Source organism: Scomber japonicus, chromosome 16, assembly GCF_027409825.1.
Source record: "Scomber japonicus isolate fScoJap1 chromosome 16, fScoJap1.pri, whole genome shotgun sequence".
Lineage (NCBI taxonomy): Eukaryota > Metazoa > Chordata > Actinopteri > Scombriformes > Scombridae > Scomber > Scomber japonicus.
In genome coordinates, this window is record NC_070593.1 from 26,746,698 (window position 1) to 26,810,684 (window position 63,987).

At 41.7% G+C, this 63,987-nt stretch overlaps 1 protein-coding gene across 2 annotated transcripts; it reads left to right on the forward strand.

Moving 5' to 3' along the window:
• The first annotated feature begins 9,330 nt into the window (after window positions 1-9,330).
• On the forward strand, window positions 9,331-55,460 carry bcl11ba (BCL11 transcription factor B a). Of its 2 annotated transcripts, XM_053335455.1 has the most exons (4): window positions 9,331-9,581; window positions 19,573-20,064; window positions 28,285-28,332; window positions 53,174-55,460. In XM_053335455.1, the coding sequence occupies exons 1-4, from the start codon at window positions 9,527-9,529 to the stop codon at window positions 55,177-55,179; spliced, it is 2,601 nt and encodes an 866-aa protein (XP_053191430.1). In that variant the 5' UTR covers window positions 9,331-9,526; the 3' UTR covers window positions 55,180-55,460. The 2 variants fall into 2 exon arrangements, with proteins under 2 accessions (XP_053191430.1, XP_053191431.1); XM_053335456.1 differs by lacking the exon at window positions 28,285-28,332.
• Window positions 55,461-63,987: the final 8,527 nt, after the last annotated feature.

The following is a 63,987-nucleotide window of genomic DNA, read 5'->3' on the forward strand; positions in this document are numbered from 1 at the left end:
ATATATATATATATATATACATGAATATATATATCTAATAGATGTATTTCATTACTATGATTATTATAATGATACTGGTGCTCAACATATAGTCACGTTTACCATACTTATTTTCATTATTATCATTGCTATCATTATTATTAATAGTATATAACACAGACATGTTAAAGCATCCTATCCTACACACATATACACAAACACACTACACACAACATACCCCACCCACCCAACATGTAACACTCTACTTAACACCATCTAACTGTCTTATGTTGTTTCTATGTCAATCCTTCTATGCTATGTTATTTCACCAATAAAGAAAAGTGTTTTTCAGTGTAAAACTACAAATTATAATAACATAATAATTCAGTATTTATCCACCATAATGTGAGGAAAGCTTTAACACTATTTAGGCCATCATGTTTAATCTAATACAGAGATAATACATATTGAACATTTAACTCTTAATTGCCTCTTATACATTATCTTAAATATTTATGGTAAATGTGTTTTTTATGAAGGGGAAAATACTGAACATGAAAACATGACTTCAGTGTCTCATGATGCTGTCTCACAGGTTTTATCAGCCTGAGAAGAATAAACGCACAGAGGAAACATCTCACTTGTCATTTTTTCTTCCCTTTAATGTTTGAAACTTTAAAGAGTGAAATGCAGAAATGCAGTTATTTTGGAAGCCCTGTGGTGAAGCTCCTCTGGTGACCTGCTGCACTCTCTCTCTCTCTCTCTCTCTCTCTCTCTCTCATACATCACAGTGATGGATAGGCTTGGCTCTGTCTCTCGCCGCCCCGACACAGGAGTCAGCCGCGGTTCAGCCTGATAAGAGCTCAACCTCAGCTTCATTTACATGGAATAACAGCCAGTGTTATGTGTGTGTGTGTGTGTGTGTGTGTGTGTGTGTGTGTGTGTGATGCCCAACATTTTGACAACTCCTTTTCTCTAGTATTGATCATCACTTCAGCTCTTCTTTATGACAACGCTGTGCATCTCACCTTGAGGAACACTCACCACTGCTGTGTTTATCTGCATGCTTCCTATATACCGTAATGATGTCATTGTTACATCATGCTTTCCAAAACTGAAACCAACAATCTGTGTGTATTACATTCAATCATCAGCCTCTATTAGTTTACAGACTCACTTTGGACCTATCATCTTCTGTCATGAATCAATCTTATTAAGCTTGTTTATGTGATGTGTGATTTGGCGCTGGGTATTCAGTGTGTTGTTGTTTTTTTTCTCCACTGAATGACAAAGTGCTGGGTTAGGCCGCCATAAGTCATGTCAGCACCGGAGAAGAAAGAGGGACATGAGAGCTTCTTTTAAAAACTAAAGTGTCGACTTGGCTCAGCACCGCCGGGTTTAGGATGAGCGTCTGAGGATGGAGCTAATTGTGGTGAATACAGAGCTTTGGCAGCACTGGGTTTACTCTATCAGATGCCAGCGTTTGAGTGTATGTGTGTGTGTGTGTGTGTGTGTGTGTGTTCTGGGCTGTGCATTCCCTCACTCGTTTGTTTGCTCACTCTCTCTGCCTTCCTCCAGGGACTCTGGTGGAAGTAGGCCTGCCGTCCGGCTGCCAAGCAAACCTGATTTAGTCACACTCCACTGCCATTTTTCTTCAGTAAAACAATCGTGTTTGGCCTGGTGGCCGGCGGCTGGTGGCTGGAGGCCGGTGGCCGGCCCCGTCTCTGGGCTCGGGGGGTCGTAAACTGGTCCGGGTGGACAACCTGCTTTAGATCTCATTTAGCCTGCAGGCAGCTCAGCGCTCACACATCGCACCACTCCACTGTGGCTTAGCTGCATGCTTATGTGTGTGTGTGTGTTTGGATGGGGAGGACTTCACTATATCAAGACAGCGTGTCTGATGAAGCTTTCCGTGACTACACGATTCTGCTGTTACCGATAAATTACCACTGATGAGCTCTACACCTCTGTGCCTCTCAACTGTCAATACAGCCATGAAATGCTGAAAATTGATACAATAAGTATCCATTACCCAGGCCCTAGCTTACATTTAGCCTTTTTAAAGGATAAGATTTTTCTTATTGACAGCAATCAAATGAAAAAGCTAAAACCAATTGCTCTTACTAACAAGTATTATGTGTGTATCACAGCCTGATATTCCTCTTATTCCTCTGTGCCGTGGAGCTCCATCATTGTCCAAAAACTATTAAAAACACATCAGTGAGCCAAACTGTTGCACTGGGTGATACGTTCCTCCATTACAAAGAACACACACACTGTTGTACTGCCAGAAATACTTGCTAGAGCACCAAATGTAGATTCATCCACCGCTTAAAGTAGTCCCTGAGCAAATGCACTATTGCAGGTGTTTTAAGAAATTACGGCGATTTGTATATTTGTGAGTAATTTTTAATAGGAACCAATGTGAAGGGGTTGGGTAGGGAATTCATCAAGTATTGACTGTTGGTTTTTTGATGGGCTTTATTGACAGTAACAAAACATAGAATATTTCCACCCTTATCCTTTAATTAGGTTAGTTTAAAGAGAATCTAAACACCCTGTTTCAGCTGTGTGTATATTTAGATAATTCATAATTCACGTAACGGTTTCACACACATTACCTGAAGTGTTGTTTTTATAAGCTGAAATGAAAAGCAGCGACATTCTAGTCGATGTTGTGTGGAAAGGGTAAATAACTCCAGCAATTAATAATTTAGACCATACCGTACGTAATTACATCATTTACATATACTGTATACATAACTGAACTCACTAAAAGATGGGTTTAGTGTCAAGTTACTCTTAGACTGTGTAAAATGTTCAGATATTATTAACTGCTTCTGTCTGTAAGATGATATTGAGTATAATCATCTAGCTGCTTTAATGATACTTATAACAGCTGTGATACGTTACGTTAGCAAAAAAGTTACGTGAATCATCAACAGTCAAATATTTGGATGACTGGAAGGACAAAGGAGCAGTCTGAGGACATTTGGCTGACAACATTGGAAACTTGGTATTATTTTCAATTTTTTTTTTAAACTTAACTTTTTTTTTTCTTCAATTATTATGAGTGTGATTGTTACACACGACTAGAAATACTCACACAAACTACTCTGACTGTACCGGTGAGCCTATTTTCCTCTTCCCTAATTTTATGTTCTGCTTGCTCCGTTACGGAGATTTGGTTTCGTGTTGAATACAATAATGAAAAAACACAACTCTTCACAAAAAGTCAGAAATAATGTGTGTAAATTATTCAGTAGCTTTCCCTGCAAAACATTTAGAAATACTTTGGAAAATGGAGTTGAGGCCTTACTCGTGGGTTAAGAAAACAATTCAAGAATAAGTATTTTAGTGATTTTAATTCTTCTCAAAACTTCTGTTTCAAAAACACTTATATTTCCGTGAATATGGCTCAAGTTTCTCCTCATACAGAAACTCAGCGAGCCATCACTGGCCTGCTCATCTATAGCCTCTAATTGAAGGCAAAGCTAATTAGGACGCTACACTTTGAGTTGAGAACACAATCTTTTTTTTCTCCCTTCTTGTTTCCCCTTCTCTGCCTCATTATATGCAACTCTGAGTAATGACCAACATATACATTAACCACTGCTATAATTGTGGTAGAATTAATTATTCTGAAAATAAATCTTTGAAAAAGAGAGACAGAAGAGAAAAGAGAGCGTGTGTGTGAGTTCATGTGTTTGTGTGAGGGTATGTGTGTGTGTGTGTGTGTGTGTGTGTTGGTAATGAGAGCTCCGTGCTGCTGCTAACTTGCTCTAAATAAATCTATGATTAGCATTTTCCCTTTAAAAGGAATAATTTCAACTTTGATATCCGTAATTGTGCTTAAGGGCTCCTGCGCTCCTCCGCTAGCCCTCAAACGCTCACTCTTCAACCCATGCAGAGACTATCACAGCGGCCCCTTTATTCACTTAACACTTCATTCAGAACCTGTAATAATGAGCGCCACTGAATACTATTTTAATAAACCATTACAACACCCAGAAGAGAGAAGCTTATTTCCAGGTATGTGAAGTGTTGAAATCAGTCCGCTGCACAGCATGACACTATGTATGTGTGTGCGTGTGTGTGTGTGTGTAGATACACAGAACACACAGCAGAGCAGACACTGGGAGTGATCAATCATCTGCAACACACACACTTTCAAACAGGCTCGGACACCCAGAATAGAAAAGTCTGCTAATCCACGAGAGGAACAGTCCTTTCTGCACACACACACACACACACACACACACACACACACACACACACACACACACACACACACACACACACACACACACAGCAACACAATCCCAGTGACAGATAGGGGCTTGTTATTTGCATGTGGCAGTGGCTAACCAATAGAGGGTGGTGTTGCATTGCGGGTCTGGTTATGGAGGGTCATCATTTTCAGTTTGGGAGAGTGACTGCGGAGGCTCATCACATCAACACCTGCCTTTCTAATCTGGTTTTCATTACCGATGACTGGATATATAAAAAAGAAAAAGAAAGAAAGAAAAGAAAACGACTCCTTTAATGGATGATGCTGACATTAAGAGTTGATGGTTGCTGTTAAAGAGGATGTGTCAGCTGCTCATTGATAAACAGGAGTCTTTTTAATGTAAGGTGTAGCTGCTGCAGCTTGATGTTTCCTCTATTTTAAAGCAGCATATACTGCACAAAATGCTCACATTTAAATGATTTTTGCATGAAGTTCTGTTTTTTTATATATAGTACAACTCAGGCCAGAAACATGCTTTTCCGTAAACTCACGACTAGGTCCATTTAGGAGCTTTCACTTCCATCAAATGGTCTTCATCAGCTACAAAATGCTGTTTATTGAGATTAAGAATACATTTTGACTTTTAGCTTTTAAACCAAGACAGAAGAATAAATTCACTGAAAAAAATGGAAATTAAAAAAATGTGTGAAAACTGGGTAGACCTTAACTTGCAGAGGAAGATCATGATGTGATCGAAAGCTCAAGAACAGTTACTAAATGGACCTTGTAGTAAGACAATGTTCTCAATGGCTGTTTCCAAGGCCAAGAATTTAATTTTGAGTTTTTTCACTTTGACAAAAATGAACAAAAACCAAGCTTAATAAAGTCCAAACGCTACTTTTATCTGGGACTTTCAGCTACATGTAATGGTCTTCTTCAGTGAATACAAGTGACTCACTCTTTCTAATAAAAAAGCTGCATCTATCTTCACAAATACTCCATTCTGACGCCCTAAAATTTTTAGATATGCTTTGAAATCTACAATCATTTGCATTCCTATCATAGCTCGTCTTTAAAGTGTTGAGCTCACTGTGCAGATTTGTTTCCCTCCGCATCATCCTTTATCTACCCAGCATGCATCTGAAACGCATAAACATCAATATTAGCACTTTAGTGGCGAACAGTTGTTTTGAAAGTGATCTTAAAACTCTTAAAGGACACCTCCACGTCCCTCTAATTAAAACTTAACCGCCCAGCCGAGGCGATACGAGATAGAGGGAGGAGGAGGGGGGGGGGGGGGGGGGGGTGAAAAAAAAGAGGCTTATTTAGCATTAACATAAAAACAAACAGCCGCATATATATATGCAAATGAAGGAAGGGCAAAAGCAGGATGCCGGGAGCTATCCGCCATAACTCACGCTGATGGCCTTTAAGTGAGAAATCGCCTTCGAAAAACGTCCAATAAGAAAGTGGGAATGATGCACCTGTCGCCCATCTGACTAATGAGCCAATCAGGTTGCAAGGACAAGGAGCACATCCGGGTAGGGATGCTGGTCTGGAGAGGATGCACTCATGATTCCACAAGCAGGGGACCATTTCAAAGCTTTTAAATGATGTCAAAATGATCCAGAAAGGCGAAATTTTATGGCTTTGTCGGAGCGGTTGATGCAGTTGCCGAGTAACCACAACCTCGCAAGTTCGATTCCAGCCTTAGACCTTTGTTGAATGTCACATCCATCTCTATTCCTCTCTCTCTCTTTTTCTCCTCTACTTGTTTCCTGCTGCCTCTTCACTTCTCAAGCACCAATAAAGGCGAAAATGCAATAACAATAACCTTTAAAAAAAAAAAGATTTACAGTTTGTTGTAACGTCTCTCTCGCACCGATAAGTGTGAACCTGCAAATGTACGTTTAGAGGCATGAGTGTGTGTGAGTGTGTGTGGATTGTATATGAGCGACAATGAAGACAGCTTCTTCTCCTTCTTCTTCTTCTTTCCTTCCGTCCGTCCACAGAGCCGCTGAAAAGCAGCTTTAATCCCATATCTTCATGAGAGAGAGAGAAAAAAGAAGAAGAAAAAAAGAAACCACTGGCACTGAGTCGCGCCTTAAAAATGACAATGATTTACATTTCAACATAATGCTCTCTGTCGGCTGTTATTGTGACAAAGTGCTGGATGTATCCCTCCCAAATGAAAGTGGGTGTTCTGTTATACGCGCGACAAAGACATTTGGACGAACCTGCCATCCTCTCCTTTTTTCTTGTAAATGAGCATGGGAAATCTATTTATGTCCTCCTACAGTATACTGCTGAAATAAGGAGAGGCTTATTGGGGAGACAGGCTGAGCAGCCAAAGACGAGCCCTGTGAAGATATATGCTGTAAGAAAGAAAGAAAGAAAGAGAAGAGGGGACGGAGGAGAGAGAAGCGGCGGCACTCGAGGCGATGGGAGGGAAAAAGTAGCGAGAAGTCCAAAGACAAAAGCCGGGCGGATGCGTGTATGTATACGAGGGACGCCGCTTCTGACAACACCTGGCCCAGGAACAAACTAGAGGCTTGTCTAGATGCGAGGTAGGGTGGTGGTGGTGGAGGGATGAAGAGGAGACGGGGGGTGGTGGTAAAGGGGGGGGGGGTGGATAAAAAGAACCCCGAGGCCTGCATCCACCCCCCCCACCCCCCTTCATCATCCTCCCTCCTTTTCTTCTGCGAGCCACGGGGCCGAGGAATAAGTTGAGAAGCAGCAGACATTAAGAAGAGAAAAAAAATGAGAAGGAGTGTTTTTTTTTTTTTTTTTGGGAATGTGATAGCAGCTAATCCAGCTCAGTAGGGATGAAGGGGGGGTGGGGGGTGGAGGGTTTGGCAGCTATAGTTTGTAGTCGAGGCTGACTGGCCACCAGTTCAAACCTCTGCTTTTAAAAAAACAAAAAACAAAACAAAAAACAAAACAAAAAAGAAAAAAAGTGATGTTCCTCTAATCTAAATCTGAGCTGAGGTGCGGTTTCATCATAGAGATGCCACCGCTCAGCTGCTGCCACTGAACACCCACTTTCTTGTTTCCCCTTCTACACACTCATCCAAGTCACCAAATTTTTACTTTTTTTTTTGGGTGGGGGTGGGGGCTTTGGAGTCTCCTCTCTCCTACAGGGACGTGTGAGGATGAAAATCAGACGCTCCCTATATACTGTACTTATACCTCTCTTAAAACAGAGGGAGGCAGACAGCAGCCAGCATTGCAAGGAGATGCTGCTTTACTGCCACCAAACCAGTTATCCATCATCAACCCTGCTACCGCAACACACATGTACTGTACAAGCACACACACACACACACACACACACACACACACACACACACTGAGGCCTCTATAGCTGCACCTTCATTATAAAGTATGATGGAGATGTGCTTGTTTTAATTCTAATTGAATTTTACACAATTCCTCATCAAATATTCCCTCTACTAATAACTAGAAATCACTTCCCTTTTTTTAATTTAAATGTTCCACTTCAGTTTAAATCCATTTGGCACTTTAAGGTCACCATAAGGTCACAAAACGGCACTATCAAAAAAAAACCCTAACATCCTCCTTTTAAACGCCTAAATTAACTTAATTCCCTGACATCCACGCCACTCACATGACTAATTAATATGATGAAACAATCTGGATAGAATGATGTGTGTATTCATAAATAAACTACACGCTGCGCACACGCGGAGGTTATTATTAAATGATTTGAATGTGAATGGAGTGAAATGTGAGCGCATGATCCATACATTTGTGCGCATATCTGGGCCACTACGACGCATCAGTGAGAATGTGTCTGCCGGCTCGATGAAATATAGATTTGATCAAACATCATGTGGCAAACTTATAAAACTATACGCTGAATTTATAACTTAATCAAAATCATATAATAATATAACATTATTCAGGTTTTTGCGCATTTTTAATGCAAAAAAAAAAAAACAAAAAAAAAAACGAGTAGATTGAATGAGTTGATAGTGCAGTGTGTTGTATGACAGGCCTTTATTGTAGGAAGGTGTACGCGCGTGCACGTGTGATAAACTGATTTTGAAAAGGGTCAAATGTGAGTAAATGTGGATTTAAAATCATATTTAATAATGAGAGAAATTTACGCACGCTGCTCCAGTAAAAGAAGTGTGTAAGAAACGGCGCGTAATTACACACAACAAGCATGCACGCGGTTTAAAATATGGATGCAGGCTCGTGCAAAGTGTCCAGCATCCTCCGGACGACGTACGGAAGCCCCTCAGGTCACACTTTTAACAGATATAAATCCTTTTTTCCCCCTCCTAGTAATGGGACACTGGAGGAGATGACTGGTGCGACTCTGACCACTGTTGCCGTGTGCGCCACACACGCCCGAGTGTGTGCGAGGGTGTGAGAGTACTGTGTGTGTGTGTGTGTGTAAGTGTGTGTGTCAATGTGTGTGAAAGCCACCACTAGTCGCCCCCAGTGCTCTTCAGTCTCCACTCTCCCTTCTCACCGCAGACTGAACGTCACGTCCGCACTTGAACTTGAGTTTTCTCCCATTGTAGAAGCCAGAGAGCCGCACAGAGCCGCACAGAGCCGCACACAGCCCGGGGATGCGGGACTCTGCAGCTAGCACAAAGAGAAAAGAGGGTGGCAGTCTGTCCTCAAACCAGCAGTGGGCTTTGATTTGAAGAGTTTAAGTCTAACCCGCCCGGCTGGCTGGCACTGCCAGTGCAGCAGAAGAAGTGCCCACCACTTGGCGACACCTCGAGAAGTGCAGAGAAGAAAATTGGATTCCTATTTTACACACTTTCATACGTTAATTGGCGTTCTTTTACCTGGTTACTCCGGACAGGGACGCACGGTGTCCAAGGTGGCCGGAGAGTGGACACCGGTAGTGACTGACCATCAGGAGGTGACCGCCGACCTCCCGTGTCTTGCCTCCACTCCGCTCCGCTCCTTTCCCCGCTCTCCTCTGATAAGCTGCGGAAGAAAAGCCGGACTATCCTCCTCCTTCCTCGCTTCCACTGTAGAAAGGAGGCGCGCAACCACTTTGGCACCGAGCACCGACCGAGCGCCCGGCCGCCCAGCGCTGCGCCACGGCCGGTCACCGCAGAGCGCAGGAGCCGCTTCCCGCTGGAGGGAGATCCGTCGCGCAGGGGTCACTTCGAGGGCCACATTTGGGGCCAGCGCACGGCGGTCACTTTGTGGTGGCCAGCGAGCGGCCACTTTTGGGGTCAGTTTGCGGCCGGTATACAGGAGCAGAAGGAGGAGAGCCGACCCTTCCAGCGCCGCTCTCCGGGCGATGCCAGTGTAAATGCCAGGGCGATGTCCCGACGCAAGCAGGGGAACCCACAGCACCTGTCCCAGAGAGAAATAACACGTAAGTATACCTGCAGAAATTCATATCATCACAGCACAGGATTCTCCTCTCTTTCTTTTCCCTCTCTCCGATGTCATTTTGACAAGTTGAGTTGATTTTTCTTCTGGATGTTCGGTGCGTAAAAATGCTCATTTTCAGACTTGGAGCAGAAAGTTTTGTACAAGTGTCTTTTGGAGGCCAGTTTTTTTCTCCTCATCTGATATATTGACAAAATTAGATAAAGGCCTTAATTTACTTATCTGATTATTAGAGTCTATAAATAGCTGGCTATTATTAGAGCAAAATTACACATGGAGTAAAGAGAGTGGAAAAGTGTTTGGCTTGTGTGTGTTTGACTTTTAACAGCAGCTTCACGGAGAAGTCAAAGAGCCGTCCTCGTAGTTTATGAAGACCATTCTTTAGTAAGATTTCTGCTGCAATTAAATTACAACCACTGTTGCCGTCAGGGAGGAAATTACACTTAATTTCTAACTAATAATACAAATATAATCGCAATTTTCTCCAGTTTAAATGGACTCATTACTTTATTTTTACGCACTTCCACAAACAAATATCGCTCCTTCCCGGTGAACATATTAAACGTCACATTTCAACGACACAAAAAGAAGAGTCATTTAAAGGATTAAATTCACCTCAATTATTTTTCTTCATCTTTTACTTGAAGAAAAAAAGTCTCATTTAACGCCACAGACAACAATTCAACTTCACGTTTCAACTCTTTTTATTTTAAGTTGAAATTCTTCTCTGCGCACTTCTGCCTCAGGTTTGAACACTTTTCTTTTTTCTCTCTCTTTTTTTTCTGGAGGTTATTGAATCTTTAATAGACACATTAATGCTTCATGCCAGCCTCCGTGTATTCGGTTTAATTAGTTAGTCCCGTTCATGGTGTGTTTTTTTCCTTTCCTGCTGGATGGATGCAAAGCTTATACTTCCACCCCCCGGTTGTAATATTAATGGTAGGTTTGGATTATTTAATACCCTGCACGCCTCGACAGCGCAAAAAAAAAAAAAAAAAAAAAAAATCCAAGGGTTTCCCCTCACGGCACTTTAATGTAGAGTACAATAAGTGACGCTATTATTTAAAAGGCGAGCTGATTTCAAATATAACATATTAATGCTTAAAGATGTTTATTGAAGGTGGTGAGGAGGTGTTAGGAAATACTTTTATTTTATTAAAGAGAGGGAAACTTTCTTCCTCTCCATATCAGCCGCTATTTCTTATTCAACACAAACTCTTCACACTCAGTTTTTTCCCGCACACACTTTTTACCGTTTCAACTTCTCAGCAGTGCAAATCTTTTTTTTCCCCTCTTCTCTTCTCTCTGGCCTCAGATCAGTTTTTTTTCTAGCTGATGTGTCCTATCAGGAGCAAGCAGACCTCCACTAGTCCTCAAACTATACTGAAAGCTTAAAATATAAGTAATGATGGGATGGATGCAGGTGAAAGAGGCTGTTAGGTGACATCCAGATGTGCACAGATGTAAACATTTGAAAGGTGCAGCTCAGTGTGGAGATACATGTGACTCTCTTTCTTCCATCTTGAGGTTATTTGGGGAGACTTGTCTTATTTGAAGGCTGCCAGATCAGATCATTTACACTACAGTGTGTGTGTGTGTGTGTGTGTGTGTGTGTGTGTGTGTACGTCAGTGGCTCAGTGTGTGTATAACATAATACAACACCCATATTTACAGTAGAGACCCAGCATGTGTGCATCTCCATACCCACGTTTTGGGCCATGTTGCAAAAAGGCCTGGCTCTTTATGGGATGGTGCTGCTACACACACACACGCACACACACACACACACACACACACATAGGAGACACTCTATGTGGCTTCCATGTCAAATCACCTCTTAACAAGTAGAGATTTGCTTAACAGAGCTATACAACTTGTGCATGGCAGCTTGTGCAGGCTTTGCAGTGTGTGCTCGGTTCTACCTTTTTTAGAAATGGGTCACATTGTGCACACTGCATGCTCTGCTGTGACATCAGCTCCCGCAGCAGAGAGAGAGAGAGAGAGAGAGAGAGAGAGAGAGAACACGATAACAGACAAACGGACAGGTAGACAGACAAACAGTCACCAGTTGTGGAAAGACGAGAGAGCAAGAAGATGGAAGCTAATAAATAAGCTCAACACCTTCCATGCTCTGCTTTGCCTCAACGTGTACGTGTGTGTGAGAGTGTATGTGTGTGTGTACGTGAGCGAGTGTGTGCGAAGTGTTAAATGTAGTTGTATCCGCAGAGCAGGTCTGACCTGCCTGTCTGTCTTACTGTCTGATTTACAACCATTCAGGCTGCAGCAAGGTGCTATACATTCCATAATTTATGTGTAAGAGATGCTCACCGATTTAGTATGCTTGAGTACACACACACACACACAGGAGCACACACACACATACACATGCACACACACACACACACATGCACGCACCCACAGATTTTGGTTTGCATAAGTAGGTTTGCATGAACATATATATGCCAAGGCAACACAACACACACATATGCAAATGAGCACATGTGAATCCTCGTCACCAAAGTCCGCATAATTCTTCTCTAGCTGTCAGGTCATAAAACGCGCCCCGTGACCCGCGTCCTGTTTTTTTTTTTTTTTCCTTAATCGGGGGGGAATTCAAAAAAAAAATTGGGCTTCACCACACAATGCATCTAACATACACACTCACACACACATTTCAGAACAGTTGCTGCACCTGAGCGAAAGGAGGTTTTTGTGTTTTCTTTAAATGGCTGTTTATTTAAATGGACTTTGGTTAGGCCTCATTCATGGTATCTACATTCTTACACTATGTGCTCACAATATTAACACCAGCTTCCTAAAACTAAGCTGATCTCCCCCCTTTTTGTTCTTCTTCATCATTCAGTCCTCTCAAAGCTTAAAAAAAATCCCTCCTTCTTTTTGTTTCCATGCTTTTTTCTTTTTTTTTCTCTATGCGATTAGAACTGATTTAAACAGAGAAATCAATCAGGGGATAAACAGCTTTAACCTGGAATCAACTAATCAATGCACTTGGTTGAAAAAGAGTGAAAAGAGGCCCTGACGTTTTTTTCCCTGCATGTTTATCATCTTCCTCTGCAGTAAATATGTGTGATTGTGCAGCACAGAGGCAGCACTGCACGCTTTACATCTCACCTAATTCACACTCATTTCCTGGCACGTTAGAAAAGAGAGAAAAAAAAAAGAAAAGAAAGAAGTCTAAACGATCCGTCCTGAGTGGGATATCTTCACCAGTATTTCGGGTTCAGTTTCAGTGCGGTGTGGGGAAACACTCGTCGGATTGGGTAGGGGGGGGGAGTGGGAGAGAGGGGGGGGTCTGTATTTTTGTTGGTCTCGTCAGGCGGATTCGGTGTGTGTTTTGGCGTCGCCACGCCGAGACAGTTTACACCCGAAGGTGCAGACGTTGCCTTCTGCTTCTCATTCACTGCAAATAACCCCAGCTTCCCTCCGAGAGGCTGATTTAGTGTGAAGAGACACAAACAGGACGAGAGCTCCCATTGTAGCCCGCAAACACACACACACACACACACACACACACACACACACACACAAGGAGAGAGAGAGAGAGGGCTGCGTGTAAATTGCAGTCGCCCACTTGAGATGCATGTTTCCCTTTGGCTTGTCAAATAGCCGTGCACCCTGCTGGGGCTAAGTCTTTGTTAGAGAGAGAGAGAGAGAGAGAGAGAGAGGGAGAGAGAAAGAGAGAGAGAGAACCTAGCAACTCCTTCTTTTATATGCAGGGAAGCACTCGAGATGAGGTGTTCCTTTAAAAAAAAAAAATGCCATAAATGAAAAACGCATCTCCTCACTGTGTTTTATTAAGTGTCAGAACTGATTGTAATGAACGTGTAATGATACCTCCACACACACACACACACACACACACACACACACACACACACACACACACACAAGCAGAGCAGAGAGTGCAGTGGGTTAAATATTTAAAGGGTAAGTTATTTTCCTCATTGATGACAGTTTTAGTTGCTATAAAGAAATCAGTTTTTTATTTTTATGCTTTAAACACCACAAACTAAATGATGTTCATCATAACAGCAAAGTGAGAAAATAGTGTGGGTTTGTTTTTAATTTGGTTGAAATGACCTGTTAAATTTGAAGGAAAATGTCAAAAATCTTCATAATTACAGCACTAAAGAAGTGGTGTGATTGCTGAGTGTGTGTGTGTGTGTGTGTGTGTGTGTGTGTGTGTGTGTGAGAGAGTGTGTGTGTCCATGAATCCCCAGGACAAAGGTTTCCAGTTCCCAAAGAGCAAGCCTAAACTCATTTTTGTTGATCAGCAGGCTGTACACATTCTCCCACTACTGATACTACTGTTACACACACACACACACACACACACACACACACACACACACACACACCCTACCATAGCCTGCATACCAGAGTGTTGGTTTGCTCAGCTGAGGCTTGGTGAGCTGTCTGTCTGTTGTCGCTCGCCCTTCAACACCACACATCCCTCTCTCCTCCTCCTCCTCCTCCTCCTCCTCCTCTTCTCTCTCTCTCTCTTTCTGTCTGTCTCTATGTCTCTCTCTCTCTCTTCCTGCTAGGGGGAGCTCTCAGGCTGTCAGTGCTGCTCGCTCTGCCAGTGAGAGGGGTAGTAGAGGAGCGCGAGTGAGTGCCTACTGTGTGTGTGTGTGTGTGTGTGTGTGTGTGTTAATCAGATGACATCAGCGCTCAAAGACCACATTCACCTCTTAACTGTCAACACCTGCACTCTCTGTACTTCACCGTCTGTCTCACTTTTTATTTACACCGCGTACTGTAAATTCATGACAGCGGCTGACTGACATCTATAGCGTTCAGCACCACTCTGTGTGTGTGTGTGTGTGTGTGTGTGCAGTGAAGTTAATTTATATAGTAAAGCAGATTGACAAGTTATAACAGTTGTAACTGATTAGAATCCATTTAATTTCTTTATTTTTAGCACATTTCCATTTTTTTGTTCAAACTTTTGAGTATAATTTGCTTTTTTTTGTTTTCTATTCAAATGATAAAAAATGATCCTATGGTTTGTTTTAACATATACACTTTTCTTCATTTTGATTAATTCAATTTTAAAAGCGACAGCAGCAAAGTCTCTAAACTCTCTTAAAGTCAGTTAATCTATCACAATAAAGAATAAAATCAAATTATATTTACATTCATTATAAAGTTGAAGTTAAAAGCATCAGTTTAAAAACACTTCAAATGAATGTTTCCTACTCATCTGTAAAGGTTTGTAGCTTTTGTTAAGTTGGGATGAAGCCCTATAAGTAACTGTGTTTATGAGGAGCGCTTCATTCCTTCCACAGCGCCTCCCAGGCAGGTGGCTCCCTGACAGATTTCCTTCCACTGAGAGATTTTCCTCCACTGAATGTGAACGCTCTGCGGCTCTCTGTGTTGTCACATGTGAATCCATCTAATGCCACAATCAGCCTCCAACAAATGTTCAGAATTATTTTTGCAAATTTGCGTCTGATCCGTCGCCCAAAATTCGGCCTGACGGGGGTAATCCTGACTTCGACCAGAACGGAGGGGTGGGGGGGGAGGGAGGGAGGGAGGGGAGGATTTAACTCATGATGAACTTGAATTAGCTCGGAGGTAAAAACAGGTTTTAATTTGAAATCAGGTCAAATCTGAAAATAGGCTGTGAGTCATAACTGTACCATATTTATTCAATGACATTTCCTCTGTTTCTACTGAGAGTACTAACAAGCTTCTCCTCAACTACTGTTAATGATACTGTAGCTGAAGTCAAATCTTGGCTGTAAAATGCACTTTTTCATGTTTTTATAGGCTTTTATTTTGATAGTCCACAGTGAATAAGGACTTGAACCAGAAGATAAAATGTACTTTTATACAAAAAGCATAAAAGTAACTAATTTAATGTCTCTTTAAAGTTTAATTTGCTGGATTCTATATTGAATTTCTACGAAAAGAGACAAATTATGATACTTTAACTGACAAACAGCTCCAAAATTGTCCTTTTCTTATGTTTATAATGACCCGACAGATATCTTTAAGCAAATTAATAACTTCAACAAAGCATACTTACACCATAAAGCATGTGTGTTAGTGTGATCATGTAATGTGTAACTCCCAGCCCTGAGGTTTTGTAGAATCTCACGGGTGTTGCCTTGAAATAAAAAGCCGGTTTCTGGTTAGTGAAAGTGAACTGAAGCCTCCTTCAACCGTCTCTGTGGTGGCACGTCACTTCAATCAGCTCATGTGTTCAGCTCGGTCTAGTCAGCGTGAGACAACGACTACGCTCTGCCACTTTGTTAAAAGCTGCATTCGAGTACTGCTGTACCATTAATCAGCCTGGGGGGGGGGGGGGGGGGGTCAGCTCTTATTTTGAAAAGAAAAGCATTTTTAGTTCAGTAGTGAATAACTGACGCTGCCTTCAAATTCTTAAAGGTTAAGAGAACAGAAAGTGGTTGTTTACACCTTTAAAACTTAGCTTGTAGTGACCCAGCCGTTGTTGCACTTCGTGTGTGTGTGTGTGTGTGTGTGTGTGTGTGTGTGTGTGTGTGTGTGTGTGTGTGTGCAAATGCAGACACCATCAGTTTTTTTTTGGGTTCGGAAAGATGTCGAGGTGTGGCTATGATTGAGAGCGCCAAATGACTGTGATACTGCAGGTGTGCGTGTGTGTTTGTGTATTTTGTGAGTGTTGACAACTCCGGTGTGTGTGTGTGTGTGTGTGTGTGTGTAGATATGTATGTGTGTGAATGTTCTGTGCAAGTCTCACCCACAAACATTTTAATCTTGATTTTCTGCATGTGTGTGAGTGCGGTGGAGGAAACGGTTAAAACGCAGCAGTAAAGTCTCGTTTTTACAGTTTTGATCGAGTCTTTCATTCCGGTCCAGACCTCTGCTCGCTCCAACACACACACACACACACACACACACACACACACACACATACACACATCATTATCATTGGTCTTAACTGGCAGAACCTTTCTCATTCGTAGGAGCAATTTGCAGGGCTTTCATCAGCTGGAATGGGAGAAGTTATGACGGTATAAAAATAAAAGAAAAAGAGGGTAATGTCATTAAAAAACAGTGGAGGAGTGCGGCGAACAAATATTTGAGAAGCAGCTTGCCTCTAATACGCTTTCCCATTTATGTCTGTGAACATTATCTGACTGTTTTGTGGAGCGCGGGAAGGTTCTAGATGGATTAGCAGCACATTTACACTGATAGGCGCTAAATAAAGGAAGCCAAACCCTCACAGAGACGTTCAAAACTTCTCCCCTCAAAATTTGGCTACGACAGCAACCGAAGAACATCACTTTTTATTTTCTTTAGTTCCCAAAATACCTGTTGCCTTACTGTAGATGGTTCGTCAAGAGTTATTTCTGAGCCGTTCATTTTTAGACGCCCCATTTCCTTTGATTTTTATTTTTTTTAATTTTTTTTGCTTTATTTTGTTCTTCAGCCCCAGTTCACGGAAATCCTATTAGCGCTCTTGCCTGACTCACCCGAGCCTTCTTAGGTAAATCAGGCCAAAAAGTAACGCTTTTTTTTCCTCCTTTGCATCTGTCATCTGCGTGCACACACACACACACACACACACACACACACACACACACACACACATATATATATACACACATACACCACCGCCGACTCCATTGCCGCTCAATAATTATGAGCGAGGAAACCACAAGCAAATGCATATTTAGTCTTCGGATGTTTTGTCTTTGAATATCTCTTCAAGCTGGCTCTGGCTGATGTGAACACGCTGATATTTACATTAAATTGATAAGAAACAGTAATACCTGCAGTGTGCCGCCGGTGTGAATTTGAAATATTTGTGCGGCTTCAAAAGGAATCAGATGGTGTTCTAGCTGATCTTCACACACACAGGAAGTCAGCTGCGTATTTGAGGTTTGGTCTTTGACTTATTATCATACGAGTGTACCGGATCGTCATGGAGATGAAGTCAAGTTTGCATGGGTCAGCGTTTGTTCCAGGTCAGCTCACTGGTTTTTTTTTAATTCTTTCCTATGTTGATCACTGGAGAAATGGTGTACATGGATTCTCATTTCAATAGCGGAGGACAGATGGTTGCAGCCTGCAGGCCACACACACACACACACACACACACACACACACACACACACACACACACACACACACACACACACACACACACACACACACACACACACACACACACACACCATGCCTTCTTGTGCATGTGTACCCACGAGGTATACGTGCGCATACAAACATGTTATGACACACGATGCACGCAGTACAAACATGCAACACATACACACACATGCAGAGGGAGGGGAAGGAGATGTGGCTGATGCTACACACACCTGCTCTCATACACGCTCACACACACACACACCCTTCCTGTAGCTGCAGCTGCATAATAATCTAATTTAAAGTTTAAACATTTAAAAAGTTTTAAAAATAAAACCTTCCACTTTTATTTGTTTACAGTTTTTGGATGATGATGATTAATAATATAGATACATTCAATTGACCTCTTTACATTACATTGATTGACATTAGTTTATGTATTTGTATATAGATGTCTATGTTTTGTGCATATGTGCCTATATATAAATATATATATATATCTTAGCTTTATTAATTGCAGCATTAGTTGCACTAATAATTGTATTTGTATTGCTATTATCATTACAACGAGTAATAATAGTGATTCATCAGAATTAAATTGCATACAAAAGTGGTTTCCAATCAAGGGTTTGGAACCCCTGTGTGGTCCCAAAATACATCTGAGGGCTCACAGCATGATTAAAATGATGAAACAGGGAAATATATTTCTAATTATTATTTTTTCTTTTATTGGGAAGTTCAGGATAATAAATGAGAACGACTGGCATAGAGAATGTATTGAGGGGTTGATGCATGTGTTTCCAGTGTGAGAAGCAGAGTGTGTGTCAGTGTTGTATTTAAAAGCAGACCTATAGCAGGTAGATGCTGAGGTGGGCTGCTCCATCTGGAGCCTTCATCTGCATTTGACATCCCAAATCTGTTTGCATTTCTAATGTGGAGGCTGAGACAAATGGCCAACCTGCTGCGAATCCATCATAGTATATTAAAAGGAAGAGAGAGAGAGAAAGAGAGAGATGACTATAACTTCGCTCTTTTCCTGTTTACCTCTGTGATTCACTTCTTTTCTCCAGCCCATTCCAGACTTCCTCACTCCTTCACTCCGCTGCTTTCTTTAAGTGATAATCTAAACTGATCCCTCACTTATAGCCCGTCTCATGAAAGCTTTTACATTCCACACATCTGCTGTCTGCTGTTTCCTCCTGAACAGGAAGTGTGTAGAATGCTTTTGACAGTAGCAAACAGCTTTAACAACATCTGAGGATGGAAGCCTGACCTTTTTAAAAGGTCTGTAACACTGAGCTAGGTAAATCTTTAATGCTCATATATCACTTTACATACAAATGATTGTGTTAATGAAATAGAACGGACTACCGCAGCTTTACTAAGAAGTTTTGGGGAACACATGGATCAGTGGTGTCCAACCTGTGGATCACGAGATACATTTGACTTGAAATGCTTATTTTTACAGATGTATCTCATTTCTTGTATAATAATTTAAACTTCTTTTAGGACTTTGACAATTAATAAAATAAAATAATCAAAAATCACCACTGGAAGACATCTGGAAACTGGTGAAGTGAGGTTGCAGGTACACATCGTTAGCCAAAAATGTTAGAACATGATGATTGATGATTGTACCTCTCTTACATCACCTTTGTCTTTTCTTCTCTTCTCCCACACCTTCATTAACAACCCTCTAACATGTGCTGCTAAAGGCATTCCTCATTTTTGCTGCTCAAGGAGTCAAAACCAGCTTCTCTTCTCTTTTCTCTCCAATCTATCTCCAAGCATCCAACTTAACAATGTGAAATGAACAAAGAGTCACAAGGTGTTAATCTTCTGATATCATTTTTTCTTCTCTTTCTCTTATTGGACAGCAGAGGTTGAGCATCCAGATGGCGGCCTGCTCTCTGACTCCCTACCCCCCCATCCGCTCAGCTTACCCCCCCACCCGCTCATCCTACCTCCCCACCCTCTGGACCCGAGCCTGGCCCACGCCCTTCCGCCCGGTCTCCACGCCGACCACGACCTGCTGACATGCGGCCAGTGCCAGATGACCTTCCCGCTGGGCGACATCCTCCTCTTCATCGAGCACAAGAAGAAACAGTGCCAGACGCCGCTGCTGGCCAATGGCTGCTACGATAAGATCAACGACAGGGGAGGAGGAGGAGGAGGAAGTCCGACTCTGCAGAGCCTTCATCACCACGCCCAGCGGTTGGAGCTGAGGAAGGTGTTGGAGCCGGTGGAGATCGGCATCCAGGTGACACCGGAGGAGGAGGAGGAGGTGGAGGGAGTGAGGGGAGGAGGCGAAAGGGGAGCGAGGACGCCCATCAAAGGAATTTGCCCCAAGCAGGAGAACACACCGGCAGGTAGGCATGACAAACACACACTCTGTGAAAGTAGTTCTGCTTCATTTTGAGAGCAAGATGAGAAATAATATCAATCTTATTATCTGTGTCTTTATCAGCAGAAGTAAGGACAATAACTAATACCTCGAAAACATGAACAGAAATGTAAAATAACAAAAATGAGTGCTTTTAGGGGTGGGAACTATTTCCTAAAAAAGCCATCTGCTGAGTTCTCTTAACGGATTGGGCTAAAAATACATTTGAAATGGAGAGAATGATATTATTATTACTCACTGTAGAAATTCATTCGCCAAACAGAACATCTACCGATGTTTTTGTGCTGGGCGGGTGTTCATTTTGGACCCTGCTTCTAGCACCTCTATGCAGGGTCTCCGTCTATAGTATGGATTGCTTGATACTGTTGGTAAGCTCAGGTTTCGGGGTCTGTACAGGCACGATGGTGGTACCAATCCTGACAACTTCTTGGTGACAAAGACTTCGGGCCACACAGCTGTTGTTTGCTTCTAATAAATAGCGCCCCACAAAACCACACAATTGTATATATTTTATTACATTTCTCTTTGTGTACACATTAGACATACTAACCCCGAGCTAGGTTAGCTGTTTCCCCTTGCTTTGAGTCTTCATGCTAAGCTAGGCTATCTACATCTTGTGTCAAGATTCATACTTAAAGCACAGACGTGAGATTGGTCATTCTTCTTATCTCACTTTCAGAAATAGGGTAATGAGCATTTTTCCAAAGAACTATTCCATAAGGAAGGAAGGAGGAGATAGAAGGAGGGATGGCAAGATGTTTTGGATAGTACCAATCATGCAGCTTTGTTGTCAACACTAAACCAAATATACACACAGAACTGTACCTCCACAGCCTTCATGAATGCATCCTGTTGAGACTTAGTCCATCCTCTCTAGCGAGAGCAAGTGAGGGAGAAAGAGAGATGTTCATTTCATTAGAAGGAGAGGACAACAGAGAGAGGGAGAGAGGAGAAAGAGGGGAGAGACAGGCACATTACCCACTCAAAGCCCTAAACCCCCTCAAGGACTCGGCTAGTTGAAACAAATTGTGCAAAACGTGACAGAGAGACTCACCCCGACTTTCATGGAGAAATCCGGCCTAAGCCATCTGCTTAAAAAGGTGAAAAGCTCATTAAAATTCAAATAAGCAAAAGAAGGAGGAAAAAAAAAACACGATGAGAGGAGAAGGAGAAGGAAAAAAAGACAGAGAAAGAGGGATTAAAAGTGGCTAGTTTCTTCCCCGTTCAGTGGGGTAAAGAGGCAGTTTAGCAGGAGAGCAGCTGCGGGGGGAAAAGCACCAGCAGTTATCTTTCAAACCAGTCAAGACACTCATAAAGAAGCCAGAGGGGAAGAGTAGAATATTTTTCCATTCACCTGTTTTCAAGTTCAAATTTGTGCATCAAAAACATGAGTGGAAACACTGAAAATTCGGTAAAAATCTTGAAATATTGGAAAAAAAAGTTTTAACACTTGGGGGAGGTGGAAAGGTTGATAAACGGTAAATGCAACTAATCACCAAGTGTCAGGCTTTCCATCACTGTTACTGAGTTGGAGGGTTGTCCGATGTTCCCCTAACCCTGACCTTTTAAATTACGTCATCTTGTTGTGCCTTTCTTCTGACTGGAGAATTAGCACCACCTACTGCTTGTCTCAATGAACCAACTGCTAACATTTACATAATAGTACTTTCATTAACTCCTTTCTAAAAGTCAGCTTGTACAACTGGAACTCACCACCTCAGTGCTTGATGGCAGGTACTCGCCAACAACCAGCAGGTGCTAAAATGAACCACGAGTCCCCTAACCCAAACCCTAACTTTTTATAGATGACAGCATGTAGAAAAAGAACATTTCTCTAAGTTGACATGTGGTATGTTGCAGACGAAATAAGACACACAGCTGTTCATTATCCAGTGCTGTTAGGGTTGGCTTCTTTTCTTGTAGCCAGTAGGTCTGTTTGGATATGACGACACAGTCAATCTTAATGCTTACCATTCGCTCTCATAGGGTGTAGGTAATATCAAGTCCACACTGGCAAGGTAAATTATGCATACCCTTCTTAGTTCGGACCAGCACTGTAGCCATTAAACCTTTCTAAGGTAGTCTATTTGTATGGCATCAGGAATAAAAAGACCAAATATAGATGTAATAAGTATTATCTGTCAGATGGAAATTAAAGGCGCACTATGCAGGATTTTTCAGTTGTTGTTTGTAAACATAACATTCAAAGTTGGCCCCTCCACCCCAGTCTAAAGTCTCTGCTCTCTGTCTATGTACATGTTGTCTTAGGTCACCACTGGGCCCACTGCATGACTTTCATTCATTTCCTGTAGAATTACCCTAACCCTAACCCTAACCACTGACCCAAAAATCTGGCCTTTCATCTGTAATTTTGTTTCTGAAAGTAGCCTATGACAGACCACCTCCGTCGAGTCAACTACAACCGCTTGCTTCCAAGTAGTAAGACAGTACAAGAATTCATCAAACAAGCACAACTTCGTCACTATGTCTACCATTTGTGCTGCTTCCTTTTGTCTATGTTGCAACATAGTCCCACAATTCCATTTATTGGCTGAGGAACTACACACCCACTGCCCAAAGGTTGAAGCCCAGCAAATATTGATGTGATAAATCATTTGACACAGCTGGTTTTAACAAATGATTCCAAAAACTCAAATCTGGCATTGCCAAATGTGTTGATTCCAAAGTGCGCAGTATGAATCATAATACGTTGTATGTTAGAAATGTATCATCAGATGAATATATCTTGCCAGTACCAATCAATAGCACGCCAATTCCAGGAAGTCTTTATAGGGTTCTATTTGTCTGCTGGAGTGCAGAAGCTAATTTCTTCCCATTCCTCAGATAGAACTCCTGCTTTGCTCTATTATTCTATTCATCAGTAGCACTGGACTAACCTTACAAGAAAAGGCTGGCATAGAGCCACATGAAAGGAAAGCACTCACAGGTAACACTCCTGACTCTGTTTCCCTATTTAGTGCGTTGGAGCAGGACACAGCTCTTCTGAACGTGTCAGCCTGCGGTTTGGCCTGCGCTGTAAAACACTGTGTTTGGGCCTGAACTTCATCAATATTTTACCAGGCTGTTACAACTGTGCCAGGCAGCTGCACAGTGCTGCCGTGGACAGCACAGCCACCTGAACCTTTAGAGAGCGCAGCACATAGGTCAGTAACTGCTCTGGCTTTACATTTAACACGACAACCTGAGCAAGTAGGAGGGTGCTAATAACTCTTAATACAATCCCAGAGTGTCTGCAGAGCCGCACTCAGGCGTGTGCACTAATTGATTGGCATTGGTCACGTTATTAGGTCGACATTATTCATATTTATGTGCATAAGTATATTCTTCCCCCCCTGCGTTTAAATGCTGGCAATATAACTAACTCTAATCCTCCTGTGAAATCAACTCCACATGTGCAGCGTTGGAAGGCTTGAAATTGTAATTGCACAATATTTCTTCATAACAGAACGCGCAATAATTTTCACATTAAAAGCAAAAACATATTAGCGGCTCAATTGGACGTGCACTGCGGCAACTGTAAACTATATTGCAGCAATAACATTTTATGTTTCAAAATTACCCTCGGTATTTCACAATTTCCACATGAAATATGTCCAACTAGCACCTTATTAACACGAGGAGAGGACAGAGGGGTTTATTAATTGAGCCGGAGTGTAATTTGGAGAGAACACGCTCAGCTCTGCTCATAATCACCGGGGGATTGAAATATGGCAGGTGGAATTTTCTCTTTTGTAAGTCAGACTGAGCTTTTTCCTCCAGTAGATTTTTACACCTTTCATTACCTGGTCAGGGAGTTTGAATGTCAGCTCCGAACACGACTGACGACAACGCTTCGTAATTGGCTCCCAGCAGGTCAAACTACTCGTTTATTCTCAAGCTTTTTCACTTCCATTTACCCGCCATGTGAAATGGAACACACACACACACACACACTTACATGAGCATCAAGCCAAGTTCTTTTTTTGTTTTGTTTTTTCACCCCCCTAAATTAGAAGATGTGTTCTTGCTCTGTGAGTGCTGGTGTTTTTTTTCCCTCTCCTCCATATCCATCTGCCAGGTAGCAGAGCAGAGACTGTAAAATGGAAATACAGGAGCAGAGAGCTTTTTTCAGTCTGTGAGAACAGTTGCAGCGGTTGTAGTCTTTAATTCACACCATCCTGTGTTGTTTTCGTGTTGTTCTGACCACTCCATAGCTGATTTCACAGGCGACAGACAGGAAGGTTCGTGATAACTGTCACATACATGTTTGCATCAGCTGACATTTTGAGAAAAGACTCATTTTGATTTACAGTTGAACCAAAACCTTCAGATCTATGTAAAGCTTCCAAATCAATCCACTTATGCATTTTCTTTAGAGAAATTTGATACTGATAACGTTGTGGTTTTCTCATATGAAACTAACAATTATCGTAGTTTCACTATATTGATGTCATTGACACAGTATAATGAAACTTTCATCTTATGGTAATCTGAACTAAAAGGAAATTTGCCAACAGGGGAAATAAATTGAATACAAATTTTGGTGCATTTAACTAAAAAAACAAAGAGACTATCTTTACTGACTTGTAGCAAAGAATGTGACTCACTTTGAAATGAGTGTCCTGATGACTTATTTCCTTTTATGATTTTTCACCTTTTGATCAGATATTCTCTCACTAACAGAAGTTAAGATTTGTTAGTTTTTGTAGCAGCCTCCACTCCTAATCCTGTCTCCTGGACATTAATGATAGCCATCAATGTAGTTGGTAGTCTGTAAATCACCACGGGTAAGAAACAAAACATGAAGAATATCTGAAACGACCATCTTATGACATGTATGCACACTCCCTTTAGGCCACTCGCAGCCCCCCCAAAAAGCTTTGATCTCACAAATCCATATCTGGGGAAAAGAGTAGATTTAACAAACAGCCTCTACTCCTCCTCTACCTGGACATCCATTCAGTTCCCACCAGCGATCTTCCTCCTCCACCACTTTCTTCTGCTTTCATTCACACGAACAGTACGTCATTTCATAATCCAAGTTAAAAAGAACAGCTGAATCACCTACAATTTGAAGTTATGACACAACCCCTGTCTGTGCTCCAAATGCTGAGTTGTAGCTTGAGATGAGTCAGCAGTTAGCTAGCTAAATTGGCAGTCTAATTTAGCAAAACAACAGGTAAGATAACTGCCTCAGAGTACACAGAGGAAGTACGCGGTTCAACACGTGTCGATTATAATCAACTGAAACTGCACACACCCATGCTGCTCGATGTTTCTTTTCTCTTCTGCCCTCCAACAGGTCAAATCTACATAATACTGTGTAAAAAATAGCACAACATGTTTACTGGAATCACCACAGGTTGTTATGGACCTCAAACCGCCAACAGGTGAAATGTGCCTGTACACCTGGCTTGACTACACTTCAGGCACTTGGCTATGATTTTTTTTTTTTTTTTGGCAGGTCATTCTCCTTTGCGGCTCTCTTTATAATTTAATTATGACTTGTCATAACTGTCAGATCACACACTCCGACAAACATTAAAGCATGAATGCCCACGTACATCTCACCCAGTGGCAGTTACAAAATGTAATGCTGTGTTTTTAATCTGGATTCACTAATCACTAATTTTAACAATATGGAGTGATACCCTTTAGATTCTGTTTATACTGTCAAAGATGATTTGAAATAACAGTTTCCACCACTCAAAATAATCTGAATCTGTATCTAATCTTAATCTGTAGAGGTCTCAAATTATTTTAACAAACACAGATGTTGATACAAATTGACTTTATATTGATGGACAGAGCTTTCTTGCTTCAACTTTTTAAATCAGTAAAAACACATTTAAGTGGATCAGTACGGACATGTTTTTTTCTTACTTTTTAGCAGTTCATCTTAGTCACAGGCACCTGCAGTTGTCTTCTCTTTGGGTCTCTTTGGGATTTAAACTGGCAACCTTCTGGTCACACACCATCGAGGCTCAATCAGGTTAGCTACAAATGCCACAGTGGTGGAATCCTGACAGTTTGGATTAGAAAAAAACAGAAGGAAAAGTCATTTATAACTGAAAGGCACACACACACACACACACACACACACACACACACACACACACACTCCTAGGATACCTGCATATCACTGAGGAGTGTTTAACACCACCTGACACAGTGCTGTGCAGCCCTTAAAGCCTTGTCAACTGGGGTTTAATTCAGATATTTAACTAAGTCCAGTTGGAGTAGAGAGGCACGCGCACACACACACACACACACACACACACACACACACACACACACAAAGGTAGTTTTGACTCTCATATGATGACACCTTTCTAATCTGACAGGGCCATTTGACAGGCTGTGCGCGTATATATGTATGTGTGTGTGTGTGTGTGTGTGTGTGTGTGTGTGTGCCAGCTGTCTCGCTCTACCTCTGCTTTCACACACTTTTTTTCCTGTCGTTTTTTTTTCTCCCCCAGCTGACTTTTTTTCGGTTTGTTCTGTGTCTCACTGTCTCTGTCTTTCACACACACACACACACACACACAGATGGTTACATGTGCACGTGTGTAAGTAGCTATATCTCTCCGTGTCTCCCTCTCACACACACTCACACACACACACACACACACACACACATGTGCCTTTAATTTGATTATGAGACACAACAGAGCATAATTAATACACATTATTTCAAACAGGATGTGTGATACATAAGCGGAGTAAGGAAATGAGAAAACACACATGATAAAAAAAAATAATTTTCAAGAGCGCGTGTTTGAGTCTTATGTAAACAGTATTCACATGGACACACACACAGGCTTCTTCAATAAATAATGACTGAGCACAGTGGTGTGTCCCTAAAATATTTACCATATGCTTATTTATCTTCCAAATGAAACTGAACAAAGACTTAACAAAGAGCTAGGGCACAGTGTCTGTGTGTGTGTGTGTGTGTGTGTGTGTGTGTGTGTGTGTGTGTGTTTGAGAGTGTGTGTGTGTTTGATATAACAGCCTGTACTTTAGAGGCATTACGGCGCCCGCTGCTCTTGTTTTTTTGCGTTGTTTCAATAAAGCTGGGAGGCCTCTCGGATGGAGCGCTGGCCTTTTTGAAGTGGTAATTACTCTGGTTTGTATCGCTGCTCGCTCGCTCGCTCTCCCCCCTCCGTCTCTGTCTACCTCTCTTCTCCTCTCTTGCCCTCCATATTCTTTGTGCTTTTGGCCAGTTTCAGTTTAGGTGTGTGTGTGTGTGTGTGTGTGTGTGTGTGTCAATGTTCACACAGTACAGCCCTGATGCATTTTTAATAGGCCTGTAAGGATGAAGATGGACACACACACACACACACACACACACACACACACACACACACACACACACACACACACACACACACACACACACACACACACACACAAATATATCTAGAAGTCAAGGAAACTACACTTGTTTTAGTTTTGAACTGTGTTAGGCAAGTTACATGAAAAATGACCATGAGTAACTATGGAGAGGTAATTACGTTACCTTACTAAGTACTCCACAGCATCATTAATTACATGTTGCTACTTTACATAACGTGCTCAAACGTACCTTGCAACATATTAAAGGCATCTAGTAGCCTACATCTTCATATCACCCTGTATTATTTTTATGTAGGGCTGTACTTCTCTATGTATTTTTAATGTGAACTAACTGTATTCATAGCTCCACGTACGAAAACGGTCACGTAACAAACACTGACACCGAATGTTTGGTCAACTTTGTAACATTTTTTGTGTATTTCTTGATTTAAATCAAAATGTGGCTGTTTTGAACTGTTGTCTATTCAAGTTGTGTTTAGAAAATATTTGAGATATTTAGCTACTTTTGTTAAACAAGGAACACGCTCATATTTCTCAAAGTAAGCTATTGAATAAAGGTGTCATATTGGCAATAATTTAGCATCAAAGTGTATAACATTAGCCAGTCCCACTGGTATTTAATGTTAGTAGAAACAGAAAACAAGAGCTGTTAGCCTTCAGGTGTCATTTTGACTTATTAGACAATCATTAACAGCTAGCTTAGCCACAGAAAAAAACATACATTGTCAAGACATGAGGCTAACCTGTGGCTAGCTAGCCAGCTAACAAGACAAAACAAACTGTAATTTGTAAGTCACTATAAATTGTAAATCTTTCTAATTTGCAGGAGCTGCTAGGTTCTTTCCTGTTACCGCCTGCAGCTACTTGCGCCAAGGTAAAATCCATCCCACACTGAACACACAGATGTAACTGATATTAACCCTACTGGCAAGACAGTAAACCAACAGCACCCCAAACTGTCACATTAACAGAGTGCTGTTGAGTTTAACAGGTGTAAAAAATGAATTTAACATTTAACAAGTTATTCAGTAATATATTACAGTCCAGTACATGTCTTAATTGTGTTTCACCAAAATTCATCATCCTCTCAATGGCTGATAGAAACTGGCCAATTTGACTACATACCACAACCAGTAGGTATTGTTGACTATAAAGCCAAGTTTACTAGCCAGTCTGGCGTCGAACTGCAGCTACCATGCAGACATCAAACCAGATTATATTTTGAGAGTCACCATGTTATGTTACCTTACACCCATTACACTCAAATTATCTGTATACATGCATAAATAGGTTTCTTCCCCACCACAACTTCCCTCACACACTCACCATGCTGCAGCCTGTTTTTGCACTTGCACACTTGTAACCATCCGGTCAGAAATAGATTGTCTGTAGCGTGGGAATTCTACTTAGTAGAAAGAAAAACCTGCTGCACTTTATATTTATTTGAAAAGATTGAAAAGATGTAATAAGGTTATGTAATCTGCTGCACTTTAGTCACACAAGCCATTCATTTGTATGTTATAGAACAGGTACAGTTTTTTAGATTTATTTATTTATTTGTTGCATGTTATTAATTATATGAAAGTGAAGAAAAGGCAGGTCAGGCTAAAAGAAATTGGAATCAGCCAAGAAAAATTGGTGCATCCCTACTCTGAACTTCAGATTTACTGTGTGTATATTTTTAGGGTGAGTGTGTGTGTTTGTGTGTGTGCGTGTGTGTGTGTGTGTGTGTGTGGGTGCGTGCCTCATTTTCTTCTTCCTTTCCTTCCTCCATCCACTTCTTCTAAATGACGCTCTACCTTTCCTCTGTAAATCCAGCATCCTGGACATAAACCAGACACCAAGAGCAAAAAAAAAAAAATACAACCGAGACATGAAGGCTGGAAAAGAGAGAGCAGGACAGAGAGACATACAGAGAGAGAGAGAGAGAGAGAGAGAGAGAGAGAGAGAGAGAGTTTTAGCCATTAATAGAGCATAAAAAGGCAAAGCGGCATCTCATGTGCTTCTTAGCATTTTCAAAATCCCTTTTTGCGATTTTCGCCTCGTCGCCTCTCTCTGCTGCGTTAATCACTTTGCATGCACTCATTTAAATATTAAATTTTTCTTTAATCATCAAAGCCAGTGAGCATCATGCATATTCATATCATCTTACCCCCCCCCACTACACCCCACCTCCACCCCCCCACTCCTCCATCCCTCCATCCCCTGGATCTCAGGTTCATTACTCTGCCGCACAGCCATTAGCAACTTCCCTAATCACACAGTTTACACACACACACACACCGTTACACACACACACAGCCCATGTATGTGCACACACACACACACACACACACACACACATACATACACAGCTAGCCACCAGCGCTAACCAGTGCTAATCCACTAACTAGACTAAAACACACAGGCATCCCTCCAGTCTAAACTGAGTGAGCAGACTTGTCATCCATCCCGGCTGCTAGATGGCTGGAGCTGGGAGTATTTGTCAAGAGGCTCGACGAAACCCTCATTTGCATAATGACTTTGTAGTTCTGCATTAATAAAATTTGCATATGAAGCCGTGTTAATTACTCCTGATCAGCCTTTTTTGCATTCATGCATGGTAATTTTCGGCGACTTGCGAAAATTGATGTCCTGGCGTCAGGGATGAGATTGGTGGAAGAGGCTCTGAGGTTGTGTGTGTGTGTGTGTGTGTTAGAATGAGGATGAAGGCAGGGTGGAGATGAAGGCGTGTGTGTGTGTGTGTGGAGGGGGGGTTATCAAGGCAAAATAGATGGCAGATTGGTACGGTTTGTTTTTCAGGCAGCGTCTCTCTTTCGATGTCTGGTCATAACTTTTATGAAATCTTCTTTAATTGTTGAGAGTAGAAGGAGAGGCTTTTCAGTAAAATCCCTTCCTAATTTTGTCATACAGCACACACACACCCACACACAGCAAAATACACGCACATACACACTCAGTCACACGTGCTCCCAGAGGTTGGCTGGCAGCCATTTGTGAATCTATTGTTTACTCTCAGTTCTTCATTTCAAACAGAGACTTTATTTTGCTTTCAGCTTCTCAAACTGTGCCGGGTTTGATCAAGATTGGATAATATTCACAGCATTTTAAAGATGATAATTAGGTTCTAATAAGAATATTATTCCACCCGCCCCCCCTTTCATACGCCTCTTTTTAGGAATGTGTGTGTGTGTGTGTGAGTGCTGTGAACATCATGATTTAAAAGCAGATTTCTTTTTTGATACAGCACCCCTCTAAATCAGATTTACTGCCATATGATTCACATTGTATTTAATCTACCTCTCGAGGACCCCTACAGGTCCCTGGACCCTACTTTGAAAACCACTCGGTTTAGCAGCTACCGAGACATGACGTCTGCTTTTGCTGTTTGGCTTTTAATAGCTTTGGAAAATCATCTTCCCTTTGATGAAAATGGCATCTAAGTGAGCGAAGGTTGATTTTAGAAGCTTTCCATTTATTTAAAGCTTTCCCCTCAAGGACAAGCTCATTTGAATTCCCCAACAGGGACGATCAGGTTTAACAAACCTCCTGCTAAACCCAGTTAGAGAGTTTTCTTCATGGTCCCCCCAGAGTTCAGGTATTTATTCATGGAATTTATTTGGGTTTTTTTTTTTACTTGTGGTTTTGGCACATGGCTTTGAATGTACCGTAAGGGTCATGTGTGATTTTCTTAAAAGTGCAAAAAAATCAAGAGCCTTGGTGAAAGGGAGAGAGAACGAACGTGTGTGTTTTTCTTGGTGGTCTCTGATTCATTTCAAATGCAACAACAGAATTAAAGCCAGAAGCTATTAGCAGCGTGGAGAGTCCGGGGAGCCGGCCAACGCAAAGGCATTTCCAACCGGATGGACATGAATCACACAGGCAGCCGTGAATAAAGGTTTTTTAAGTGGTAATATTGAAGATTCCTGTTTTTTGTTTGTTTTTGCTCCCATTTTAAGCGAGAGGCACTCATGAGAGCTCTCTGTTCTGCTCTGCATGTCCTGCTGATCACCTGTCAATCAAACAGCGTGAAGTCTGTTATCTTTATAGGTGCTGGAATTGGTGCCTTTTATTTTTTTGTGTTGTCTTTTTAGCTATGGTAGCTATAGTTGTCAATGCTAACCCTCTAGCTCTCTCTGTTTTCAGTTTTTTAATCTACTGAAAATGTGATGTGATAATGTTCTGTGTTATAGTAAAGAGTAAGAAAAGAGTTAGCTTTTTTGAGCTAGCATGAGCTCCCATCATCTCTTTAATTTGGAAAACTTTCTAAAGAATGAAATTAAGAAAAGATGTTCTTACTATCTATATAATGAATTTGTGTATATTATTGCACTCGCTAGCTGAATTTAACCTTTTGTCATTTTTTTTATTTTTTTAAAGATTTTGTTGGCATAGACACCTTTATTTATCAGTATATAGACAGGAAACATGGGAGAGAGGGGGGGGGTGTGACATGCAGCAAAGGACCTCCGATCGAGATTCGAACCGGGGTCGGCTGCATATATGGTATGCGCTCTAACCACTCGACCACCTGCGCGCCCCCTTTTGTCATTTTTTAAAAACAAAATAAGTATTAGCATTAGCATGTTAAAATACAAAAACAGACTGTCGAAAAGTTCAAAATCCCTATACTGTGGATGAATAGTATCTTAACCTGTTCAAGTGCACTTACTCTTCAAATTTGAACCTAGTGTCATGTTTATGAAACAAAATAAGCATTAGCATTAGCATGTATTGGCATTAGCATACAAAAAGACTGTGAAAAGCTAAATATCCCCTAAAATTGAGTACTTTTACATGTTTAAGTGCAATTTTGATGCAATTTAAAAGCAGATGCAAATTTTACACACCCTATGTTAAAGATGATGATTTTATTATTAGGTAAATGTGACAAAAAGACTCACCAGAAAAGACATTTAATAAGATCCTAATAAAAATTAGCCAAACTGACATCTACTCTCATGAGAATATCACCTTAAATGTCATCAGAGCTGTAATAATCGCTCGGAGGGAAATGTAATCTCTGAATAAAATATAGGTGCCTTGGTGAATAATCCCTCTGTGGATGGGAGAGGCTTTCATATATAGCGTGTTGGCTTTTGTGACTCTGAGCGATCAGATCAGACGATAAAAGCAGCGAGGTGTAGTTTGTTTCCAATTGTGTCCCTGAGCGAGGAGCTGTTGTCAGGCAGGTAGTATGTGAAAGTGAATAGAGAGAGGAGAAAAGCTTGAAGGAGGTTGATTGGGAAGCTTTGTGGAGGTGACAATAGCTGGATGCAAAGCTATACTTCCTCTCTGTATTCATCTGGACTCGCTGATGATGATATTTCAGGACGAAGGCCCTCCAGGAAAGGCTGCACCCCGCACTCATTCTGAATGCCATTGTACGCTATGTAGGCTGCAGCCTGTGTGTGTGTGTGTGTGTGTTCAAGTGTGTGTGTTTACAGAGAAGCTGCCTGCCGCTTCCAGTTTTCTCTCAGTGTATGTGTGTGTGTGCACATTTATTTTTGCGTGGATGTGCACGTCTGTGTTTACGCTGCCGTTTTTCTCTGAGCTAATTTGAAATGTGTGTGTTTATGCTGTATTGTGTCTGAGCAATTTTGTGTGTGTGTGTGTTTACTCAGCAATTTGTGAACGTGAAATGTCTGTAAGCGTGTATGTGTGCAAAAATGGGTTTTTTCTCTTAAGTTTGTTGAACATTTCTTGGGAGGCAGATCCAGTCTTGTGTTTACAGATGGATTACTGTATTTTTAGATGACACACACACACACACACACACACACACACACACACACACACACAGACGCTCCATATGATAATTTCTTACAGTGACCCTACACATCTACCCAGTGATCCTCATATAGGCATTTTCCAAAATACTCTAAGATTTATACTTAGTCACAGAATGATGGTGGGTGTCATATTCTGGCATAACTAAGTATAAAAAGAACATACCATATGCAGTTAAAGTAATAATTCACAATATTTAGATGGAGAAAAAAAAGTGTGTTTTACATGCAACACCTACATGAAAGCTTTATTTAAAATGTAACATGGGGAAACCATTGATTCTGAGGCTGTTGCAACAGTAAAGGTGATTTTCTAATATTAATAGGCTTATGTGCTGTTTGTGCAAATGTAATTAAAATTAAATTAAAATTGACATATGTAATAATTATAGCAACGTGGAGCAACTGTATATGTCTACAAGAAGACCTGATACATTGTGTTGAGTAAAAAGAAACCATTGTAGACACTATTATTTGTCAGTTTCCGTCCGTGGTGTCTGGAAGGTGTTCTTCTCAAAGACACTGAACAGGAAGTCCCACTTAGATTGAAATAAATGAAAGAAAGTCTGGGTAGTAAGTAAGCGTGAAATGAAAATGTGCTGCGGCGACAAGCATTTAGCTCCGACGGCTGTGATGAATTTTAAAACAAGCAGAATGGCCAGGAATATACCACTTAAGCTTTTTTTTTTTGTTTTGGATGGTTTGTTTGTGTGCAGAAAGGTGAACTTGGCTACACACTGTGTACTGTATGAATTAGGGTGTAAAGAGTTATAGTGTTCCACATAAAGACATCAAACTCCCCGTGTGTAACTCCATGCTCAGTAGAACTGTGGTATCTTCCTACCACAGTGGGGGAATAAACTTGACAGTCATCTGGCTCGGGATTGGCCATAAAAAATGTTTGGCACGTCGGTCATCGCCAGCTCTTTGGTCTTCTTCTGCCTCTTTTTTTTTATTGCATGAAAATATCTTCTGCCTTCCAGCTATGTCGTAACACCCTGCCATTGCAGACTCTTCTGAATTAACTCCTGAATTTTTTGCTCGGACTGAGACCAAGTCGCAGGGATTTTCTGTGGCAGATTTCTCCCCGCTGAGTCTCAGAGACGACGCTGCGCTTTGTCTTGTCTCCTCCTGCCAGAACAGCCTGCTCTTTCTCACTGGCTTTTGAGCATCTGAATCCTGCAGACGCTCCTTGTGTCGTCTATCAACCTGACACTGGTGGCTTTCGCTACAACTCTGCATACAAGATTTGATTTTTGTAAAGTCGGAGATAGCAGAGAGAAGGAAGGGTGGAGGGTGGGAGGGGGTTTGTAGATGCTGCAAAACACACACGCAACACTTCAGAAATAGGTAATAAATACGGTAAGCCCTCCTCGCCGAGCTGACATGTTGGATGCTTCAAAACCTCTTTGGACAAAACAGAGATAGAGAGAGAGAGAGACAAACTGTAGCTCTCGTCTAAAAATAACTTGACAATATTGTCACTGCACAATAGCAGACAGCAGCAGCAGCTCCAGCAGGGCCGCACGGACAGGATGGGATTACCACAGTATTTTGCTGCGTTGGGGGGACTCATGACTGCCCCTCTCCTCTACAATGGGCTGTTGGCATTTAGCACCGGCCAAATCACCACTTAACAAAAGCTAATTTCTCACTTGGTTAAACTGGGAAGGATTAGGGGCCCTGTGTCGGCGCAATCCATGTTTGGTGAAGAGTGAGGGATGGAGGGATGTTAGGAAAGGATTTAAACCTCAATTACAAGGGACTGAGGGCTTTTGTGTGTCCGTGGCGAAGGTGGGACACTGAGGTTTAGCGACTTCCCTGGAAATGTTTGCTGCCTTGTTGTGCACGTGTGTGGGTGGGTGTATGTGTGTGTATGTGTGTGTGTATGTGCACGCAGCCGAGGGTGGCATAGCTTGACAAATACATGTTGATCCCCTTGTTTAGGAGGCTTTAAGTCTACCCCAGTTTCACATACTAACACTACTCGGGCTACACACGAGGAGGGACGACTTACAATCAAAGCTTATGACACAACAGCAATTTAAACCTTTCCTGTTTGTGTCATGTCATGGAAACAGCGGATGGTTGGGTATTGCATTGTCTACCCACCGCAGCTCCCACCCCTTCAAAACCTTAAGGACCCTTTATTAACCTTAACACCCTGTAGGGCTCCACCAGCTCTTACCCAATTTAAAACCCCTTAGAATACTCTAGTCACCATGGTGAACCCCTCGAATGATTAAAACGTCAGCACGCTTCAAATGAAAGAGCCTGTCGGATCGTCTACCAGTGTCTGAAACCCGCTCCCTCCCTCCAACAACTTTCAGATGTCGGAAACTCAAGCTCTTTTTTATTCTTGACGCAACTACTTCCATAAATGTGTGTCTTATGCTTTTGGGAAGAGACTGTTTGAAAATGATTGATTATCACATCCTGCCCTCTCTATGACGACAGGCCTTTTGCTTCGCCTTTCTCACACTTTACACCCTTAGATGTAGCAGTTTTGAAAATGCTTCGATCCCCATCCTCCAGCACCCTTTCCCACCTTCAGAACAGTCTTAGAACACGATAAAAACCCTTTGCCCTTCTTTTGAAATCCCGTAGCATCGCTTCGAGGTCCTTTACCACCTCTTAAAACCACTCAGCACCACCCTTTTTACCACTGTAGACCGACCAACTTTTACTGGCTTTTTTCCTACACCCAATATTTAGCAGATGTTGCTGATATTCATCTATTTATTTGGTGTGAGGGACATTCTTGGTGGCCTTGCAGTAAAACCATATCGGCGGTCTCTCTCCCATCTTTTCATCCTGAACCAGATTTTTGGCCGTTTCCAGCATCTCTCATCTCCTCAAGACTTTTGGGGGAAGAAGAGTGGGATAAGAAGGAGGGGGAAGAAGGGGTAGACACGCCGCCTCCCCCTTTCCGAACACCAAACCCTTTCGCTTGTATCAAAGCTTTGCCTCACCCCCGCTGACACCCCTGAATTATTCACTTAGAGGAAAAGATAAACAAAGCTTGCTAGCTACAGTTGTTCTATTGATTTCTCGGGGCAACATCACAGATAACAAAAAGAGGGCCGGAGGAGAGGAGCTGTTCTGCTGCCGTCTCTCTCTTCTTCTTCTTTTTTTTTCATCTGTAAATAAATCAATAACATGCGTAGTTTTCCTCCTGAGAAAGCAACCCGTGTCCTGTTTCCCAGGAAAGCAAATAATGCATTTAAATGATATCTGCTTTGTTATTTAGGTAGTTAGAGCATGTGTCTATGGATCGGGGGGCCTTCCCCATGTGGGAACAGTCTTTTCTACCTGTTGGTTAGGCTAAAATTGCCCATCGCTGGGGTAATTTGCCGTTTGGAGCGAGGTTGGGGGTTGGCCAAGTAAACAATGCTGGCTGAGAGACAACAACTGGCAGTACAACCCCTCTGATTAGAAACAGGCAGATCCTTGCCCCTTCTTTTTTCTTTTCCTTTCCTCTTTGGATTAAGAAAGCTGGGGCGAGGGTTTTTAAAAATAAAAGCTGCTCATAACCTGTTCCTTTCATGTGTGAGTGTTGGGTTATGCCGATTGTTAACCCCCAGAAACATCTTCACATGCCCTCCGCTGCTCCTGACCACAAATGCTTGTCAAAGAAAACGTGTGTTCACACATTTCTGCGTGTGCATGACACACATCTAAATTTTTGGCCCATTTAGCGATGCTCTCGGCCAACCACAGGATCCCTTAACTGCCCCTTTGGCACCACTTGAAGGCGTGCAGATAAAAGGCATACCTGGGAGGAAATTGCAGGTTGGCGGGCGTAGTGTTTTCTCTCTCCTTGTCTAAAGCTGCTTAATCACCAGAGGGTTCCTCCATTGTTTTTGCTCCCCCTGCCCCACAGCAGATTATTATGTCATCAAGATGCTTAGGTACACTACAGCACTATACGACCACCCATGCACACACGCACAACAACAACCGCGGGACCTGCATCATTTTCTTCCTCCGCCCAGCTGTGATTGGTCAGCGGATAAAGTGCAACCAGCCGCCAGCGGGCCTCTCGTCATAGCTGCCAGCACAGCACTGCCATCTGCCTGGCTGCGGTGAGGTGTCTCACTAGCAAGGGAAATCAGATCAGTGCATCCAGGGTAGCTTGATGTGAGCTGCACTACAACAGCTAGACAAAGCACTTGCACACACATAGACACGCACACACACACACACACACACACAGAAACACTCAGACAAGCAGAACAGATCCAGCAGTGGATGCCTTGACCTAAATGGTCAGTACTTTAATGAGCAGTGGAGCAGGCTGTGGTCTCAGCTCTGACCAACACTGGCTGTGGATTACACGAGTGTGTGTTTGTGTGAGATTGTGACATATAAATTCTGTGAAGAGACAGATAGAAGTGGATCTAGCATGATGAAAGTATACTTAGACCATTTACTGTAAGTGCTCTTAACCTATAAAGCCAAGATCTTGAAAAAGTCGTCTATCGCCTATATAGTCTATTGTCTTGTCTCTATGTCTTTCTTTCTCCTTCCATAACACACACCTCAACTAGATCTATAAGAAATAATTCCTGGAGCCAGAGGAGCTAAACTCAAATGTTAAAAGTACCTTAGTACATTCTGGTCCTATCCAAAAAAGCACAAATCTTATGTGAATAGACGGTTAACACATTTAAAGCTATTTGTGTAAGACATAATTTTGTCATGTGATGACACAACAGCAGAATCATTGTGTCATTATTCGTAAGTTGCCAAAGATCCCAAACCTCACTGACTCAAGTAGCACATAAAGCAAAGTATCAGTTTTGCTTTCTCTCATAGTTTTTCTCACTCTTTATCTCACTCATTCTTTTTCAGGAAATTGGATTTTTATATTGTAATAAGAAGTTATTCCCTCTCTTTATTTTGATACTAGCAGTTACCAGTGCTCACAGGTTAAATGGATAAGCTGTAGAAGACTTAGTCCCGGGGCCAAAACTGAAACTTGCCTCCTCATGTTGAAATGAAGATAAGGTTCCTTAGTTCCTAAGAAAAGAAAGAAAAAAAAAAAAGGTTCCTGCAGTCAAAATGGTAGGAAGCTGACCCCGAAGGACTAGTCAGGCCTAATTTATTTGCAGCCAAAATAGTCTGTTGTTAACTTGTGTCTTGGAGATGAGTTAAAAGCATTTTTTCCCTCTCTCACTCATCATCTGTCTTCCCCCACTTTCTGCTCATGTCTCTGTTGTGTTTGGCTGCCGTATGACCCGTGGAGCTATGAATATGAGGCTCTACCGCGCTCTCTCTCCTTCCCCGGCCTCTCAGAGAGTCATGTCCTCATATGACAAAGAGGTTTTTCCAGTTTTTCTAGTTCCTCTTTGTCCAACACTTCATCTCCTCCTACCTTTTTGTAAAGCCTTCACATTTTCAGTCATTATGCTACCTAATTTTTCTAACCTGGAAATGTCCCCGGTGTGTCACACAGCCATGTCCTAAGGTGTGACGTAGTGTTATGAGAAGCTGGAGCATGCAAGTCCTTGTCTAGCATGTGCAGCATCATGTTGCAGTGTGTCCCGGTGCTTTGCTGCACATTGTAGCATGTGGCAGGATGTGCGTGCATGTTGTAGCATGTCACGGGATTTTTGCTGCATGTTGCTGTGTGTAACCTTTGCAGGACATGGCATCTGACACACTAAAATCTATATAATTGCCCAGATTTTGGTGCATAAGATCTTTACTGGCTGACTTACTGTTTCACTTATTGTTTACTGACTATGCGACCACGTAGCTGTTGTTTCAAATAGTAATAAAACTAGTGCATTTCTCCTTTAAGAGATGGGGCAGCCTTGCTAGACTATGCTTCAGACTGTGTGTGTGTGTATGTGTGTGTGTGTGTGGCGGTATGAAGCTCAGCAAATGAAAACAGATTGGAGTGGTTATGGGAGCAGGCCTGCTTCCAGTTAGTGTGGAGACAACAGGAGTACTGAGGAGCTCCTTCCCTTTCCTTTTCCCTCCTCTTCTCTCCTTCTCCTTCATCAACCAGTTAAGCCTGAGCCTATCATACTATATTAACAGCATTATTTTTAGCGTATACTATATACATATACATACAGGGATGTATAACAGTACGCTACAGTCACGGAAACTTGTTAAATATGGATGTGGTTTAACTGTAGGTGAGTTTACGATCCAAAATGAGGCAAAACACCAGCCATCAATCTAAATTAGCAGTGCTAAAGTTACATACTAACCACCATTCTCTGTCAACACATAATGTCAGCTCTTCTTCCAATCAAATGTGTTGACAGCTGGATAATTAGCTAAGCAGACCAGTTTAGTGTCTGACTGACAATAAACCAGTCTGACTGTCTGTATATAAAGTTGTACATGTGAAGATGCCTGGTTAGTTTTACCCAGAAACCTTAAACTTCCTCCCTCCTCCTCCACCCACGTCTCTCTGAAAGAGCTTTAAATCAAACAGATAACAGATGACTGAAATGATCATTCTGGTAAAAAAAACTCAGATTGTGGTCTCTTGATAGAAAATATAAGAGTAAAGAAAGTTTGAATGTGCCCACCCAAGATATAACACAGATAAAGGGTGTATTGATTACCCAAACTGCCAAAGTGGACTACTGTACTTGCTGTAGTTGTGCACACACAGATTTCCTATGCAATGATATATTGTTATCAAAATTTCAACATGTGCTCGATATGATTTTTTTCCGAAATTAATGTTGTTTTGGCTTGGTAATCATGCACATTTTACGTCATAGAACCTTTTTGACCATTCAACGATTGTACGGATGTCAACGTTTTCCCACATATCAGCAGTTACTTTGTATATCCTAAAGAAATGAAACTAAAGAAAAAAAGATTAAGTTATGCTACACCAGAATGATCCCTTAAGACTTGTTTGATAAAAAGGCCTTAAATTAAACTGACTTGAGGTGTTTTCCTGCACTATGTCCCTGCTTTCAGGTAGATATTTTCACAGTGGCTCTGCAGCCTTTCCAGAGCTCTCCAGTCATCCCGGCCTTATAAGGGCCTCGAGCGCAGACCTGTCCCCTCATCCCTCCCTCCATCCCTCCATCCGTGCCCTCCTCTAACCTCCATCTGGTCTGGATCTGCTCTCGTCCTCGACCTGCCCCCCCCTCCACCACCACCGCCGCCCCGCTCCCTCCCCGCTCCTACTTCTCGCTGCCATTTCTGTATAAACAAGTGGAGTCTGACCATAACACTCAGACCCCAGGCTACACTCCTTCATTTCACCCCCCCCTTCTCCCCTCCTCTCCCACCCCAACCCCGCTTCAGCAAACCCTTTTCTCGTTGCTTTTGTCTCTACAGGTGACGCTAGTCAACTTCTTTTATTCTGTCGTTTCGTTGGGAAAGGAAGATATTTAAATTGCTGCTAAAGGTTACACTTACAAGAAAAGAGCGCTGCTTTTGCTCTGAAAGTTGAAAAGGTGAAGCTGATCACAGGGCATAATGTTGAATTCATAAACCTGGGATTACACTCAACTCTGTCTGGTTCACTGGTGGAGAGAGAGAAAGAGAAAGAAAGAGAGACATCTTTTCTTCTTGATGCCGGTGTCAGGCAGTGCTGTAATATGTCTTATTCAGACAGGAGGGGCACTGCTACATCATAGTCTGGGATGGGGCTCTGGTGTGTGTGCGTGTATGTGTGCGGTGTGTTCCAGGAGACTTCTACTTGGCAGTGTGCAATTTGGACGAGCTTTCTATAAGGGGAAAGGAGGAGGGAGAGGATTTGGATGGGACAAGCGACAGGGAGACGTAGAGGAGAGAGAGAGAGAGAGAGTGAGAGAGAGGGAGAGAGAGGGGGAAGGATCCAAAAATGTGTTGGACCGGTGTACCGGTCAAATCAGGCTCATGGCAGAGTTTCTCTATTGTGGCTACAGAGACCAAGCCAACTCTTCACCTGACAAGATGTCAATGACTAAACCTCAAAAGACAAAAAAACCCACTTTGAGTCTCCACAGAGAAGCCGTGAACGCTGAAGATCTGCTGTGCCTCAGCACGGCCGGTAAGGGAGCGATCATCTTATACATCCTGCCACCGAAATAAATCACAATCAGGTTGCACAACTCCTCTTCCATATGCTGTTTATTCCACCAAATGTTCTCATCTACTCTGCCTTCATCAAGAGGCTGTGTGTGGTTAGTCCCACCATTACGTTTAATTTGACAATCAAAAACGAAAACCACACAATTACCATAATTATAGAAGCTACTACTAAGTCAAGGGTTATGGTTAGAGTTAAATATATAAAATCTTTTGTTCAGGAAACAGCATATTGAATTGAATCAAACTGAATATTTTGCTTAATTCTTGTCCATCAACACCCAAACATTCAGCCCAGTATCCTAGAATTACTTCCACATGATTGAACACTTCTACACGATTAAAGGTTAAAGGAGTGTTCGGTGCTCGTGCAGGAAGCAGGATGCCCTTTATATAGTGAGGTGGAAAGTAAGGGTGTGGGTGGTGATCATCAAGGAGACCAAAGTTCTTGTCCTGTCAGAGACTCGCAAACAATTTTTGTCTTTTTATGAACTGTAAGCACAAGATTACCACAACTGTTTATCTAGCACTAACATTCATTAACCATGGTTAACACTATAGCCATTATGCTTCCCTAACCCTTTATAACACTGTACACAGATACTGTAGAAAGCAACATTTTAGAAACATAAATTAACATTGTTATTATACGTATAGTAGTCCATGCTTTGCAGAACTGTCCAAAACTGAACATCAGTATTAGGGTCTGACCCATACTGTACTATTAGGGAATAACAATTCCAATATCAATATATTGGCTGATAATCTCATATATACATAAACACACGTGGTTACCGAGACAACATGAGTGCACTGAAACAGTAACCTTCACTGAGAATTGAATATGTATATATAAGCTTGAATTAGGAAAAGGATTAAAATGCTACCTTTAAACAAAAATATCAGCACACATCAGGCAGCATAAACACTAGGCCAATATCGGCAGTTGGACTCTAATCACTATTGGATGGATTCTAGGCTTCTACAGAACAGCTTCCAACTAGGTATGGTTACAGTTACAGTAAAAATAAAAATAAATCTGCATAAAAATCATGCCCACCCACCACCCTGACATCCTTTTGCTACAGAGATGGCACACTGCTTCATGCATACCACTGAATTCTGGCATTGGACATAAATCATGGAGTGTACTATTGTCCTATATGCATGATATTCCCAAAAATGCTGGATACTGAAACTGGTTGGCAGCATAATATTGTCCAAAATATCACTGGATGTTGTAGCATTAAGATTGACCTTCATTGGAACTTAGGGGACCTAGACAAGGGTGGGACCCCAGACAGACAATTACCCCTAAATAAGCATGGATGTCATACACTGTAAACAAGTGAGAGTTGCACAACCTCACATTTAAAAGCACTTGCGTTGGTTAACATGTAAATGTACACAGAGACCCCTCCTGTCACCACACCCCTCACTCATACACACACACACACACACACACACATGCACACACTCCCCAGGTGCAGTGGTGCGGGCCAGTGTGTGGGATTAGCTGGTATGCTCTGGCACTCTCTTCTGGTAATCCCTCTAATTTGTTAACAGGGCGCAGAGACAGACAGACACATACACACACACACACACACATATACACACACACACAGTGGCAGTTTGTTTTGGATTGCATCTCAGCTCCTAATTTTGACTCCAGCACTATGGACTACTTGTCTCTGTCATGTGGTGTGAGGGACTGGAGTGCTTTTTTCCCCCCTTCCTCAGCCTCCTCCCTCTCCCCCTAATGAGCTAAATGCATTCTAATTTGGCTATGATCAGCTAAGCCTTCCTTTAAAATTCATAAGAATGTCAAAGCCACCCCCCACCCCCCAATCCCCTCCCTACTCTTCTTGTCTTGCCGTGACTGTCAGGGCTTGTATACACACACATACACACACACACACACACACCTTGCACAATGATAATCCTTTGTTGGCTGGATAACATGCAGAGAAGATGGGGTAATGCTAAAGTTCAACACACGCTGGGATGAAAGAAGGTTGCGTAGACTGAGAGTAAAGGACAAAGAGTTACAGAGAGAGCGAGAAAATAAAAATAAACACGGCTCGTGATGATTCGTTTGACGCTACCTGTTAACAGTTTGATCTGGGTTCGGTCCTGTTGAGATCAACCGGCTCAGTTGGATACCAGCACTCACTCGCTTTGCTTCTGTCCAACTGTCAAGTTTCTTTTCATGAAAACTTTTTGAGGTGTTGCTAAAATTAAAATGTGTTAAGCAGATTTCCATCAGATCAAGTGGACGGAAGCAAAAATATCACAGAATTCTGAAACCAAAAAAAAAACATTAGCAGGGATTCTACTCATGGAGGATATTTCTAAATTAGGTCCAGACCAGCAGATACACCACATACACACATCTCTGTTTAAATAGGTCTGCTGTCATTACAATCAACTAATATTTAGAAAATCAATTTGTGTCATATGTGAACCCTTCATGATTAAAGTACTCATTAACATAGAAAAAACTTCCCAGCTTGAATCACATATCTTTGTCACTGTTTTTTCTTCCATATTCATTATTTCCACTAATGCTTTCTTTTCTTGTCATCTTTACTCATTTTTAGTTGTGAACTTGATCTAGTTTGACCCTCCTGGTGCTGCTACTGTTACAGCTAATATCTGTGACTTTTAACCCCTGAGTAGACTTGAGCTTATGGGAAAAGATAGACATACTTTCATAGGAATGTACCATCTTATCTAGATATATGAACCAGAAAACATACAGTGTAGAAGGGTTATGTTCTAATTGTGCTCTTGAGTTATTTCCTTTATTATAAATGACAGTGTGAATTTCTTGAATGCAACCTTGATGTTACAATCTGATTTGCAGAGAGAGTTCTATAGCTCTAGAAAACAAACAAAAGGCATGAGGAACTTTTCAGCTGATGCAAAAAAAAAAAAAAAGCATGTGTCACTTTTTATTCTCCTGGTTTACTCACATCCCTCCCCAAAAAACCCTGCTTCAAATGAGCATAAAATTTTTCAAAACCAAACATTGAATTTTTCCATTCAGCTTTTCACATTCAACACATCATAATTCACAACAAGAAAAAAAAAAAAGAAAACACACCTTGGATGAGAACCCAGCTCGTGGCATGTAGGCTGACAGTAACAGCCTGTATAGCAGCAAGAGTTTGGGGTTTGCCTCTTGGTCTTTAGCCAACAGCATCTGCGGTGAGCTGAGCTCAGAGATGACTCAGTTTCCCCAGAAGGAGTTTAGTCTGGCCAACCGGAGCTCCAGGAGCTGTGCGCTGCTGTAGTGAATCACTGAGTCAGACGCAGCAGATAAAGCCTATACTGACTCTCGCTGTCAGAGGAAAAAGTGCGAGATTTTCATTTCCGTACAGTTAGGGTGATTTAATTAAAGCAGTTGCTGTGTGGTCCTGTAGTGATTGTAGTCGCAAGCTATTAAAGCCAATTTAAAAGGCCAGTCGGATGACGTTAAAACCCTGTGTCAAACCACTTCATTCAAAACTAACAGACTACTAAAAGAATACTAGGAACTCGGCGCCAAATGAGCTCTGCTTTTTAAAATTATCTAATTAGGAGGAGACGCACACACCAAATAAACACTTTTTAACACCCTGCAAGAAAAAAGACACATATTCCTGTTGTTCTTACTGTACATATGTAACAGTGGAGACACACACTCTCTCTCTCTCACACACACACCACATATCCGCTGTCTGATTTGCATCTAATTGTTGCGGTGCTATGATAGTGATAAACAAGACATTAGCCATGCAAGGTCAGGAATCTACTGTGTGTGTGTGTGTGTGTGTGTGTGTGTGTGTGTATCTCGAGATCATACACATGCTAATGACGCCGCCGGCTTAATAATGCACAAAAAAAAAAAAATGTCAGGAAACTTTTTTATAAGCGCAATGAAAGGCCAATAGGGGCACACACCCACCCACACACCCACACACCCACACACACACACACACACATGCTCACACTGCCACTGTACCCTTGGCTCATGTCAGCTTTGTTCTGTATGTAAATGCCTCAGCACTGACATTGGCCTCCATTACATCAAGACCCTCTGCTGCTGCACTTCCTGTATGCAAACAAGCTAAGGTCTCTAATCCACCTTTGATTGAAGGGGAGGGGAGCGGGGGGCTACTGTGCTGTTCTCCCATCGTAAGCCGTCTCGACTGAGAGATCAAGGTGGAGGGACGCAGGGGGAGGAGAGCGCAGTCCTACAGTAACCAGTAACCAGAGGGATGGAATGAAATGCAAAGAGAGAGAAAGAGAGAAGCTAGACGAGGCAGGATTAGAGCTGTGGTCATTCATTTTGATTCAACTAACAGGGAAAAAACAGACTCATCTCAGAATACCTGGATACCTCTCTGTCTGTCCACTCCTCTTTCCTGCTTTCATCTTCATCCTTCATGCTATAATTTCGCTATTTCCATCTACGACTGATCGCCCAAGTCTAAGAGAGATTTTTAGGCGGTTTCATGCAGCATCTGGATTTGTTTTCTGTGGTTACAAAAAAAAATTTTAATGTGAGGCTTCCAACTAAAGTCCCCTCTCAGATTGTTTTGACTGTTAATCATTTTTAGAGTCCTGAAGAGGCAAAATTCTCCATAATTTACAGGGGGAATATTCTTCCTCTTCCTTTAATTGTCAAGCAAATAGTGTAAAGTCACAACAAAAACAGCATTTGACCAGTTGAAGAGTTGCTAATAATTAGCTGTTATCATTCACCTTTCATATTGTGATGATACAATGTCATCATGAGTCCAGTTGTAATTAAAAACTAACAAGATCATTTGTGTAAGTTTTTGTTTTACACATAAGAGTTTTGGTCTCACACAGGGGCTGGATTAACCTACTACAGGGCCTCAGGGCAAAAATGAGGCGCCCCCCCCCCAGATTTTAAAACTAGATTTTGACAACCCAATTGCAATAAATCATTAAATAGCACAAGCCAATTGACACAGTAAAATTCACTTTATTGCTTGAATTTCAATATTTTCTTCATGATTTGGTTACATTTTCTAAATCATGATATACAGTAATTCTTTGTGATTATGATTTCATCCATGATGCTCAGTCGTAGTACACCACTTAACTGATTTAAGAAATTATTCAAGACACACCCTCTATGTAATAATTACAAGTTAAGTATTAAAGATGTATCTCCTTTCTCCATATTATAATAATGTGGTGTATTCTTCCACTTCAGCCAGAATGTCTTCTAAAGTATCAAGAACTACATAATTTGGTCAAACCTGTGACAAAGTGTTAAACTCAAGGTTCTCTTACTAGCTTTTTCCAGAACTTTTATCCTGACCTTTCCAGAGCATTCCAGTGTCAAAACACAACCTAATAATTAAAACTTATATATGAAGGATGCACCTTTTCTTATTATAAAATATGGTGTATTCTTCCACTTAAGCCGGAGTGTCTTCTATGATTTGAGAACTACATAATTTAGTCAAACTTGTGATAACATGTTCCAAACTCAAGGTTCTCTTCCTACTTCTTTCCACAGCTTGTTTCTTGACTTTCCCAAAGCTCAGGCAAATGCTTTTAGGTGAATCCAAGCTTTGAAATGTTGCTTTCCCACGAACTTACGAAACATCAGCAATCAAGTTTCAAGCCTCTAATTTATCTTTAATGTAGTAAGTTCAGTAAGTTCAGTGAGTGAAAACAGCCTCGCGAGTCGAGTACATTTAGAGGCTTTTCAGTTTTACACATTAGTATAATCATGTTCTAAGTGATTCAATTCACAGTTTGTCTTTTTGCTTAAAAAGCAATGAGGCTTTGCAGTAAATCATTACACCAATAGCAGCGACTTAAGAGGACACAAACAATAAGAAACTGTAAATTGAAAGCACGAGCAACCGTGTAAGTGGAGTTTAAATATGAAAGATGAGTCAGTTTTAACTCTGCTCCGGTTCTTTCCACAGTCCACTCTCTCTGTGTTTGTCTTCTCCTCGGCCGCCGGCCACAGAGAAAATGATGTATGTAATAATTTGACGCAATAATCCGACGGCGCTCCTCCGACACTCGCTACATTAATCGGACACTCCGCGGCAATCTGCACTTCCTCCGTAATTGTACATATTTGACTCCCCCCTCTCTCTTCCTCCTCTTCTCTCTCTCTTCCTCCCTCCCTCATCTGTAATAGCTGTGATTTAATTTAGCTATTTAACCTGTAATTCCAGCAATATTTATTGAGGAGCGAGGGGGAGAAAATTGGGCCATTAGCCGCCCCAGATGAATACACTGAGATGAAAATGAACGCCGCTAACTGCCAGTTGACCTTCGCACCGGATTTCTAGCCGTTCCCTCTCTCTTTCCTTTTTTTTTTTTTTATTAGCAGCAGCCACAGTAATTATAGCAAATTGAATCATAGTGAAAACTGGAATCAGTCAGTAATGAGAGTTTTATACTGTGTGAAACCGAACCAGGAAGGAGGAACGCAGAGGGGAGAATACGTAGAAGCAAGTGCTGCCGGAAGGATGGAGGGATGATGGATGAAGAGATAGATGGATGGATGTAGGGATGGATGCCAGTCTATTTGTCACTGCGTGTTGTTTCTGTTTGGATGTTTCTCCTCCATATGGCTGCTGCTGGGGGACACACACACACACACACACACACACACATATACACACTATACCATGTAGTGTCTCACATAGGAAATACAGATTTAAATGTATGCATGAAAATACACACACACACACACAAGCCAAAACACTATATTTAGAATGTCGGATTCTTACACACTTCAGCTGTCAAAATATATAAGCGTGTGTATGTTTGAGTGTGCCCATAAAATTATCAACCCTTTCAAAGAAATGTGGAAGAAAAAAAAGCATACAAGTTTTATTATCTTCAACAGCACGCATTTCTTTTTCTCTCACACGTTCAAACAGGTTGTGCTGCCAGTGTGTGTGTGTGTGTGTGTGTGTGTGTGTGTGTGTGTGTGTGTGTGTGTGTGTGTGAACATGAGCCAAACAAAACACAGGCATAGGGCCAGACCGCACTTCCACTGATAGAGAGAGAAAGGCTTTAAGCAGCAGAGTCACAGGGAAAGCTACTGTACATGCAGAATAATGGTTTACAATGGAGTCTTCTTATTGACAGACTGATGTAAATCTACTTCTTATCATCTCACCATTCTTTCATAAATGATTTGACATGAAACAGATTTGATGATGCATTCCTGCTATTTATATCCATTTGAAACAACCAAACATTCTTGTATTTGTAGTATTTACATTAAAAGTAGATGCTAGGAACAAGTTAGTTGACTATGTTGTGATTGAAATAGCATACTGTGTGAAACTTAAGGTTTATACCTTTAGCACATCAAAATAATGTTCATAAGCTGCTTACAAATGCTCCTTTATCACTAAACACTACCGTCACCAACTAAACGCTGGACTTGATATTAGATTTGCTTCTAATCCCTCAGTAGCTCTTAACATTTTTAAGTCATAGATAGCAAAATACAATAAAACTGGCACACAACACACATACTTGGTCTTTTTTTTGCCAGAAAAATGTATCAACAATATTTTGAGGCTTAGCTACAAGCTACAGTAGTACATAAATGCTCCTATAATTCTCATCTGAAACTAGAAAGACTGGCAGCAAGTAACTTTGTTGCTAATTTTATCTCAATTTCCTCTGACAGAGAAAAAAAAAGATTTTCCTCTTGTTGTGGCTTAATGTCACACCTTTGATAGGTGTTACATCTTAGCCTAGTTCACATGAATCTATATTTTGCAAAAATGTTTTGAATATTTAGGCGGTGCTAGCTAACTAAACTGTTAGCTGTGTTGGCTAGCAGAAAGCTGCCATTTGTTACGTTAGCTTGGATTTCTTTGTCTTTTTCTGTCTGTTTCTGTTCTGATTTTCTCACAAAATATGACCCAAACTTTTTTCATATTATTCTGCATTATTTCAATTATAAAAGTATTCACTCTAACATATTATTCATTTAATTCCTCATATTTGTGCAACATTAGAACATTCTCAGTAGTACTTAGGAGTTAACTTAGCTTTAAATGTCACATCATTAATCATGCTTTTTCATCACAGGTGTCACGAATAACATTATTAATTACTACATTAGTCCATTTAAGTATACTTTATCCCAGACATGCTTCAGTTTATGCTGGCTCACTGGTATGGTGTACTAGGACATTTTAATGGAGTAGAGCCAGCAATGGTGTTATTAATGACACCTGTTTCTTACCTGCTATGACAAGTCAGAAATGTCTATTCAGTAACATGCAAGCCAGAGAACATTATGCTTCATTTAGAAATACTGCGGACAAAAATAAATGGCTGGCATTGATAGACAAATATGGAATAAGAGGAGAACCAATTTCTAACATGTTAAATTTGACTATTTGTTCAGACTGCTTTCTAGTGATGCAGCATTATACAGATGGACACAAGACAGATAACATAAAATCAGTGATGTCATGCTAAATAATAATACAACATACAAACAGTAAAGGATGATACATTTTAACAGGGCAGCATTAAATGCAGTTTTGTAGCTATTATACACAATATATGTAAAGAAAGCATACTTTGGTAGCATTAATGCTTCTACACAGAGAAAGTTTGATGTAGAAAGACATGAACAGTTATGGAGAGCCCCAAATTCCCCCACCACAAACACATACACACGTGCGCATACATAGTCCACACTTCCACACTCACTGTACGTGTATAAGCAGTAAGTCACAGTTCAGACTGCGTGTGTGTGTGTATGTATGTGTGTGTGTAAGACAGAGGAACGAGCATGCAGACAAGAGAGAGGAAGAAAGTATCTATGCAGATGCCGAGTAGCGAGTGTGTTTTCTCATTCAGTCCCAGACACACACACAGCACTCCATAAAACATGGGTCTCTGCATTCTACCAAATAAAGTGATGAGCAGCTCCCTCTCTCTCTCTCTCTCTCTCTCTCTCTCTGTCTCTCTCTCTGTTTTTTCATATGGAAATACGAAATAATGGGGTGATTAAATAGAGTCGTATATTAAAGTACAGCTGACATTAGAATTAGCATAATGTGCTCTCGCCTCGGGCTGCATACTTTATTTGCCATCTGCGTTGGACTCCCTTCCCCCGGGAGGGCGCATGCACACACACACACACACACACACACACACACACACACACACACAAACACACCCACATACACACACACAGTTCTCCCAAACAAAAAATTGCACCCGCTCCTTCCACTGCGGCCAGAGGGAAATGGCGTTTCAGTGCAGAAGCACACACTATTTTACTCTTCCTCTCACATTCACACACACACCCCTCTGCTCTTAATTGTTGGGCAGAAATGAACATCGGCCTGCCCCCTTCCCTCCCTCCGTTGACTTCTGTCGGCAGACGAGAAGTTCAGCTGAAATATGGGGGGGGGGGGTTCTTCTCTCTGTCTCTCTCTCTCCCTCTCCCTCTCTCTCTTTTTTTTTTACTCATGGATTAACGGGTGGAGCAAAGAGAGAAGGAGAGAGAGATAGAGAGAGGGAAAGAGGTGAGGGGGGGCTGGATGTTTCTTTTTCGGACTGTTCAGGATCTTAAGATTCAGCAGTGAAACAGCTTGTGTGTGTGTGTGTGTGTGTGTGTGTGTGTGTGTGTGTGTGTGTGTGTGTGTGTGTGTGCAGAGAGAGAAAGATGCAGACAAAAGCTGAGACATGGGGAGCTGTTATTTTCATTGTGTGTGTGCGTATGTGTGTGTGTGTGTGAATGTGCTGTCCACTATAATTAAGTCAAAAGGCTTTACAGGACTGTGGAGGTGAACAGCTGTTCCGCCTCTCGCCTCTCCTCCTTAACACACACTCACACAGATGAGAGAGAGAGAGGAAGAGAGAGAAATGTTAGAATAGGTAGGTGTTAAAGTTTCATGTCAGATAGAGAGAAAGTCATTTTTAAATCACTGAATATTACATTTTTAAAAGAGCTTTTTTTCTGCAGATTTTTCAAGAGCCATATTACTGATATATTATGTATTATATATTATTTTTTTTATAGATATTGAGAGTGATTTTCACATGCATTTAAACAGGCATTTCAAGCATTAAACATACTGGATTCACATATACATACATTGTTGATAAGTACACAAGCTTCATTGATTTTTTTAATTTAGCAATTTTAGTGGTTGTTTATTTTTTGCATCCTTTATTTTCCATGAAATGCATTTCCAAACACACATTTAAGAAAGTGTAGATAATATTAAAATGAAATATAATTTGCTTCTCATATTCGTGCACTCTGATACAAGCATAACATCTAATTCTAACAACGGAAACAACATTTATACGCAGCATACATTTCTGTGTGTGTGTGTGTAGCTGTTACAAGGAGCCACAATCACACACACACACACACACACACACACACACACACACATACACACAAATAAGTGAAACAATTACAGCAGCATATGTTTTCCCTAGTATCTGAAATTAGTGTACTAGGTCAAGACAACGAGGTTTCATTTAATAAATACAAGAGTGAGAACAAGAGCACAATTACCATTATCTATGTGTGTGTTTGTGTGTGTGTGCGTGTGTAGGTGTGGTTGGGGGGGGGTGTATTTGTATGTGTATAATCCCTGTAGTAGTGCTCCTTAGCCTGTTTAGTATCCTTTAGTCGTAGATCCGGCTTGGTTGCGCCGTAACAAGTCCCTTTTGAATTGCCGTAACCTGCACGCGTGTGTGTATTACATAAAAGCACACGCATTAATTAGTTGTTAAAAATATAAATGGAGCAAGACTTACTCTCTCAAAGTCTGCAGGAAGTAGGCAGGAGCACAGTCAATATTTGTGGTAAGCAGAAGACGGTTTAATCAAGTGTCTGACTTTTAAAATTGGTGGTAAAGTCAGGAATAAGCATAGAAAGGTGTGTAAAAAGGATTAAGGACTGCAGTTGGTTTATTTGGACTACCCTAGAACATAGAAACAGCTGCCCATTTGAATACTAATAAAAAATCATAACCCTGCATTTAACATCACTTTGTTGTCCTTCTACTTTTTCTAACTCCTTGCTATCTGTCTTTATTAGAGGTAATTTGTCTCAATACACTCATTTAGTTTTCTTTCTCTTGCCTGATTTAATTTTGATTTTATTCCCCAGAAGAGCTGAGACCTTTATTTTGCTGCTGTGCGATTAGTCTTCCTTAAATAACTCTTGAAGTTGCGCATCCTCCATCTTCACCCCTATGAGTTTGGCATCTCTAACTCGGCAAACATTACAGACTCACTGCTTGGAGGGGTTCCCGGTTTTTTAAAATTACTCACTCAGCTCACGCATGTACACGCGCACGTCATGCTCGCATACATCCACCGTCATTACATGTAAGTCCAGATGTAGACACGCACGCAGTCACATACACACACTGTAATAATTCAGCAGTTTGTAGTGGGAGATTCACCCTGTACTAAGTGATAGATTAAGCACCTCTTAAAACATGGATTCAGTGCAGGACAATCCAGTGTGACTGTAAAAATGCACTTGTCAAAAGCGTGATAAGTATGTGACAACATGATGAGCCAAGGCCTTTCCAGATACCACGAGTATTAGGCAGAATATAAAGCCTACATACACTTATCACATCTCACACCCTTTCAGCTAAGAAAAGTTTACACACTACAAATATTTCAGAAAGAGCTATTATTAATGTGACAAATTGTGTCACGAATGAAGTTGATTTTACTATGACCTAATAGGATCTTGGAACAAAAAATGGTTGTCATTTCAGATATGCTTGTCCACCTGTGACTGTACATCAAATGAGTTGGTCTCATCTGAAACTTTAAATGCATTTCTTTCTGTGTGTGTTGCAGGTGGCAGAGATGAGCCTTCCAGCTATATATGTACCACATGTAAGCAGCCCTTCCCCAGCGCCTGGTTCCTGCTGCAGCATGCCCAGAACACCCACGGCATTCGCATCTACCTGGAGTCCAACCCCTCCAGCACAGCCCTCACCCCACGCATCACTATGCCTCCACCCATGGGTAACGACTCCATCCCGCAGTCCCCCCTCACCAACTTTCTCGGGGACAACAACCCCTTCCACCTCCTGAGGATGACGGGTCCCCTGCTTCGGGAGCCTCCTCCGAGCTTTGTGGAGAGCCGCCTCCCTAACACGCCTCCATTTGTCAGCCCGCCTCCCCGCCACCACCTGGATCCCCATCGGCTGGAACGCCTTAGCGCAGAGGAAATGGGCCTCATCTCCCAGCACCCCAGTGCCTTTGAGCGGGTGATGCGCCTAACGCCTATGGCCATGGAGTCCCAGTCCATGGACTTCTCCAGGCGGTTACGTGAGTTGGCAGGGAACAACAACAGCACCACACCACCGCTGTCACCCAGCAGGGCCAACCCTATGCACCGACTACTAAACCCTAACCCATTCCAGCCTGGGCCTAAATCGCCCTTTCTGAGCACCCCTCCCCTACCTCCGATGCCCCCGAACAGCACCACCCCTCCCCAGACACAAAACAAGGTGAAGTCCTGTGAGTTCTGTGGGAAGACCTTCAAGTTCCAGAGCAACTTGGTGGTGCATCGACGCAGCCATACTGGAGAAAAACCATACAAGTGCCAGCTGTGTGACCATGCCTGCTCCCAGGCTAGCAAGCTGAAGCGCCATATGAAAACTCACATGCACAAGGCTGGGTCGCTGACGGGGCGGTCGGATGATGGATTGTCCACCACGAGCTCACCGGAGCCGGGTACTAGTGACGTCACAGGGGAGGGGATGAAAAATCGCGATGGAGACTTCCAGGGGGAAGGTAATGAGGAGGAGGAAGAGGAGGAAGAAGAGGAAGAACTCGAGAATGAGAGTCGACCAGAATCCAACTTCAGCATTGAGTCTGAGTTCTACCGAAACAGGGAGAATGGTTCTAAACCGCCCTCAGAGGAGAAGTCATCACTCGCCCTTGAGAAGATGGTGGAAGGTGGAGGGATCAACTCTATACAGCAGTACAATAATTTAATAGTTGACAATCGTAAAAGGATGCCCTTCTCCAAGAGGGGCATGGATGTCCAGCGGGACACTGGGGATGAGGACTCAGTGGTTGGGGAGATGGAACACCACCACCAGCAGGAAGAGAGGACAACCATTAATGGCCGGAACTGTGGCTCCAGTGACTCTTTCTCAGGCCTGTTCCCCCGTAAGCCCACCCCCATCACCAGCCCCAGCTTGTCCAACTCCTCAAATAAAAGGATCAAGATTGAGAAGGACTTGGACATTCCCCCAGCACCCCACATTCCTTCTGAGAACGTCTACTCCCAGTGGTTGGTGGGCTATGCTGCCTCACGCCACTTCATCAAAGACCCTTTCCTAGGCTTCACTGACTCCAGACAATCGCCCTTCGCCACCTCCTCTGAGCACTCATCCGAGAATGGCAGCCTGCGGTTCTCAACGCCTCCAGGGGATCTGCTGGATGGTGGCCTATCAGGCCGCAGTGGCACTGCCAGCGGGGGCAGCACACCTCATCTGGGCGGAGGAGGCGGCCCAGGCCGACCGAGCTCGAAGGACAGCAGGAGGTGTGACACCTGCGAGTACTGTGGCAAGGTGTTCAAGAACTGTAGCAACCTGACGGTGCATCGGCGTAGTCACACTGGCGAGAGGCCCTACAAGTGTGAGCTGTGCAACTATGCCTGCGCCCAGAGCTCCAAGCTCACGCGCCACATGAAGACACATGGCCAGCTTGGTAAGGAGGTCTACCGCTGTGACATTTGCCAAATGCCCTTCAGCGTGTACAGCACTCTGGAGAAACATATGAAAAAGTGGCATGGAGAACATTTGATGACCAATGAGGTCAAAATTGAACAAGCAGAGAGAACCTAAACCAGGTTTCCCATTTCCATACTCTGCGCCACACTTGACTTAAAAAATAAACAAAATGGGGTAGCTGGATACTCTTTTTCTGAAATCTTAATTTTGGGTTAATTTTGTGTTTTTGCCTAAGAAACTGCCAACTGAGAAAAAAGTGAAAAACAGATCTTAACACCAATTGAAGCTGTCTAAACTGCCTCATTTGGCGTTCCTTTTTAAACAATCAGTCAGTTGAGTTATGACATATGTGGAGCCTTTAACTGTGCAATAATTTCTGTATTTATTGGATTTTGTATTTTGGCATGTGCAGGTACATTTTTATTTAGGCATATTTTTTAAAATTTGTTTTACTTTGATTTTATCTGTTTTTTGTTTTTTTTAAAAACCCACATTGTATCCTGAGAGTTTTTTAGAAGACAAAAAAATCCATTTTTAAGTAATCATTTTTGGCCGCTGCTTGTAGGAAATTGTATATTAAGCTACACGTGTGATTTCTTGAAGAGAAGCTGAATTCAATCTTCAATTTGAAAGTGGCGTTAACTGAGAATGCTAGAATTAGTCTATTTTGTGTGATGACGAAACGCGGACAACAATCCTTTGGCATTGTAACATAAACTGACTCTAAGACATGTCAATATAATTGGATATTGAGCATTGAGTGTCATATTTGAGAGTACATCAGAAATCAAAGAGGATCCCAAGGTTCATAAACTCTGTCTCCTCCTGAGAACATCATCATCAGCCAGATTCTAGATAAAGGCAGCTGCTGACTGGTACTTAGTACCAAGCCCTGACAACGCTACGACAACCAACCATTTCTTCTGCTTTTCCTCCCTCCACTTACTACCATCTTACCTACATTCATACATCCATGTATTATATTTTGCATGAAGCCATATGATCTAGGCTATATTATTTATTAGGCGTAAACTGAGCATGAAGCCATGCAAGACGAGTATGCATAGATAGATGGAAGAATGGGACAGAGTAAGCACAGGGACATCTCAGGGTGAGCTATACTACTTTTCTTTATTTACCTATCCATTCTTATGTTGCCCTTTGCTAAACAGCTTTCAGTGGATTTCAATTTCATCATGTGTAGAAATAATTAGGGACAGTTGTGTGTTTTCAAGCATCCCTTGCCGTCCTCTGCCCCCTCCCCATCTTCCCCCCCTATCTAGCCTAATGTCCAAGCTTTATCCTCATTTCAAAGTGATCATATGCATTTATATTTGAAGTCACTGCTTCTAGAATTAGTTTAGAGAGGGCTAGATAGATTATGTGCATACATGGCAGTCGCCACAAAGAAAATTTAATTCTCAGATTTTATTGTTGGAATTTATTTAAAAAATCAAGATCCCTATGCATTTTTGTTAAAAATTAGTAGTACATTTTGACTTGTACTCTCATAGTGATTCTATAATTGTATAAGATGAATCTGATTATTGAAGTCATCTCTCCGGGAATCCATCAAAGTTTCACTGTTAGTTGTGGGACAGTTTTGTGTAGATGAGGAAAATGTATCAATGTGCGCTGGGATAGGAAGACAAGACAAGCAGCACCGCTTCACTCCATGCCCCCCCCCCCTTTTGTTATTTTCAATATCACAGCCCCAGTTTTCTTTCCTCCACCTTCATAGTGGCACTTTTTGTATTTTATTTTGAAATTGGATCTGATTGTAAAAGAAACATTCAGAGCTCACAACAACAGGCCCGCACTTTATGATTTTCCGTCCGACACACACAGAGAGCTGGACAGAAAAGGTACTAAGGGGTCTAGAGCTTGGGATCTCCTGACACTGAAGTGCCCAGGGTTGTTAGGCTTGGCTTTCCCAATGCTGGCACTATAAAAAATTAAAAATTAAAATAATATTAATTTATTTGGGACAGTTTTTGTACTGCCATTCAATTTGACATGAGTGTGCCTTGAATAATGATCTTCCTATTTATTGTCTCAGACAAATGCAACACTTTTTATGAAGCATCAAATTGAACGAGGAAAAAAAAAATTGTGAAATTGTGTTAACTTGAATGTGTAATTTGACATTTCAACATAATTATTTAAATGATTACAAATGAAACAATGCTGAGTTTAGGTTTAGGAGTACCCAGCACAATATCGATGTGTCTGTGTGTGTATATATGTATGCATATGTACATATAAAGGCACAAACCTATATATAGATATATATCAAATTCCTCACTCATAAGGAAAGACTCTGTCCCTCAACAGAAAATTCCAGGAGTGGACAAAAGCCACACAAAAAGTCAAGGAAGAGACTGGATAAAAATCAGGAAATGCAGAAACTTAAAAAAAAAAGAAAAAAAAAAGAATTTAGTGCACTCTGTCTTAAAATAAGTTTACAGTATTGAAACAAGTACAAGGGTAAAATAATATTTGTGTGTATGTGTGTTTTAAACAAACGAGTATTTTTTTTTTTCCAGGTTTGCTTCTAAAATTTCTCTGAATGCCGTAGTGGCGATGTGTATATTGTTTTTTCCCCCCTTTTTTCTTTTTTTTTTCTTTTATTTTGGTGACGGGGTTTTAGTATATATATAAATATATATGAATATATATTACATTTTTCTTGTTTACTGTAAAAGTATACCAGTATTTGTAATATTGGAGAATGCCTGGGCATTTTACAAAAATAGAAAAAAGGTTGTTTTGTTTTTTATTTTTTATTTTGCAGTCCAATTTAAATTGTGGGTCTCTTAAAACTGTTTTTGTCACTGTAACTGTAAGTCTTCAATTTTAGTAAATTTTATTCTGCCTTGGGTGTAATGAAATAAAAAAAAGAAAATAAATGAATTAAAAAATGACTGAGCTGTAACAAACTTTGGATTTTGGTTGGGGAGGGAAGGGGGGGGGGGCTGGAGTGGGGGGAGGGGTCGGGGGGGGGGGGGGGGGGGCAGGTGTGAGGGAGCTCAATTAGCAGATGGAAGTTTTCTCCCTCAGACACAACGGAACATTGGTTCTGCTTTTCAGGAAAAAGAGAAAAACGAGAAAGAAAAAAAAAACACGCTGAGAATCCTGACTTGTATCTATTTTTTTCTTCTTCTGGAATGGATTATTCTTCATGGATGGTTTGAAATACATGTGTAGGCACTTGCTGTCTTTCCTTAAGGAGCTTGTCTTTTAAAAAAAAACAAAAAAAAAAAACACTTGTAGGCTATGTGCATCCTTTTGTGAATAGGGTACTCTCCAGTACCTCGGGACGTCTTGCTCTTATAACGGTGTGGGGGGGGTACGGTGGGGAGGGGGACTTCATTCTGATGACAGGATACAACTCACAGGCTGCCACAATCTATTTTCCCTCTCATTCGGCAGGAAAAAACACAACCTGATGAATTTGTACTGTTGTAATGCTTCATGTTGTACAGAAGAGGATTAAAAAGGCAGTTTGAGGCCTTTTAGTGACAACAACACAAATCCATGTTTTGTTTACCACTCTATTGGTTGTACATAGTTTTCTATGACTACGCTGTTTTGATTTTGTTTTGTTTTTTAAATTTGTTTGTGATTTCTAACTGGCACTAGCAGTGTTTTTCTTTTTTTTTTTTTTTTTTTTTGTCTTTTTTTGGGAGGGTTGGGTTCTTCTTGTTTGGCCTTTGTGACCTCCATGTCAGTTTTCGGGCACATGCCTCCCCTCCGTTGGTATTTCTCGGCATGAGAACAGAGCACAAATACAAGCTGTTACAATTCTCCATCCTCTTGCTTGTTTGTCTCATTTTATCCTTTTGTGATGATTTTGACAGAGAGAGAGAGAGAGAGAGAGAGAGAGAGAGAGAGAGAGAGAGAGAGAGAGAGACCATGGGAAACACACTGATGATCACAACATGAACCAAACATACCTTCCATGCACTCCTCTAGGTTTTAGGCATGAAAACACGGTGACATACAGTATCGACTGCACACACTGAAACTGATAGCTGCACTGTATAAAACTTTTTTAAAAAACTCATAAGAAATGGTTGGTGCTTCGATAAAAAACCCCCAAAGCTACTGAATGTCCCATCAGCAGCACGGGAAGAAGCTAAAGATAATCCGTAAAAAGTGGCGTTCCGTATTTTTTCCTTATGACAGCAGGCTTTTATTCTCTAACAAACACTTCCCAACTTCCTGAATCAATCTCACATTCCACATGAACAGCTCACTGTCAGATCCCCTCATGTTTGTATGAAACATTGAGATGACGTTGATCACATGTCACATTTTTTTTTTTTTTTGGATATGTAATAATGTTTGAATGCAGAGGTGTGTGTGTGTGGGGGGGGGGGGGTACAGCTGGCGGGTGGGGAGGCGGAGGGGGGTTTTTTCTTCTTTTTTTTGAATAGGGATGTGATGCTGTTTGTGATGTCACTTTATTTAAAACAGACATTAACTGACTCTCATAGGCTGCGGCTTGTGTTATCTATGATGTCACTGAGATGCGGCCGGTGGACGCCATTGGCTGATTACAGTAAACATGACATTCAGATTCCCGCTGTCTGCTTCTCCTTCTTTTCTGTTTTTTTTAAATAAGAACACCAACACAACAAACTGTGGATGATTAGTAACTCTGACATTATACTAATAGATAGACAGTAAAACCATTCTTAGCTAGTTTCTTACTTTACTTTTTGGCCAATCTAAACAATTCACAGTACCAATCAGCATATTACAATTTACTGTTATCCAATCAGAGATTCTACTTTGCATCATCATCATCATCATCAACAGTACAGTTTTACACATACACATGTATTTAAAGAGATCGTCCAGCCATCTTTTAGAATAAATAAAAATATTCTGCTTGAAATAATAAGATCCAATATTGTTGGTTTTCTTGTTTTTTTACACAAATAAAGTTCAGTTACCTCATTACACATTCTTAAAATGATATGAACTCCTTCTCCCTCATAGAAAATGCCTGATAGTCAAATATTAGACTATCTTTGATGTCACAAATGATTTTAATCAGTTTAGATGAGCTTAAATCAAACACAGTAAACTTGAACATATTGTAATAGACTGTTATTATAACTGTATATAAGTCTAATTCAATCTAAAACATAGAGTCAAAACATTTAGATACTTCCAGTTAATCAGATTCAGACTTTTCAACATTAACTTGATCACATGACGTTACATTAGTGTAGTCATTTTACACACACACTGTAATTATAGTGGGATTCCCTTTTGAGCATCTATAATTAAATCTGGAGCAGGAAGTAAAAACATGAGTAACACTACATGGCAGTATGAGATAGTTCTGGTCAGTACAGTAAACGTTACCACTCATCCAGTGACTCCACATGTTTCTACATATACTGGAAGTATATTACAATTCCCTTTGAGCATCTATAATTAAATCTGAAACCTTCAGTGAAAACATTTCTAACCCTCCAGTTTATTCACTTAATCTAAAAAAAAATCACCAGCAGCACAATTATCATCCACAATAAGCCGTCTTTCCCTCTCGTTCGCCGCTCTGATTGACATCTCTTGTCAAAAAAAAGCAGCGCGCCACTTCAGAGGTGCCACCGCTACTTGTTAAAATGTTGAACCCTCGCCATCAATCAGTGGGGCTCCATTTTTTTTTTTCTCAAAGAGCGCAATGAATAAATGACAAGTTATGATAATTAAACCAGAATTCAAAAGGAAGGAGAATACATCTTTGGTCAGCTGGAGTGTAGCTTGTCTATTAAAAGTAACACAAAAACAGACAGAGATCCTTTATTGTTTTTTATCTGCTCCCACTCTGAGTGATTTACAATGAACGTACACAAATCTACAACGATAGGAAGTTCAGTGTGTAGGAGAATGATTCTCTTTGCTTTCACTTTAACCCTTTCTTAAAAAACACAAACACACAGAGGTAAATAAGGTCGCTGTCTCATCACCTGCTTCACCATTTCATACTTTTCTCTCTTATTTTAATTTAATCATTTTTCTCGGCGTAGGAATAGGAGGAGGTAGGAAAATGAAAAAAATTTAAAAATCCAGACCCACAATTAGTCCGAGGGAGGCAGGAGCGCGGAGTCGGACGGACCGGGGCGAGTTGTGATTTGGCTCCAGTTTCAAGGCAAATGGGTAATTAAGGCTTTTCCCTGGCTGGCCTGCACTTTGAAGTCCCCTACAGGGGGGATTATCCCAGCCAAGAGAAAAGAAAGTGAGAGCGAAGTAATGAGACCCAATAAGAGGAAGGAGAAGAAGGAGTAAAAGCCTGACTGGGGAAAAAAGAGATTAGAAATCGCGAGTAATTCATTTTAAAATAGCCGAAAATTATGATTCATGAAGGGATTTGTATTGCAGGTAAAACAACACCCCCGAACAAATCTCAGAGGTTCAGAATATGTAATAAAGGGTGACGTTGACACCCCTTTTTTTTGGATCTGGGGTAATGTTATCATATGAGATGACCGTTTGTGATGATATGAGGAAATAAAACAGAAGTCGTGCAATCATTTTTAATGAAAGGATGCATCTTTGTGCTCTTGATTTCTAAAAGTCAGTAGTCACATAAAGTGCAGTGTGCATTATGACAGGAGGGGACGAGGATGAACCCCCCCCCCCCCCCCCCCCGCCTTTCTCTGCCACCACTTCCTCATTATTAGCCCTGCAACCTGCTTTTATTTCCACTACCTTAAAAGTGTGTGTGAGTGAGAGGAGGTGGGTGTGTGTGTGTGTGTGTGTGTGGTGGAGGGATGAGGTGGTGAAGGGGGGTGGGCGGGGGGGTTGGATTAAGTCAGACAGACACCTCTGGTTATTCAGAGGTATGGAATTATTTCAAGACCCTGACTGGCTGTCAAGCGCTGGCTGCGCCTCCTCCCCTCCTCATTAAAAAAAAAAAAGAAAAAAAAAAAGCAACTTCAAATGACTTAAGCCGCTGGTCGTCAGCGCCAAAGCCACACTGTTGACAGGTACAGTAGGGTCTTAAGCCTTCAAGATCAACGCCGCTATTCTCCATGACAAAATCCCCCCGCGGGGCTCCTCCCAGACTGGATGGCACAGGAATGAAGGAGGAGGAGGAGGAGGAGGAGGAGGGGTTTGGAGGGACACAAAAAAAAATAAGAGAGAGAGAGAAGAGGTCAGACGAGGAGGTGTCACAATGTCAGGAAGTTAAAAAAACAAATAAATAAAAGGGGGTGGGCTGTTTAATTAAGCTAGAGGTCTCACATCCAATCAGGAGGGAGAGTCCACATCGTCTGCATGGCTCAGTAATTATTATTATCATTCACCAGCCTTGTCCCCGTCCAATTGATTGGCATGCCTGTTTCATGGCTCTTTCCAATATATATATATATATAAAAAGAGGCAGTGGTGCTACTACTGCTGCTACTGCTATCACTCCTCCGTCTCTCTCTCCGCTCCTCGCTTTCCACTGTCAATTTCCCCCAGCAAATGAATCCTCATCAGAGTTTCACCGGGGCTCAATTTTTGATCCCCGAGTGCAGCAGCAGCAGCAGCAGCAGACAAATAAAGAGGAAAAGAAGAAGAAGAAGCTTGGCACTGCCTCTTCTTCTGATCCTAAATAAAAGGAGGAATACAAGGTAGCTGATTGTTAGCTAAACGCTCCACATGTAGCGACTCCACTCTACGTGTTGATACAGGAGGCCTCTTCTTCTTCTTTTTTTTGTTCGGTAGCGTATTGTTCACCGTCACAAAACACATCTCGATGACAAAGCCATCAATTTATTTCATCTCACCGTCACTTAGACAATTAGACGGAATTCCTCGTGAATGAATCGAAAAGCGAAAGAATAAAAGGAAAAAGCGAGAGACAAACTTGAGATTGTGGCGTCTCATGTGTGTTTTATTCCCTTTTTTTTAATGTGAGGAAAGTGACAAGCAGGGTGAGTTCTTTCAAATATAAAAAAAATCAAAGAAACCGCTAAAGAGACGGAGAGAATGAGAAGAAGAAGAAGGAGGAGGAGATAGAGGAAAGTAGTTCCAGCGTTCTAGCAGTGGAAGTAGCGAAGGCGCAGTAAGAGGTGCGTGGCGTCTTTTTGATATTCAGATTTGCCTGCCTACACACGGCATTATGACACATTTGGATGATCGCATTGTAGGATTAACGGGCCTGCCTTGTCATTTTCAACAACAATGCCACGATTTAGGGATGCTATTTCTCACACGGCGCTCCGCATTAACGCCCGGCCCAAAGATTTACATAAATCTTTGTCTTAAGATGAAAGCGGAGTGGAGCTTGAGACAATGAAGTTAAGCTTTGGAAATAGGAGAGAAAGAGAGAGAGAGAGAGAGTGAGAGAGAGAGAAAGAGAGAGAGAGAGAAGAAGAGGAGAGGGGAAGGAGAGCCGTCAACCGGGCGTTGGTGGCGGAGGGGATGAAGAGATGGAAGCAGAGAGAGAAAGAGAGAGAGAGAGAGAGAGGGAGGGAGGAAAGTTTGAGGATAAATCAACCAGTAGTCATGCTGATTTTGAAGAAACACTGTGCCCCCCCCCCCCCCACCATCTCCATCGCCTCCACCCCTCCTCTCATCCTCCCATCCTAGTTGGCGTCCATATGGTAGAAATAATTAAAGAAAGGAGTGAATAGAGGGAGGGAGGAAAAAAAGAAATTTGCATTTCCGTATCTGAGAGGGGCTGCAGTTCTGGATGGGGGGGGGGGGGGGTTTAGACAAATGGAGGTGAAGGTGATGAATGCATCTGTGATTTAGTGTTGCATCGCTTGAATGAAATGCTTCTTCTTCTTCTTCTTCCTGAAGCAACTCTTGCTTTCTAACACCCCCTCCTCCTCCCCCTCCTCCTTTCTCTCTCTATGTGTCTCTGTCTCACTCCCTCTGTCCTCTAATCTCCTGGCCTGCAGCAGTCATTGG

Bases quoted from the DNA above. Each gene is read 5' to 3' on its own strand.
- bcl11ba (XM_053335455.1), top strand. From the start codon at position 9,527: ATGTCCCGACGCAAGCAGGGGAACCCACAGCACCTGTCCCAGAGAGAA. The intron at 9,582-19,572 runs GTAAGTATACCT...CTTATTGGACAG, and splicing joins GTCCCAGAGAGAAATAACAC to CAGAGGTTGAGCATCCAGAT. The intron at 28,333-53,173 runs GTAAAATCCATC...TGTGTGTTGCAG, and splicing joins CTGCAGCTACTTGCGCCAAG to GTGGCAGAGATGAGCCTTCC.